We start from the raw sequence: 72,089 nt of genomic DNA, 5'->3' as shown, positions 1-72,089 counted from the left end.
TGGCTATAGCAGGGCCATCGTTTCAGTAGCCCAAGGCAGGTTGCAAAGCCCAGACCGAGCAGTAACCAGCCTTCATGCCCTAAGAACTCACATAAAACTCCCTAATTTCCATGATCCAGCCAAAATACAACCCTTTTCTCCCATTAATCCATCAACCCCAACCATCCCCTGGGCCTCCCATGACTACTGGGGTTCTACTGCAAGTATCTGCCCTCCCCACTCAAAGTAAACTCCTCCCCATAGTTGCTCTACCTTCCAAGTGTGCCAGCCCTTGTCCCCCTTTCCTCCCAACCCCAGGCACCAAGGCTGGGATTCTGCAAAGCTATTCAACCACCTTTTCCCACTACTCTGTCACCTGCCCAAAGCAGGCACTCCCAGTGACCAGCCAACAGTGCACTCCTGTCTCCCACTGAATCCCCCACCCTCAGCCCATCCATCACAATTCAACATCCTGCTACCAGGGCCAAGAACTGGAACAAGCTTTCCCAAGCTGACCCAGGGAGAGAAAAGTGGCCTAACAAACCACTACAGAGGGGCATCATTTACTCAGCACCTCCACCCTCGCAGAGGAGTCACACCCCACCTTTGCATCTTCAGAAGGACATACCCCACACTCATAAGCGCAGTTTGGAACCACCCCCTCAAATATAGAAATCAATCAGGCCAATGTGGGGGAGGGGGCTGCTGAGGCTTACAGTTTGGAGGCAATGCCTCCCTTGCTCCTCCAAACTATGCCCATGCCCATACCTCTCATTTCCATAGCAACCACCCTCCCCAGGGACTCAGGTGTAACCCCTCTCAAATGCTGCTACCCCAATGCAAGCCCATTGGCCTTGTGCATTGACTCATCACTTTATATGCACACTTAGCACAATCAAACCAGTGGCAATCCCCCTCTGGTTTGGCCAGTTCTGCCCTCTGACAGATTACCTTCAAAGCACAGCTGCATAAATGAGTATGACAATGAACAGAGACATAACACCTCCCTGACGCCCAATATTTTCCATAGCAACACAAGCTGCCCATCTGAAAGGCAAACCGTTCTTCTTACTGTCTGTTTTTCCTCTGGCCCTTTCCCTCCCGACTTGCTTGTTCAGCAACAACATTTGCCAGTGCATTGCTCCTACTGGCGGCTAGGAAATATAACAGGCGTGGATTTGTTTTTACGAAAAAAGTCAGAGAAGGCTCAAAAACACTATATTGACCTTTTTCTTTGAAATCTTCTAAGTAGCACCAAATAAAAACATTGTAACACTATGTCACAACATTTTCTACTGGTAGCCGACTTGTCTGGTTGGCATTATATTTTTTTCTCCAGTAGGGTGAAGGGTGTGGAATGGAAAGGGGGACATGACCATGGAATGAGTAGAGTAAGAATGTAAAACTGGGTATTTTGATTTTTTTTAATGTTAACTAGATAATGTATTCATAATCTTCTCGGCTTATGACAAAAAATGAGGACTCGCCTTTTGAAGCCTTCATCTGGCAGACAGAGATAGCAGATTTCTAAGAGCATATTTTATTCTCCTTTGATGACTGGGAAAGAAAAAAAATACAGAGAGCTGAAATGACATTTTTCTATAAATTTCACACAGCTCTGCAGGCATGTACGCATGGCGGCATTCATTAAGATTAGTTAGAATTACTTAAGCACCGTGAATTTTCTCCATCAAGTTGGTAACTGGAACGCTACGGATTAGTTATTGATCAGCTGCCATTAATACTTGGGGCTCTTTCCATGGCTGTTGAGGGTTGGATCTGTGAAATTCACAAATTAACCAGACTTTCCTCAGTCTTGCCTTTGTTTTTGGAACAAAAAATCAGAATAAAAAAAGCATTCCTTTGTTTTCTCAGATCTTCAGCTGCACAGCCCTTCACCCCGCATCCAAAGCGATGGGCTGCCCAACATCCCCCACTGCAGCCATTGCACACAAAGTTGTGAGGGGAGGATTTCTTTGATGTCTTTGAAAATCTCCCCCTTTATCTTTTGTTTCATCGTCTTTAGTAGCCAGGCCCTGTGGAGTTCATATTTTTAGACACCGACCGCCACCGATGAAAGCCAGCTACTCATCACCGCTGCCTCTGATCCCAGGCCTAACCCAGCCTGTACATCTGGTCACCAATCCACCACGGAAGCACATGTGTAACATGTAACTTTAACCATGTGAGTTATCCCATCCCATCAAAGTCAATGTGGATTTACTCATGATCTTAAATTTATGGGCATGCCTAAGTGCTTTACTGGATTGAAGACCTAAAGTAAGATTCCCAGGCCTATGTTATGCAGGGGGTCAGATTAGGTGATCACAATGGTCCTATCTGGCCCAAATCCATCAATCCTACTTTAGGGTCATCTTTGTTAATTGCTCTCCTCCTCATTGCTCTTGCCACCTGTAGTAGAAAGAGAATCTGAGGCATAAGGCCTTGTCTCAGAAGCCCAATGTGAGGCCTGAGGCCTGAACTAAAGTACCAGTACTACCCACATCAGAGGGTCTGGAAAGGCCCTCCCTCACTGCACTGCATCCATTGTCATGGGCATTCATGTGCTAGTGTAACTATAGATATTCATCTGGGGAGCAAGGACCGTGCTTCATTGACGATAAACCTGGCCTGGCGCCTTCATATCTTAACAGATCTTGTGGTCATTGGGCGGTTGGCTCAAGGTCTTCTGTGCCAGCTGCCTGTGCAGAGCTAGAGTGGCACACAGAGAGAACACACACACGCAGTCAAATATCTGATTACATTGGGGCCTAGCACTTCTTAGGAATGTGTGTGTTTTTGTAATACCAACACTGTTCTTGCCAGATTCTGTGAGCTTGCAAGCAGGCAGAGCCTGACTTCTGCTAACTTTGCTTCTTGCTTTATATCAGCAAAACTTGACCACTACTTTAGTTCAAGCCTCACATCAGGCTTCTGAGACAAGGCTTTATGTCACAGGCTCTATTTCTACTGCACCACCTTCTCAACTCACAAGTGACATGTCCTCATAGACACCTGCCACTGGAATCTGCATTCCTTCAGCTGATTCTCCAAGCTCCATTCCCACAGACATGGGGTTCTGTGGTGTTAGAACCATTCTGCAGAGTACTGCCCTCTCTCGGAATTTCTGAACCTCTTCTTTTCTCAAGTTTCTTTCCTGTGGAGATAACTGCTCTCTCTGCCCTCCCCAACCCCCTGAAACAGCTGGGATCTAATTTCTAGACCCCAAATATGTTATAAGAGATACCTTCCTTTTAGTCCTAATGCAGCCTCTATTTCCTAACCCTGAGATTCCATATGTAACAAATTCCTTGGATACATAAGGTCTGACCTCAGGACTTATGGCTATATATCGCACAGGGATGTATTGCCTGAGCTAAAGAACCACATCTCTCCAGGGAAATAGCAGACTTATGAACCTCTACACATGCTCTAGCTACTAGCAAGTGACATGCTGTGTTAACCTACTGCCCAGCCACACTCCATGATGTGCTGCCTACAAAAGCTACATCATGATGTCAGTAGCATCAACATGATGGGACCACTCACTGCGCAGGTTTACTCTCCATGCCAGGAATATGGGCTCCCAAATGTCTCCCCTTGCCTACAGCCTTTGCTGTGGATTGGGCCAGCTCTCTCTGATTGCCAAAGGCAGCCTGCACTGAGCTGAGAGAAGCTGCCTGAGTATGTCTCCGCTCAATACATCTCTTCCTAAAGCATCTGCTCCTTAGTAAACGACGGGGGTTGGCCCTGCAAGGGAATAGTACAACAGAGCTCAGGGGAGCAGCTGCTTCAGGAGCAGGTTAAGATATTTTTCTCTCTTCCTACAATTGTTTATGTTCCTATTGTCACTCTCCTTGCATGAAGGTCAGTCAAGCCACTGAAAACAATGAACGCAGTCACTGCGGGCTCTAGTCGGCTAAACACGAACATGGTGCTTTGAGGTCTCCTAGAATTAGGGATGCATCAAGGTGAAGATTTTGATCCCTTCAAAGGCATGGAAGATAATGCTCTCCATTAACCGAATGGAGAGGCCAGAGGGCCTCCAGTTAGACTCCAATATTGAAGGGATAATTTAAAGGGGGAAAATAGAAAAATTCTGTGTGCCTGAGAGAGGAGGGAAACTTGGCATCTCACTGCATAGCGCACCTCAGTGACAACTGGTCCTTCCTCATTAGAATGATTTTATATTAGGGCTAATGAGAAGTCACTAGCACTCTGTGTCTTGAGCAGGAAAATCAAAGCTATTCACGTGTGGACAGATGAGCTGGTGGTTAAAGCGCTGGCTTTAGCTTCACAAGATCTGGGTTTAACCCCAGCTCTTCTCCAGGCTTCCTATGTGACCTGGGACAAATCAGTTAACTTCTCTGTACATCAGCTCCCCATTTGTACAGTGGGGTGAGTAAGACTTACTTTGTCTGTCTGTTCATCTTGTAAGCTCTTTGGGGCAGGGACTGTTACCATGCCCTTGGCCAGCATGTAGCACTACGGGATCTGTAGATCCTTCTGTAATATAAAGAAAGACAAAGAAATATCCATTGTTTAACCTTAAGAAAGTCACGTAAACACTCCATGCCTCAATTTCCCCTTAGTAAAAATGGGAATGGGGCCATTATAAACAGACAGAGAGGCTTATGCCAGGATGCTCAGGCTGACAAATATCTCCAAGAACTTTACAACTGAGAGCTTTGGAGAAGTCTCTGATCTTTTAGGTGTTGCCAGTCCTAACTGAACCCACCCTCTTCACTTTTTTTAAATTCATGCATCACCAGAATTGACCAAATGAAACTGTTACCTAGAGAAAGAATAAGGACTCTGAAATGGAAGCTGTTCTCTGGATTTGAATCAGGAGCCTATGGTTGGGTGACACATCAGTTGACAGCAGTGGTAAGAAAGTGATTCTTAACTATCCCTCCTTAGGGATGACAGATGACTTATAGTATGGGATGTCTGCCCCTTCTCTTCATGTTTTCTGCTTCATTTGATATTTCAGCTTGGCGAGGTCTAGATGAGGCTGGGCGGATTTTTTGTGCTGCTTAAATTCCAATTACAGAGGGATATTGAGGGCAATCCATGTTCTAACTTCCTCTCTTAGTGGTGCTCGCTCAGGATCGGCGGGTGAGGGGGCATGCTTGTCTTTCCTGCCTGATTTTCAATTATCCATTTTGCATATGCTGTATGTCTGATGGAGCCTTAACTTAACTGTTCCTTCCGCATTCCTTTCCCTGGCTGTGCACAGACAGCACTGGCAGTCAGCACAGCTCTGGGAATACCCTTTACTAATTAACTGCTGTTGTAGAATTAGCACTAAACATTGGGCCTAATTCAGCCATGGGCTCTGCTAGTGTAACACACAAAGCCCATAGCTATAGAGTGTGCGCCAGGCAGGACATTTCCCCAGTTGCCCTTTTTAAGCTGCCCTCTTCCTGGGTAGGAGGGTGCTGGAAACAGTTGTTGCTCACCCTGTTTCTGGGATGAATCTTCCCTTGAGCACAGAGGTTACTGCTTGCATGCAGGTCCAGCTTGGGGGGTTCCCATCAATCTGAGAATGCTATTGACAAACAATTATCATGCAGAGCTTTGCCACAAGCCTTGAGTAGCCAGGACCCAGATGGGACTCAGGGTCATGATTCCCCTCTTGTTCCTACCTGGTGCAGATTGCTCCTCCACACTGGCTGAGCTGCACTGGCTGGTGCATTCAGGAGGTGGGGATATTCTCCACCGCTGCTTGTCCACTCCCCGCCCGCCTGCTCTTCCCCCATTCTGCTACCTGAGAGATAGATAGCCAGAGCAAAGGAGCAAGGGGCTGCCTTGAATCCCCTTACCAACCTAAACGTGCATAGAGCATTAAGAGTCCTGCCTGTACCAATTAAATGTCAAATCCAAACTCCTGTGAAGTCAACAGAAACGTTCCCATCAACCTCAGCAGGTTTTGGATCAAGCCCTAACAGGTTTCGAATTTCTTACAATATTCCCTCCGTTATAATTCAAAGAGTAAGTGTCCTAAGCATGCTGGGTTGGGCCACACTGTCTTGTCCCTAAGCATTCAGCCAGGAGGATCATGGGAAGGCCTCTGTGAAGGAGAAACACCCAACATGGCCAGTTTCCATCAAAGCAGCAAGGAGGGGCAAGAGGAATACTCCACTCAGAACACAGGGGATGGAAGAGAGCAAGACTCATGACCACACTAGTGGTGGGGTGCAGGAGAGGAGAGACGGTGATGCCAGATTGGAGAGAAGGAAAGAGTAAAGGCCTGGAAGCAAAGAAACCATGTCTATCCTGAACACCTCACCCATTCACTCCCATCACGGATAGCGGCTCATGGGCCACCTTCTTAAAAAATTGTTATGCTGTGACTTGATGGACTGTTAAGCTCATGTCAAACAGTGGAACAGGTACCACAGTTCAGAAACCCCTGGTGTAAATAACTGACAGAGACATTTACTTGAGCTATAGGTTTCCTGGAATGGTGGGAAAAGACATACATAAGTGAGGGGATTAATTACCCCATAGGCAACTCCTAAATTCAAATAAAAGCTTAGCCTCTATTTGGAGAGAGATACTGGGAGTCCGGCACTGTCTCATGAAGCAAAGTGACTCCATGCTTCACCAGCCTTGTTAGGAGAGATGCTCAGGCACAGTTAGGAGAAAGAGAGATTTTGTGACTTTTAATGAGGAAAAACTTTCTGACTTTCATTATTACTTTTAAACAGTTTTCTGTCTTACAAGGTTACGACCTAACACGAGAAAATGTGACCAAGCTGTGTAATCATGCTGATGCATAATTTCAGAGTTGTTTTTTTCTGTTGTATGACTTGACCTTGTCTTTGTGAATAGTTTTATAACAGAGTATGATTTGACTGCTCAGTAGGCGGGAGCATGGACTAGTTAGAGCAGGGGATGAGGAATCAGGACTTCTGGGTTCTTCTCTTCCTGCCTCAGTCACTGACTAACTGTGTCCCTTAGAGCGCGTCACAGCATGTAGGGCTAAGCTGTGGCTGTTTGCAGGCGTTGGAGAGCCACTCTGCCTTGGGGGAGCTCCAGGAGAGATTGTGCCCAGAGGGGGACCCACAGCAAGTTACTCCAGGCCAAGCCTGCGGTAGCTTGTGTGGTTTCCTCCTTTCCTGCTGTGGTTCATACACACTGATGAGCTTATTCTGGGACCTGTCACAGTCAGGGGAGCTCCTGGCCACATGCCTCTTGCTTTCATGGGGACTGGGGTTGGGGGAGGTGACAGGGTAGAGGCTCCATGCAGATGGCTTTTGCCTTCCTTACACCCTCTGAGTCACACACTCGTGGGAATGAACCTTGGCCTCTCTGACAGGCCCAGCAGCTAACACAGCCTCCCTGATGGAAGACTGAGGAGAGACCTCCATGGGTTGTAACTTGCAGAGCTTCTCCTTAAAGAAACAAGAATAATTCACATAGAAGGAGCAGGGCACTGGGTGTGTATTGTTTCTGCCACAATGTGTGGCCACGATCACCATGTGATACAATACATTGTACCCCATGAATCCTTGAATTCTTAATTTGCCCTTTCCCCACTCATCCAGGACTCCATCCGCATTTCAGAACTGAGCCCTTTCAACAGCAACCATGTTTCCAAAAATAACCTGCCACTCATATCCCTTCTCCATTCCCCTCCACCCCGACACAGAGACTCTCTTGCTCCCTGGCAAAGTTAACATTGGCCAAAGGTGCAGGATAAGCAAAGTTCAGTCCTGAACCAGTGGGCTTAAGGCTCAGTAGATCATGAATAAGCTTGGCAAGTAATCAGAGATTTATCCCTCCAATCCAATGGAGTACAATACTTTTTCTAGCAGGGGAAAGTCTTGAATACAGCTGGGTAAACAGTGGGGGAAATTATCTGTGAACATGCCACTGAATTAGAAATTGAATTTTCGCTTGCCATGTTCTCACCACCTCTGCATTTGTTTTTCAGGAACTTCCATCCAAGTGAAATTTAGATTGTATAAACATTCCTCAAAACACAAGAAAAAAAATTCTGGTCTGTAGCCAAAATTAGTTTTGTGATTAAATGAAATTTGTTTCAGATGCAAATGAAAGTGTCAGCGTAACAGCTGCCTAAACTAAGGCCCATACATTAAATTAGAGATCATATTCACTGACAAAAAACTTCATTAACACAGAGTTAAGGATGCCTGGTTGTATCTCGTGCCCTTCCAGAACGCTGAGTTCAGCAGAACTCCTACCTCTGAAAACCAGAAAATACAGAATTAAAGTATTACAAACTTAAATTTCTGAAAACTGAAGCACAGAATTAAGGTGCATGCTGGCACTCTGCTATTTTAGGATTAAATGAAGTTGGTTTCAGCATCAGCATAACAGCCACCTAAACTGAGGCCCATAAATTAAAGTAAAGAACCATATACCAGCAATAGCAACAGAAGAGGTGGCATATCTTCTCATGCAATATACAGGGTGTCACAAATAATTTTTGCTGACAGATCTGCTATGCTCAACTAGGGAGATATGCTGCTTTTTCTTCAACAGAGTGCAGCCATTCCAAGGTATACACAGAGATCCCTCCTACAGATCCTGCATATTGTGTGATTATATATGAAGATAAAAATTAAGAAGTGGTTGAAATTGTTTGCCTAAAATTTTCTAAAAAAAAAAAAAGACGTTGAATGATAATGAGCATTTTCACAAAAACTTTTGCAACTTGGAAATGTTTTAATTTCTTAATCAAAATGAAAACATTGTCACGTGATGACATCAATGGAAAACAAAGAGCATACACACACCTTGAACGTAGATTGTGGGCAGGCATCTGTTGGCTGCAATCACGTATCCACTGAATGATTATGAATAACAGGTTTACAAAATCAAAGTCTGTTCCAAACAAGCAGTTTGCCAAAACAGGCCCAAATTCACCAAGAAATTGGTTACAATGTTCACTCAATTCTTATGAAACATCAAACTTTCAAATCACAACATTCATATTTCTAGAAAAGGTACTTTAGATCATCTTTGTAGATTCCAAGACCAGAAGGGACCACTATGATCATCTAGCCTGACCACCTGCATAGCACAGGCCAGAGAACTTTCCTGCTTTAACTCCTGAAAGAACTTGAGCAAATCTATTAGAAAAAAAAATCCAATCTTGATTTTAAAACTGCCAGTGATGGAGAATCCACTCAAACTCTTGGTCAGTTGTTCCAGTGGTGAATTAGCCTCACTATTACAAATGTACTCCTGATTTCCTATCTGAATTTGTCAAACTTCATTCATTTTCTCTTGTTATATCTTTGTCTATTAGACTGAAGAGCCTGTGATCAAAGTTTTTGTTCCCCAGGAAGATCTTTATAAACTGTGAGAGGTAGAAAATATTTATTAATCTCAGTTTTTGCTAAGACCTGTAGAATAAGAATCATGTCTGATTTTACAGACAGGGGGATAGGAAAAATAGCACCAATAAAATATTTAAGATAGTCTAAAACATTTCCAAATGGGACTTTTTGTAAAATATGAGGCTTACATAAAATAACGGCTGATGCGGTATGTGTGGTGCATCGGATCATGGGAACTGCCATACTTGCTCAGTTAAATGATTAGTGTAGTCCGGTATCCTGTGTCTCCAGTAATGTGCTTCAGAGGAAAGTGCAAGAATCCCTGCAGGAAGGAAAATGTCTTCCTAATTCCTGTTCATTACAGGCTGGTTCATGCCCTGAAACATGAGGATTTATAGCCCGTCCATTTTTAAAAAATCATTACCATTATAATATTAGGGGAAGGATCCTCAGCTGCTGTGAATTGTACTAGTTCCTGGGTGTTCTTGTTATTCACACAAATGTCCAATTCTTTTCTGAAGCCTGTAAAGTCTTCAGCCTTGATGACACCCAGGGTCGGTGCAAGGAAGTTTCATGCCCTAGGCGAAACTTCCACCTTGTACCCGCCGCAGCTAACCCCGCCCCCCCCACGGCAGCTAACTCAGCCCCTCATCTGGGAAGCCCCCCCGCAGCAGCTATCCCCCCCACCGCGACAGCTACCCCATCTCCCCCCTCTCCCCCCAGCAGCTAACCCTGCCTGGGGACAATATCCCCCTTTCCCTACTTCCCCCTGGCAGCTAACTCTGCCTGGGGAGGCTTCCCCGCTCCCACCCCCCACCCTGCAGCTAACCCTGCCTGAGTAGCCTGCCCCAGCTCACCTTGGCTCCGCCTCCTCCACTGAGCACCCCTGCGCTGCTCTAATTCTCCTCCCCGCCCAGGCTTGCGGTGCTAATTGGAGGAGACTTAGAGCTGGGCTGTGTGCTCAGCGGAGGAGGCAGAGCAGAGGTGAGCTGGGGCTGGGAGCTGTTCCCCTGTGTGCCCCCCCGTTACTTCGGGCAGCCCTCCCCGCACGCCCCCCTACCCAGCTCACCTCCACCTCCTTGCCTGAGGGGGCTTTTAGGCGCCCCCAACCACTAGGCGCCCTAGGCGGCCACCTAGTTTACCTAAATGGTTGCACCAGCCCTGATGATACAACTGACAATGTATTCCACAGGCTACATGAATGAGAAAGCATCTCCTTTCCTCGGCTTTAAATGTGCTGCCCTTGTTCTTAGATTATGAGACTAGAAGTTCCTGATCTACCTTCTCTGTTCCCTATGTTATTTTCCACCCCTTTGTCCTGTACAGTACTATGCTGCTGTTATGCATTATTAGTACAAAAGTCTGCAGCAGGCTAGAAACAGAAAACGATAGGACAGCATAAATTAAATTAATATCAAAGTAAATAACTGCACAGGCTGGGTTATTGCTGTGTAAATTGAATTCATTTAATGCTTCTAATTTCAATTTAAAAGAAGCTGCCACCGAATTTCCAGGCAGCCCCACCAGCCATGGAATCTAGGGACCTTACTGAACAATTGAAGTCCAGTTTGCTGTAGAATTTCCCTTCCCAGGAGGAGGGCCTTGTGTTTGACATAGAGATTTTCTATGACCATTGCAGTGGGGAGCTCTCCTTCGGCTAGTTCTATACTGTTCCCTCTGACCTTGCTGGATATATTTGTCAAATATGTTTTACCCCAGAGCCAATATAATCTATTTCTCCACTGGTATTCCATCTGCCTTCCACAAATTAAGAAAATCTTGCCTTGGCCACTTCATTTGTATGCACTTAATCTGGCTTTATCCTGTTTTATGGAGCGCCGTCTTTAAATTGATTCAGGCAAAAGCATAGCAGGGGCTTTGCATAGATTTTGCATGCATGACATTTCTGCACAGTTGGGGCCCATTATACACCTTACTGAGCACATTTGGCACATAAAAATTCCATATTAAAAAAAATACATAAATGTGTACAAATAAATACAACTGGAAGGGAAAAGACAAACTGACCAATGCCTGCCTCATCAATACCTTATTTAGTGGTTTTTCCATCTTTAACCTTTGGGAATCTAGCTTTCCACACCATTCGACTATAGTTTACCTCAATTTAGGGCCCAATCCTGCAGCATTGAAGTCAAAGGGAGTTTTTGCCATTGATTTCAATAGGATCAGGGCCAGACCCTTTATTTCTCAGGTGTCCCTCTTTCCCAGTCTAGGAAAGGCAAGTAAGTATCCCAGTTGCCAGCTCTTCCTCTCTGCTGTGCAGGGAGAAAGGTGTATCCAGCAGGGAAATAGATAGGCCCCTTTAGAGCAAACACACTCACATGGGTGTGGGGGGGAGGGGACACAACTTGGCTGCCAGTGCTAGGGGGTACAGCTAAAACAGGGGAGAAAGTGATGCGACAGATACTGCTGTTGGCTGTATCAGAGATCTCATGCTTGGTAGGATGGAACTAGGGCTCTGTGCTGGCTATGCATTGGTTTCACCCGTTGAACAGTTTAGAAAATCTCATTGACCTCTGTGCTGCCTCTACATTGAGCCTTACAGAGTCATGAGGTCTCCAGCTACCACTGCTTTGAGAGAGCACCTTCTCCTCTTGTAGCACAGGCTCAACCCTCTGGAGAGGCATAACTGAACTCTTAGAGGCAGATACCCAGCAAGGGAAAATCTCTGTAGCTGCATTGATGTCAACCTGGCCCTTAATCTTCACATTGAGACCCATCCCAGGGACTTCTGCCAGCCTCCAGTTAATGTAGAGTTCCCTTAGCCCTGTATATTCTTTCTTATGCAGACTTTCCAAATGAGGGAAGAGAGAATACTCTTGCCTTGGGATCTCAGGCTTCCCTGGCTCTTCAGAGTCTATGATCATAGAATATCAGGGTTGGAAGGGACCTCAGGAAGTCAACTTGTCTAACCCCTGCTCAAAGCAGGAGCTATTTCCAGACAGATTTTTGCCCCACCTCCCTAAATGGCCCCCTCAAGGATTGAACTCACAACCCTGCATTTAGCAGGTCAATGCTCAAACCACTAAGCTATCTCTCCCCCCTTTGCCTGCCCCTATAGAGTCCTATAATAATTCTGGGGAACCTGTAGCTCTTACTACCTTGCTCAGAAAATAATATTAAAAATATACATGCTAGGGCTTCCTTGATAGTAGCTCCTATAGATCCATGTCCTATCAAGATGTGCACATAAGTGCTCAGTGACACACAGTGTGATGTCCAGTAAATGCCATGTTCACATATATGCAAGAGCCACATCAGCCTATGGCCTCTGGCACCTTGCCATTCCGAACTGGCTGCAGTCACTTTACAGAAGAGATAATGTATCTTAACAGTGCAGTCTGCAGCACTGTTCTAATGAGCTGGAGGGGAGGCAGAGGAGGATGAAAGGTCTCCTATGACTTGATTAAGAAAGTGACTGAAGCAGCATTTTGGCTATCTCTAGGCAAAAAGATTTCAGAGGGAAAATGCTGAATAGCTGAAGCAACATCTGTCCATTATGGCACATTTAAGCACTGGAGAGACCTGGGTCCTAGCACTAGATTAAATCATCTAAAAATTGGGGAATAAGGGATAGATCAGAGAGAGAGAGAGAAAACTCTGATCAAGATTTCAACAGGGAGATCGGACTGGTATAAACTGAGCCTGAACTGAAAACATGTAAGTATATGTTTTATGTTGCCACAGAACCGTAGCAGCAACAGTTTTGATCAGCTGAAGACTGTTAATTTATGTGGCCAGATGCCAGCAAAAATGTGTTAATCAATATTTTATTACTGAGGATTAATATTTTTAAAGGAAACTTAATGATTTAACAATATTTTTGTTATGTTAGAGACAGAAGAGAGTTAGCAGCAGAGCACTTACATTAATATCCAAGCACATTAAAAACCCAACTCCACTTAAAGGGACTTTGTCAGGTTACAAATGTTATATTTTTAAAAGTCAGATTTCCATAGCTATGTTGCAAATAACAGCTTAGATTACTGAAACTGAAAGAATAGCAACACTTGTAATTTACTTTTCACTATCATGTTATTTGGTTGATAATTGCATTTCTCAAAATAGGTGATGACTATAGATTAGTCAATTTCACCTTTGTTTGCAGTCAATTTCTTGACAATTTCACATGGAGTTTCTCATGTGCTAGAAAAAATACTATGAAATTAGGACCAATGCTGAAAGCCCTTGGCTACATGAGCAAATCAGGCACCTTATCTGGAGTGGCTTACAGCTGAGAGTACCAACCTCAGTGCAGACTGCCAAAAGCAGGGTAGACACTCCAAACTGCTGGTATGTTTTATAATTGGATTTCACCAACCCAGTAACAAATGCGAACTCCTAGATCACTGTAACAGTCCTACCATGGAGTGATACACAGTTTGACGAAGTGGGTATTCACCCACAAAAGCTCATGCTCCAAAACGTCTGTTAGTCTATAAGGTGCCACAGGATTCTTTGCTGCTTTTACAGATCCAGACTAACACAGCTACCCCTCTGATACACAGTCCCCTTGGCCTCTCCATCTATCTTGCCACCCATGCAAGCTGGATTTAGTGATAAATGGTCATGTACACCAAAAATCACAAAATACCCAGGTTGCTTCTAGTCCCAAGGGACAAGTCACTTTCCCCAGATCAGCTGGTACCTTAGATCTCACACAAAAGATAACACCTGTAGTAAACTGGCTAAGAGTTTACTAGCTCGGAAAATAAAATGAGGATTATTTATAGGTTAAAGCAAGTAACCATATACACACAAATGAGTTTCAGTCAGCGAATCAAAAGGTGACAGATGTAGTAATCTGTTAGCGCTGAATGTCTTTACAGGGCTTAACCCAGGTTAACACTGGGGATCTCTGCTTTTGTTTCTTAGCTCCAGTGCTTCTGAGAATCTAAATGGCAAAGAGATGAAAAATCTTTATATTAGTTATTTTTATTTCCCTCTTCTAGATACAAACCAACGGAGGGAGGCCTTCTACATGTACTTCTCTGTGAGTGGATGGGACAATTAACAAAGCTTTTGTACTACAATGGCCAGCTTAATATTGATAGTCCCCCCTGAATGGGTAGGGAGAGCCACTTTTCCCGTCTGAGTTCACAAGCTCAGAGCAGGGATTTCTGCAATAAAACAAATTATATTGACCTTGTAACATAGACATTACAAGTGAAATTAATACATGCAGCAATTTACAAGCATTTTATAGAGTCTCAACACATCCCTTCAAGACTGACACCTATCTTGAACAATACTAACGTACAGGTGAACTGGTCTGCTTTCCAGCTCTGAATTTGTCAGTGCCAAGCTGATGTCTACAGACTGAACAAGAGCTGGCACTGGGTTTACCAGAGTCACAAAGTCTCTTTGACTTCAACCTAAGTAAAGACCAAGATCTTAGCTTGCAAATACTGAAGGGGAAACACTTTTAATTCCTCTGGAATATAACAAAAAAAAATCACAGTGATAATTCTATGGTCTTAGTTCAGTTTTATAAAGGCTTGTTCATACAATGACCAAATATGACATGAGACTCTCCCTTTAAATAAGTTTATAGAGCCTTTGATGTACCATGTGATGCGTCTGACATTCCTCATCCCTGGCCCAAAGGAGTAAGTGACTTCTAATAAGGTATGTTTTCTGAGAAAGTATCACATTATAGGCCATCATCAGATTGAAGTCAATGGGAGTTTTACCACTGACTGCAGTGGGAGCTGGCTCAAAGAATCATAAAAACGTAAGATTGGACCTTGGTAAGTCATCTAGCCCAGTCCCCTCCATGGAGGCAGGACTACATATTATCTATAGTTTGTCCAGACTGTTCTTAAAACCTCCAATGATGGAGATTTCACAACCTCCATAGGTAAATTGTTCCAGTGTTTAAGAACCCTGACAGTTAGGAAGTTCTTCCTAATGTCCAACCTAAACCTCCCTTGCTGCAACCTCCCATCGCTTCTTGTCCTGTCCTCAGTGGATAAGAACAATTTATCACCCTCCTTTTAATTCCACTTTTTATGTACTTGAAGACTGTTATGTCCCTCCTAAGCCTTCTTTTTTCTGCACTAAATAAACCCATTTTTCCAGTCTTTCCTTATTGGCCATATTTTCTAGACCTTTAATTGTTTCAATCTGAGTACAATGGAGTATGCTTATGACACTCCTGCTAAGCCTATAGTGCATATGATGTCTGTTTCTGCACAAACTGAAGTCAATGCAAAACTCCCACTGATTTCAATAGTACAGGATGTGGCCCATGATGACCAAAGATTAATGCATGTAATGAGAGCATTAAGGACTTGGGAATGTGCAGGGCTGGCTCCAGGTTTGCTGCCACCCAGAGTGCGAAAAAAAAAGCCATGCAGCACAGTTGCGCCGCTCCACTCTTCAGTGGTAATTCGGCGGCAGGTCCTTCGCTCCCAGAGGGACTGAGGGATCCGCCACCGAATTACCACCGAAGACCCGGGTGTGCCGCCCCAGTAGCGGCCAGAGTGCCGCCCTGTCGTATTGGCCACCCCAAGCACCTGCTTCTTTAGCTGGTGCCTGGAGCTGGCCCTGGGAATGTGCCATACACTAGAATAAGGAAAGCTAGACTTTGGTTTTAAGTTTAACCCAGCACATACTCTGATCTCTCCAGAGTGATTGTTAAAAAAACTTTTTTTTTCCCCTGGGGGATGTGGAAAAAAAAAATCCAAACCCTCAGGTTGGCTTCACTATTCCATCTCACCAATGAGTCTATTTTTACAGCCCTGCCTTGTCTAAATTTATACAGGAGGAGCAGCACAAAAGTGAGCAGAAAAAGACATCAGAGGCCTTGCTAACTGAAAATGCAATGCTACAGCTCTGGGAAGACATACTGCTGACCAAGGCTGGTGGATTTCCGTTCTTTAAATAGCAAGAAGGGAGCATTAACTATAACAAACCTAGGTGTGGATAATGCTGAATGCATCTACATAGTACAGTTATTTAACTGAGTACAGGACCAGAAGCAACCATGTCAGGCTTGATTTGTTGATAACTCTGTCATCTCTATTCCCAGGGTCAGATTCTCTGCTATTACACATCAGCACAACTCCCCTGAGGTCAATGAAGGACCCATATTGATTTATAAACCCCACAGGGTCTGGCCCCAGGCATTTTGAAAATTTCTCAAAATGTAAAACAAAGTGTAAATTGTGGCTGAAGAGGACACAAAGAGGTCCCATGAAAACAAACCCCACATCTACTCTGAGAACTCAGGAAATTTCCCTTTTTCCTTAAACATACCAGTACTCACTAGACTCCACTGCCTCAGCAAGAACCCCACTCTTCTCACTACTCTGTACAATACAAATGTTCTAAATGCTTTGAAACAGACTCGGCAGTACACTATGGTCCTTTTGAACCTCCACAGTGCCACCAAGAGGCCAAAATGCCTGCAGAGCTGGCTACTGGGAACTACTACAAGGTGGGATTTCCACCACAAGAGGTCCTGAGCTAGGGCTGCAGCTGCCAGCATACTCTATCCCCAAATCCAGTCCTTGGTTTAGTGAACAGTTCAAGTAGAAGGCACCCATCACTCTTGAGTCAGGCAATTCAGGTTCTATTCCCACTGCTGCCTGTGTGATCTGTCACTGACTCTCTCTCCATGTCACCTCCTCATCTGTAAAATGGGGATAGTAACACTTAGTCTTGTCTATTTACATTGTAGGATCCGCAAGGCAGGGATAGTCTCTTACTACCTGTTTTGTACAGTGCCCAGCACAATGGGGCTGTGGTCTCAGGTGGGACCTCTAAGGCATGACAGCTACATAAATAATACAATAAAATGTGCATTTCCCCCTTGATCTCCTCTCCACCACTGTTGTGCATTGCCTTCCTTGCAGAAGTAAGCTTGTCTATGCCACAGAAAAGCTCATACTGAGGAAACATCCTCCACAATGGAGAAGTAACTGGGCCATTTTCAGAGCACCATTACCATCAGATCCAGAAACCCAGAGCCATCATGTCAGTAGTAATAAAAGATAACCCCCACTGCAGAGGATGTGAAAACTGCGTACTTTGGAGTGCCATCTCTGCCTCCTTTCCCTTGGGATTCCAGCATTCACACTATAGTAGATGAAGCTTTCAGCACAGTTGTGCTTCCCAGCAAACTTTAATTTCTCCACAGAAAAGCCTCACAAATCATAAGCCCTTGGCTTGTGACGGAACTAGAGTGAAGTCCTATCATTAGCAGCCTTAAAATCATAGAAGGGTGCCTCAGGAGGTCATCTAGTCCAACCCCCTGCTCAAAGGAGGATCAGCCCTAACTAAATCATCCCAGCCAGGGCTTTGTCAAGCCAGGCCTTAAAACCTCTAAGGATGGAGATTCCACCACCTCCCTAGGTAACCCATTCCAGTGCTTCACCACCCTCCTAGTGAAATAGTTTTTCCTAGTATCCAATCTAGATCTCCCACACTGCAACTTGAGACCATTGCTCCTTGTTCTGTCCTCTACCACCACCGAGAACAGCCTAGCTCCATCCGCTTTGGAAAGCCCTACAGGCAGTTGAAGGCTGCTATCAAATCCACCCTCACTCTTCTGCAGACTAAATAAGCCCAGTTCCCTTAGCCTCCCTCATAAGTCATGTGCCCCAGTCCTTTATCATTTTTGTTGCTCTCCACTGGATTCCTCATGGCCTCCTTCCAACACCTTCTTTGTCCTCACCACAGGACCTTCCTCCTGGTGTCTGATAACGCTTGCACTTCTCAGTCCTCCAGCAGCACACCCTCTCACTCCTAGCTCCTTAAGCACACCACTAACTGGAGTGAGAGCCTGATTAGCCTTAATTAATTATAGTAACTTCCAATTGGCTACAGGTGTCCTAATTAGCCTGCCTGCCTTAATTAGTTCTAGAAAGTTCCTGAGTGTTCTTGAATAGTCCCTGTTATCTTACCCAGGGAAAAGGGACCTGCTTAACCTGGAGCTAATGTATCTACCTTCAACCACTCTCTTGTAATCTGGCCTGACCCTGTCACACCACCTTATCATCCATCCATTCATTCAATCCATACTTTTTTAACTTGCTGGCAAGAATACTGTGGGAGACCATTGTCATAAACAGATAGCTAAGGGTTAATGTCTCTTTCACCTGAAACACCTGACCAGAGAACCAATCAGGAAACCGGATTTTTTCAACCTTGGGTGGAGGGAAGTGTGTCTCTGAGTCTTTTGTCTGTCTGCCTGTTTTCTCTGAGCTTTGGAGAAGTACTTTCTACTTTCTAGTCTTCTGTTTCTAAGAGTAAGGACAAAGAGATCAGATAGTAAGTTATATGGTTTCTTTTCTTTGGTATTTGCATGAATATAAGTGCTGGAAATGCTTTGATTTGTATTCTTTTTGAATAAGGCTGTTTATTCAATATTCTTTTAAGCAATTGACCCTGTGTTGTATCATCTTAATACAGAGAGAACATTTTGTATTTTTTCTTTCTTTTTTATATAAAGTTTTCTTTTAAGACCTGTTGGAGTTTTCCTTTACTTCAGGGAAATTAAGTCTGTACTCACCAGGGAATTGGTGGGAGGAAGAAATCAGGGGAAAGCTGTGTGTTGGATTGCTAGCCTGATTTTGCATTTCCTCTGGGTGAAGAGGAAAGTGCTTTTGTTCCAGGATTGGGAACGGAGAGGGGGACTCACTCTGCGTAGTTTCACAGAGCTTGTGTCTGTGTATCTCTCCAGGAGCACCTGGAGGGGGGAAGGGAATCAGGATTATCTCCCTTTGTTGTGAGACTCAAGGGATTTGGGTCTTGTGGTCCCCAGGGAAGGTTTTTCAGGGGGACCAGAGTGCCCCAAAACACTCTAATTTTTTGGGTGGTGGCAGCAGTACCAGGTCCAAGCTGGTAACTAAGCTTGGAGGTTTTCATGCTAACCCCCAAATTTTGGACGCTAAGGTCCAGAATCTGGGAATAAGGTTATGTCATGGTGGCAGTGGCGGGAGATAGACAGAATCCAGAAGCCAGTAGGAATATTATATTTTTCTTTTCTCTGCTAAGGGCTTTTTAGCAGAGAGAAACAGTTTGGTTTTAAAAGGGAACCAGAGAGTTTTTTTTTTTTCTGCTCTCTCTAGCAGTTTGTGGTTTGCATGTTAAGCGAGAAGACTGTTAAGGGTCTTTTGTCATGCAATAGCCCTCCCATTAGGAGGCAAAGTACCAGCACTTATATGCATGCAAATAAAGTGGTTTTTCTGGTTTCCCTTAATTGAACATTAGCTAGAGAGAGAAAGGGAAAAAAGCACTGTTGCTAGGCAGACTTCAGGAGGCAACAGAGCCTGCAGTTCAAAAGAGAAACACCGGAGGGCACCCCAACACAAGAAAACAGGAACCATGTCTACCAGGACAAAAATGGAGGCCGAAGACCAATTCAAAGAAGCTGAACACAGGCGACAGATGGAGATAAAAGAAAAGGAAGAAAACATGAAACTGGCAGCCTTCCAAAGAGAACAGGCAGCCCAAGAGGCAGCACACAAAAGAAAACTAGAAGAAGAAGAGGTGGCCTACCGAAGGAAACAAGCAGAAGATGAGGCGGCCCACCGCCGAGACATGGAAAAACAACAAAAACAAATGGAAAAAGAAAATGAAGAGAAGGAAAAACAGAGAAAACATGAACTGGATTTGGCAAAAGCTGGGCTGCATGTGCCAGCCAACCCTAACAACCCGGCGCCAATTATTGCTCCACAGCACAGGAAATTTCCCACCTACAAGGCAGGTGATGACACCGAGGCCTTCCTGGAAAATTTTGAAAGAGCCTGTCTTGGGTACAGCATCCCCGAAGACCAGTACATGGTAGAATTAAGGCCCCACCTCAGTGGACCTTTAGCAGAGGTGGCAGCTGAAATGCCCAAGCCGCAAATGAATGACTATAAACTTTTTCAAACCAAGGCCAGATACCGGATGGGGATAACCCCAGATCATGCCCGTCGGCGCTTCAGAACCCAAAAGTGGAAACCAGAGGTGTCATTTCCCAAACACGCCTACTACATTGCAAAAAACTATGAGGCCTGGTTAACAGGAAACAACATTCAAACCTTGGAAGAAGTGAACCTCCTCATACAAATGGAGCAGTTCTTGGATGGTGTTCCTGAAGACATCACACGGTACATACAAGATAGAAATCCCAAAACTATCGCTGAGGCGGGGGAGATTGGAGCCAAATGGATGGAACTGGCAGAAAGCAAAAAAGCTACTGTCAAGGGGAACGATTACCCCAGGGGGCACACAGACCATAAACCCTACAACCGAGGACAGCCAAAGACCCTCCATACCACCCAAGTAAAGCCACAAATACCCTACTCTTCAACCTCACCAGTCTCCAGTAACTCACCTCGGCCCAGTGACCCATCAGATGGAAGATGCTTTAAGTGTAATGAACCGGGACATATCAAGGCCAACTGTCCCAAGAACACCATGCGAGTGCAATTCATTACACCACCATCACACCAAAGATCCCCAGGCCCGGATGCCTCTCAAATACCCTTGGAGCGAAGGGAAAATTTGAGAGTGGGCGGAAAGAAGGTTACTGCGTGGAGAGACACGGGGGCACAAGTGTCAGCTATCCACCAATCCTTCGTTGACCCCAAATTCATCAACCCAGAGGCCAAAGTTACAATTTACCCCTTCATGTCACAAGCTGTAGACTTGCCTACAGCTCAACTGCCTGTCCAGTACAAAGGCTGGTCAGGAATGTGGACTTTTGCCGTCTATGACAATTATCCTATCCCCATGCTACTGGGGGAAGACTTGGCCAACCAGGTGAGGCGGGCCAAGAGAGTGGGAATGGTTACCCGTAGCCAAACCAGGCAAGCTTCCAGACCCATTCCTGTTCCTGAGCCGTCCACAGAGGCCCCGTCTGTGTTACCAGAGACCCAGACAGAGGTAGTGGACCCGGATTCCATGCCTACCACTGAAACAGCCACAGCATCTCCAGTCCCAGGCCCGGAACTGGAACAGCAACCAGCACCAGCGATTGCAACCACATCTTCAAACTCAACGCCAGAGGGCGCCAGCGAGCCAGAACTGGCAGAAGCACACGACAGCCATACCCAAAAGGCTCAGCCAGAGCCTGAAATACCCTCAGGTGCACCAGCGGAGAGCGGTTCACCAGCAACGGAAACAACCCCATCACCTACATCGCTTCCAGAGGGACCAAGCCCAAGTCCACAGTCTGAGGAAGAACTGGTGACCCCAGCCTCAAGGGAACAGTTCCAGGCTGAGCAGGAAGCAGATGACAGCCTTCAGAAAGCGTGGGCGGCGGCACGGAGCACCCCACCGCCTCTCAGCTCTTCTAATCGATCCCGGTTTGTTATAGACCAAGGACTTTTATACAAGGAAATTGTTTCTGGTGGACACCGGGAAGAATGGCAGCCGCAAAAACAGTTGGTGGTTCCAACTAAGTACCGGGAGAAGCTCTTAAGCTTAGCCCATGATCATCCCAGTGGCCATGCTGGGGTGAACAGAACCAAGGACCGGTTGGGGAAGTCCTTCCACTGGGAGGGGATGGGCAAGGACGTTGCCAAGTATGTCCGGTCTTGTGAGGTATGCCAAAGAGTGGGTAAGCCTCAAGACCAGGTCAAGGCCCCTCTCCAGCCACTCCCCATAATTGAGGTCCCATTTCAGCGAGTAGCTGTGGATATTCTGGGCCCTTTCTCAAAAAAGACGCCCAGAGGAAAGCAGTACGTACTAACTTTAGTGGACTTTGCTACCCGATGGCCAGAAGCAGTAGCTCTAGGCAACACCAGGGCTAACACTGTGTGCCTGGCCCTAACAGACATCTTTGCCAGGGTAGGTTGGCCCTCTGACATCCTTACAGATTCGGGGTCTAATTTCCTGGCAGGGACCATGGAAAAACTGTGGGAAACTCATGGGGTGAATCACTTGGTTGCCACCCCGTACCACCATCAAACCAATGGCCTGGTGGAAAGGTTCAATGGAACTTTGGGGGCCATGATAAGAAAATTCATCAACGAATTCTCCAATAATTGGGACCTAGTGTTGCAGCAGTTGCTGTTTGCCTACAGGGCTGTACCACATCCCAGTTTAGGGTTTTCACCATTTGAACTTGTGTATGGTCACGAGGTTAAGGGGCCATTACAGTTGGTGAAGCAGCAATGGGAGGGGTTTACGCCTTCTCCAGGAACTAACATTCTGGACTTTGTAAGCAACCTACAAAGCACCCTCCGACACTCTTTAGCCCTTGCTAGAGAGAACCTAAAGGATGCTCAAGAAGAGCAAAAGGCCTGGTATGACAGACATGCCAGAGAACGTTCCTTCAAGGTAGGAGACCAGGTTATGGTCTTGAAGGCGCAACAGGCCCATAAGATGGAAGCATCATGGGAAGGGCCATTCACGGTCCAAGAGCGCCTGGGAGCTGTAAACTACCTCATAGCATTTCCCAATTCCTCACTAAAGCCTAAAGTGTACCATGTTAATTCTCTCAAGCCTTTCTATTCCAGAGACTTACAGGTTTGTCAGTTTACAGTCCAGGGAGATGATGCTGAGTGGCCTGACGGTGTCTACTACGACGGAAAAAAAGACGGTGGCGTGGAAGAGGTGAACCTCTCAACCACCCTGGAACGTCTGCAGCGGCAACAAATCAAGGAGCTGTGCACTAGCTTCGCCCCATTGTTCTCAGCCACCCCAGGACGGACTGAACGGGCATACCACTCCATTGATACAGGTAATGCTCACCCAATCAGAACCCCACCCTACCGGGTGTCTCCTCATGCCCAAGCTGCTATAGAACGGGAGATCCAAAACATGCTACAGATGGGTATAATCCGCCCATCTACCAGTGCATGGGCATCTCCAGTGGTTCTGGTACCCAAACCAGATGGGGAAATACGCTTTTGCGTGGACTACCGTAAGCTAAATGCGGTAACTCGTCCGGACAACTATCCAATGCCACGCACTGATGAGCTATTGGAAAAGTTGGGACGTGCCCAGTTCATCTCTACAATAGACTTAACCAAGGGGTACTGGCAAGTACCGCTAGATGAACCTGCCAAGAAGAGGTCAGCATTCGTCACCCATGCGGGGGTGTATGAATTCAATGTCCTTCCTTTCGGCCTTCGAAATGCACCCGCCACCTTCCAGAGGCTGGTAGACGGTCTACTAGCTGGACTGGGAGAATTTGCAGTTGCCTACCTCGATGATGTGGCCATTTTTTCAGACTCCTGGCCCGAACACCTACTACACCTGGGAAAGGTCTTTGAGCGCATCAGGCAGGCAGAACTAACTGTTAAGGCCAAAAAGTGTCAAATAGGCCAAAACAGAGTGACTTACCTGGGGCACCAGGTGGGTCGAGGAACCATAAACCCCCTACAGGCCAAGGTGGATGCTATCCAAAAGTGGCCTGTCCCAAGGTCAAAGAAACAGGTCCAATCCTTCTTAGGCTTGGCCGGATACTACAGGCGATTTGTACCACACTACAGCCAAATCGCTGCCCCATTGACCGACCTAACCAAAAAGACCCAGCCAAATGCCGTTAAGTGGACTAATGAGTGTCAAAAAGCCTTTACCCAGCTTAAGGCAACGCTCATGTCGGACCCTGTGCTCAGGGCCCCGGACTTTGACAAGCCATTCCTAGTAACCACGGATGCATCTGAGCGTGGTATAGGAGCAGTGCTCATGCAGGAAGCAACAGATCACAACTTCCATCCTGTCGTGTTTCTCAGCAAGAAACTGTCTGAGAGGGAAAGTCACTGGTCAGTCAGTGAAAAGGAATGCTATGCCATTGTGTACGCCCTGGAAAAGCTACGCCCATATGTTTGGGGACGGCGGTTCCAACTACAAACTGACCATGCTGCACTAAAGTGGCTTCATACTGCCAAGGGGAACAACAAGAAACTTCTTCGTTGGAGTTTAGCTCTCCAAGATTTTGATTTTGACATTCAACACATCACAGGAGCTTCTAACAAAGTTGCTGATGCACTCTCCCGTGAGAGTTTCCCAGAATCCAGTAGTTAAAAAGTGTTCTTAACATGTAAAAGTCTGTTAGTTATATACTTAGTAGTATATGTAAAGGTGCATGTGTTGTATTAATCTGTTTATTTTCAAGTTCTAGAAGGAAATTGCCGCCAGTGAGCTTCCCCACTGTCTGCAATTTGGGGGGCGTGTCATAAACAGATAGCTAAGGGTTAATGTCTCTTTCACCTGAAACACCTGACCAGAGAACCAATCAGGAAACCGGATTTTTTCAACCTTGGGTGGAGGGAAGTGTGTCTCTGAGTCTTTTGTCTGTCTGCCTGTTTTCTCTGAGCTTTGGAGAAGTACTTTCTACTTTCTAGTCTTCTGTTTCTAAGAGTAAGGACAAAGAGATCAGATAGTAAGTTATATGGTTTCTTTTCTTTGGTATTTGCATGAATATAAGTGCTGGAAATGCTTTGATTTGTATTCTTTTTGAATAAGGCTGTTTATTCAATATTCTTTTAAGCAATTGACCCTGTGTTGTATCATCTTAATACAGAGAGAACATTTTGTATTTTTTCTTTCTTTTTTATATAAAGTTTTCTTTTAAGACCTGTTGGAGTTTTCCTTTACTTCAGGGAAATTAAGTCTGTACTCACCAGGGAATTGGTGGGAGGAAGAAATCAGGGGAAAGCTGTGTGTTGGATTGCTAGCCTGATTTTGCATTTCCTCTGGGTGAAGAGGAAAGTGCTTTTGTTCCAGGATTGGGAACGGAGAGGGGGACTCACTCTGCGTAGTTTCACAGAGCTTGTGTCTGTGTATCTCTCCAGGAGCACCTGGAGGGGGGAAGGGAATCAGGATTATCTCCCTTTGTTGTGAGACTCAAGGGATTTGGGTCTTGTGGTCCCCAGGGAAGGTTTTTCAGGGGGACCAGAGTGCCCCAAAACACTCTAATTTTTTGGGTGGTGGCAGCAGTACCAGGTCCAAGCTGGTAACTAAGCTTGGAGGTTTTCATGCTAACCCCCAAATTTTGGACGCTAAGGTCCAGAATCTGGGAATAAGGTTATGTCAACCATATCAAAAGCTTTGCTAAAGTCAAGATATATCATGTCCACTGCTTTCCCGATGTAAGCAGAGTCAGGATAAGCTCTACACTGACATCAGGTGGAAAGAATTTCAGAGAGTGTATTTGCATAGGCACACCTACCCTATCCCAGACTGCCAAGCTGTGGGACTGCTTGGTGACAAATTGCTCACCCTCAGTTGGGTGGTACTTGCTAGACAAGGGACATGGGTTCCAAAACCCAGAGAATTGAGAGAGGCTGGGGACAGGTATCTGTGCCTAGCGGTGCAGTCTCCTTGGGGAGCCAGAAGCACCAGCTCTAGCCCCTCCTCTCTCCACTGTGGAATGTCAGAGTTGATTTTTTTATTCCCTTAAGAATTTAAATACAGGTTACTGAGCTGAAATCACTTTGTGCTAATGGTGCACTAGCACTGGGGCTCCCCTACTATGAGCTGGAATCACTAAGAGCTGAAAATCACTAAAAAGCTAAAATCACTGAGCTGAGAGCACTGAGTACTGTGCTAACTAGTGGGGAGCCCAAAGCTATACTGTGGAACCAAGCAGCTGGCGGAGTGGAGCACTGGACAGCTGGTGGCAGTGGAGCGGCTGGCAGAGCGGAGTAGCTGTGAGACGGGTGGAGCGGCCCGCAGAGCTGAGCAGTTTGCGGGGACAACTGGACCAGGCTCGGGGGGGGGGGGGGGGAGACCTCTGCAGATAGACTCTCGAACTTTGGGGCTGCACTGACCCAGGACAGAGGCTTTTGGGACTGTGGGTGATTTGGGGGTTGCTGGACTCAAGAGCCCAGGAAAGAGGACACAGCCCAATTTCCTGGGGTGGGTCTTTGCTCACGGTTTGGTCTATGAACTCTAGTTGAGGTGTTTTTCCCAATTTAGTGTTTGTTGTTTATCTCATGTATTAAATCTTTTCTGCTACATCGATACTCTGTGCTTGCGAGAGGGGAAGCATTGACTCTTTGAGGCGCCTAGGGGTGTGTGTAAGATTTTTCCAGGTCACTGGGTGGGGGCTCGAGCTGGTTTGGCATTGGGTTATTGAAACGGAACCCCTGGATACTGAACCCGGCCCTTGTTGCTGCCAACTCAGAGGGGCAGAAGGGTTACACTCATATCCACAGAGCCAGTTATCTCATCATAGAAGGTAATCAAGTTGGCCAGGTATGACTTGCCATTGATGAATCCATCTTGACTGTCCTGATCACCTTCCTCTCCTCCAAGTGCTTCAAAATGGATTCTTTGAGGACTTGTTCCATGATTTTTCCAGGGATTGAGGTCAGGCTGACTGTTCTGTATTTCCCCAGATTCTTCTTGTTCTCTTTGGCCACAAGCTGAGGGTAAATCCAATAAATTAATGAAATGCAAATTGGATTTGTTAGAATTAGACCATTGGGATGGGCGGGAAGTGGAAGGGACTCTTGGGAAATAAAGCACAGCTCCACTGAGAATTTGCAAACACAAGCTCTTAGAAGGTAGAGGTAGATTTCGGTTCATACTGAGAAAAACACTATTGCTGTGAGAAATATATTGTACTGGGGGCTTCAGTGTCAGTGCGTGCAGTTGGGGGATGCCCTTTCTGGTCACCATGAAGATCTAGGTGTGAATACTGATTGAGATAATGAAACTGGTGTCCTTAGTGACACAATCTAAAATTCAGTACAAATGAGGGTTCAGAAGACTTCCAAGGACCAAACAGATTCACAGCTTTTATGACCAGCAGGAACTAGCAGGATCATACAATCTGTCAACCTTCATAACTCAGGCCACTGAATCTCGACTACAGAGACATTGGTGGTTGTGTCCCATTTTTAGTTTGTTTTGAGCTCCTCGGGGCTAGGACCAGGCCTTTTTTCCTATTAGGCTGCTATTGGCTGGCATCTAGCCCATCACTGCCACTCCTGGGAAGAGATGGCAATTTCCTCATGGTCAGATGTTCACCTCACCCATAATAGGGCTGTCCTTGTACCAAACTGGCTAACTGCATCACATTGCTAGTCGATGGCCAGTCCATATAGAAAATAGGGGCCTTCTATTGCTGCCAGCTAATGGTACTACTCCTTTAGCTCAAGTGGAAGAGGTTTGTGGCTTTGGGGATGAAGGTCCCATATTCCAGCCTCACTCATCATCCATGTTATGGAATTGTTACAGTATTGTCTGACAAGATGTGAAGAACTGGATGGGCACATAAAGTGAGCTTAACTTTCACCTGTAAAAGAGGCTCCTTCAAGTAAGAAATGAGCTACAATGCCTGAGATTTGCAAGGATATGTGAGGGGACATTGTGGATCAGGACTGAGGTTCTCTGTCTGAGAAGTACTGGAACAGAAAGTAGTTCTGCAGATCAGGACTTATTGTGGACAAGAACAGTAATGCCAAGTAGATATTATTTATCATAAATGAAGATGGCAATGCTGCCTATAATTAAGATTGCCTGACACTTGCTATTATAAGACCCTCTTTCAATAGTTTATAACTTTGCCAAATTGTAACTATTGGAGCTGGTATTTTCCCTGCACAGTGTTTGCTTCAGGCAGAGTTTTATAGAAGTTTCAGCTACTACGTGGCAACTAGTATCAGAGGGGTAGCCGTGTTAATCTGGATCTGTAAAAGCAGCAAAGAATCCTGTGGCACCTTATAGACTAACAGACGTTTGGGAGCATGAGCTTTCGTGGGTGAATACCCACTTCCTCAGATGCATGTAGTGGAAATATCCAGGGGCAGGTACATATATGCTAGCAAGCAAGCTAGAGATAACGAGATCAGTTCAATCAGAACTACAGAACCAGTTTCTCCTCTCTTGGTTTTCACACCTCAACTGCTAGAACAGGGCCTCATCCTCCCTGATTGAACTGATCTCGTTATCTCTAGCTTGCTTGCTAGCATATATATACCTGCCCCTGGATATTTCCACTACATGCATCTGAGGAAGTGGGTATTCACCCACGAAAGCTCATGCTCCCAAACGTCTGTTAGTCTATAAGGTGCCACAGGATTCTTTGCTGCTTTTATGTGGCAACTGTTTCCAATAATAGGACTAGAGGAAGATATGTTGTTTTGCCCATATTAAACAAAATCGTACAACCATTTGGGTGAGAAGTGCGAGCACATAACCCTGTTTGTTAGCCTGAGATAGAATTTTGGGTTTGACTTTTAATACTTACATCCTTACTAATATGTGTGAAGAACAAAGAGCAAAGATGCTGTGTGTTGCATTTCCCACAACCAGATGGGGCTTTTAGTACAATGGGACAGATAAAGGATGGAACTAAAAGTGTTACAGTTAATTGTAATATATGAGTGCACACTTGATGACTGCTTCAACTCCTTATCTCAAAGCAAGGTCAGGCAATCAGTCAGGAGGGGCAAAGGTGAATTGTGGGGGATGAGGTAAAACACTAAAAGACAGAGAAATGCCTGCCTCCGACCAGAGCAAAACCTCACTCCTCACCCCTCCCATGGGGCACAAAAGAGGTGGGATGAAGACACCAACTCAGGATCCTCCAGAACAGAACATGACCATAAGTTATAAGGAGTGTGACTAGGGGTCTGCAGTGCAGGTATATTTGGGCCTGCTAAGAAGAAGTGGGGGAGTGGGAATGGGGAACAGGGACACAGGCAAGGCTCTGCAGCATCAGAGCTGGGAAGCCCCCTTCACAGGGTAAATGCTCTGCAGTATAAGAGCTGGAAACAGAACAATGGAAAAAGGGAGCTCCATCAGTGTGCAGAGCTAGGGTTAGAAGAAAGGGGTCTATTGGCATATAGAACTGTAGTTGCAAAAGGGGAAGGGGAAAACTCTATCGACATATAAAGATAAGCCTGACTGGTGTGAAGGGCTTTGGAACATGGTTAAACTCTATCAGTGCATAGAGATATGCCAGACTGGTGTAAAGGACTTTGGAATATGTTTGCTTGGCACTAAAATCCCAATAAACATTGCATTGTTTGCACTTTGGTCTTCTGGTCTTCTTCTTTCTGTCTGCATGACAAGAACCTGGGGAGAGGGTGAAGGGAAAGCCCTCTAACAAGAAGGTCTAGGACTGTCAGGCTTTGATTCAAGGGACTTGAAATGTGGTGGGTGTGTTGTCTTGGTGTGAGGCCTTTTGCTGGCTCCATAAAAAGTCATACAAATTTGTCCACATTATAAGACTCCAAAAGAGTCACAGTTCACCCATACTCAGCCACTTGCTAGAGTTTGCCAAATAAACTCTCCAAATTGCACATCAGCAGTACAGAGATTCCATGCTGCATGGTCCAGCCCAAGGCTGCAGGGCCTGCGCAGGACTTTTCCTGCAATTCCTCCTCTCAGCTTCCAGGGCCACTGCAGCACCAGACACTGGAACTGAGATCTGCGAGATTGTTTGTTTATTTTGTGTTCTCAGTGCTCCTGTGACTGGGGGCTGGACAGCAATGGGGAGCAGCAGCCTGTCTGGAATGCAGTGGGATGGAGACCCTGCCTCATTCAATATAGTGGAGAAACCTGCTTTAGGGGTGGAGCAGGGATATGCAGTGAAGAGGGCTGTTGTCTGCAAATCCTTGCCTCATTTCTTGGAAGATGTGTAGTGAACAAGGGACAAGATTACAGGAAAAGAAAGGAGGGTCTCATGGTTAAGGCAACTGAATGCTCCCCTGGAGAACTGGATTCTACCCCTGCATCTGCCACAAAATTCCTATATAATGCTGGGCAAGTCTCTTAAACAAACATTTTCAGTTAGCCACTAACTAACTGTGTGTTCTTCATTTTCTGGGTCCCCTAGGGACGTCAATAAAAGCTATTGATAATACATGGAAGATATTCAGCTATTTCGGTTGTAAGCAGAGTCAGGATAAGCTCTACACTGACATCTGGTGGAAAGAATTTCAGAGAGTGTATTTGCATAGGCACGCCTACCCTATCCCAGACTCCCAAGCTGTGGGACTGCTTGGTGACAAATTGCTTACCCTCAGTTGGATGGTACTGGCTAGACATAGGTTCTAAAACGTAGAGAATTGAGTGGCTGGCTGGCTGTGCAGTCTCCTTGTGGAGCTAGAAGCACCAGTTGCTTCTCCTCTCTCCACTGTGGAATGTCAGAGTTGATTTTTTTTTTCCCTTAAGAATTTAAATACAGGTTACTGAGCTGAAATCACTTTGGGCTAATGGTGCACTTGCACTTGCACTGGGGCTCCCCCACTAAGAGTTGAGATCACTAAAGAGCTGAAATAACTCAGCTGAGAGCACTGAGTACTGTGCTAACTAGTGGGGGAGCCTGAAGATATGCTGTGGAACAGAGCGGCTGGCGGAGTGGAGCAGTTGTGGGGACAGCTGGAGCAGATCATGGGACAGCTGGTGGCAGCAGAGCGGCTGACAGAGCAGAGAAGCTGTGGGACGGGTGGAGAGGCCCACAGAGCGAGCGGAGCCGAGCAGTTTGCAGAGAGAACTGGAGCAGCTCATGGAGCAGAGCAGCTGGTGGAGCAGAGCAGTTTCTGAGGACGGCTGGAGGAGCAGCGTGGAGCGGCTGGTAAAGCGGAGCAGTTCGTGGAGAAGGTGGAAGCGGAACCCACGGAGAGGCAGGGCAGTTGGCCCTGGACCATGTAAGGTGCCCCTTTCTATCCAGGCTGGGGGGGAGGGACCTCTACAGATAAACTCTCCAACTCTGGGGTGGCATTGACCAGAGACTTTTGGGTTGTTGGACTTTGGGGTGATTGGACTTAAAACCCTAAGGGGAAAAAGGACAGTGCCAAACGTACTTGGAGGTGGGTTTTTGTTTATGGTTTGTGTTATAACCCTGTTTGTGCTGTTTCTCCAATGGGATGCCGCATTAATTCCTTCCTTTACTAAAAAGATTTTGCTACACTCAGACTCCGTGCTTGCGAGAGGGGAAGTATTGCCTCCTAGAGGCGCCCAGGGGGGTGTGGTATGTGAGTGTCCCAGGTCACTGGGTGGGGGCTCGAGCCGGTTATGCATTGTGTTACTGAAACGGAACCCCTGGATACTGAACCCGGCCCTTGTTGCTGCCAACTCAGAGGGGCAGAAGGGTTACACGGTAATGGGAGGCACACTAAAACCCTAAGATAGATAGATTTGCAGAAGTGCTGAGCACTCCCAATTGCAACTGAAATCGACTGGAGCTGTTCTTGGAACATCTCAAAGTGTGATATAATGATAAATACCATGAAAAATCAGGTCCTAAGTGTCTCAAGTTGGGCACTCAAAATCAGTGGATACTTTTGACTTTTTTTGCCTTAAGCGCTGTGTGCCTCAGTTTCTGAGACCCAAATGGGGTAATACTACCACCTAATTTCACAGAGGTGTGGTGAAGAGAAATTCATTAATGTCTGTCTTATGCTTAGATACTACGGTAACGCAGCCTAGAAAGAACAGAAGGAAATTCATGATTTTGTATTCAATGTAGGGTTTGGATGTTATGCAGAAAATAAGGCCTGGGGCCACACAGAATGAGGATAAAACACATATATTGCATAACTATGTGTTCAATAAATTAGATAAGAGTCCTGTGACCATGTAAATAAAGCCTGCATCACAATATGAACGTACAAGGGAGGAGGGGTGAATTAAGACTGCACAGGCACCCTGGATTCTGGCATTTCCTAATTCCTGAGTGCTTAACTTTGCAATCTTTACGTTCTTTTCATGTAATGGGGTATAAATACATCCAAATGCATTGAGTGCGGATGATGCTTTACAAAGAAATACAAGAAAATTCAAGCACATTCTGAAAAGTGGTCACTAATTTTCTGTTCCTCTGTTTGAGTGGCTAACGTAAGATACTCAGGGGCCTAATTTTCCAAGGTGCTAAGCACCTGCACTTCCTTTAAAACAAAGTACTTTAAAGTGTTATGATTCTAAATAAATTGGAGAGGAGGCAAACCATGGTGATGTGGTTCAGCTACCTCTTATAGATGCATAGATTTTTAAAATCAGAAAGGACCATTGTGAATATCTACTTTGACCTCCTGCATAAGCCAGACTAGTGATTCTCTCTGCCGTTCCTTTATCAAAGCCAGTAAGGATCATTGGCTCTCTAGCAAAGGGGAACAGGTCTGAAAAATGCAAGAACAAGTATTAAATTCTGTTTGTTTTGAAAGTTTGCTAATGAGAAGAAAAAAAGATATTTGTCTGTAAACAATTATATAACTGAACTCCAGTTCAAAGACCTGAAAACTACATACATGGTGAGATGAATTCAGAATAAGGTTCTGAATTAATTTTTTTTAATATGCGGATCATCACTAAATCCTCAAAGACGCTTGTATCAGAACAAAAGCCAACCATGAAAATCATTAAATCTACGGTCAATAATTAATAACACGCATTTCAAACACTGAAAAACTTAGTTTTTAGCTTTTTTGGATTTCCGGCTATATCCAATTTCATTATCCAGGAAATTTAAATGATCAAGGAACAGCCTTAAATTGTCCTCTTCCTAAAAATGTATATTTGTTATCCCATTATCTCCTCTGAAGAGTTTGATTTGTTATATTCAAAGTAGAAGAAATCACAGCAGAGTATTCACTATCCAAGAGAGTTCTGAATTCAGAAGCTTCACGCACACATCTTCTTCCTTTCAACAGTCCACAGGTTCTCCATGAACGAAAATACTCTTGAGTTGCTATTAGGACTAGACAGGGCCTGTTGCACCTGTTCTTTCCTACTCTGGCTGCTTCTGCTGCTGCCACCACCACCACTTTTTCAAAAGCTTTCAGTCCAGGAACTGAAAAGAACTTCAGAGGTGAGATTTCAAATCTAAACTGTTCTAGCAAGTATTGTAGTACATTTAATCTTTTGATTACATTTAATCTTTGCTTATGACAAAAAGTAGCATTTGATAGCCTTCTAATTATTCAGAAGTTTCTTGATGGCTGGAAGAATAGACAGAATGTTGGACTGTGATACAACAAGCACTACAAAAGCAAAACTCTCTTTTCAGTTCTTCAACCATCTTTAATATGGTAGAAAATATATAAACTCCATATATATCAGTCTGAAATTCCTAAAATTTATAGTGAAATGTACAGAATCTCTTTTACTTGCTGTGGACAATGATCAAAACTCACACCTTCTGCAAGAGTGATCTCAGGTGGTCTGCAAACCATGTGGATACCATCGGAAGTGAATGCAAGTCTTTTTATCATCATTATAAATTACATTTAAAAAACTACGTTTAAAGACTTCATGTTGCAAAGTGAAGCACTGAAAAGTTACAAAATATAAGATTTAATGGCAGACTTTCATAGGAATGGCAAAAGGCACATCAAATTACAAGTGCCTGCTTCAAAGCATGAAGGTGCAAGCAGGGCGGGTGCAAAGATGTTTCGCGCCCTAGGCAAACTTCCACCTTGTGCCCCCCCCGAGCCCTGCGGCAGCTGTCCACCCCCCCTCCACCCTAAGACGCTCCCCTCGTGGCAGCTCCACGTCCCCTCCCCCAGGGAGCCGTGCAGCAGCTCCCTGCCCCAGCTCACCTCTGCTCTACCTCCTCCCCAAGCACATCATCACCGCTCCACTTCTCCCGCCTCTCAGGCTTGCGGTGCAAATCAGCTGTTTGGCACTGCAAGCCTGGGAAGGAGAGAAACAGAGCAGGGCGGCATGCTCAGGGGAGGAGGCGAAGCAGAGGTGAGCTGGGGCAGGGATCGGTTCCCCTGCGCACCGCCCCACCCTTACTTGCTGCAGGCAGCCCTCCCCGTGCCCCCCCGCCCCAGCTCCCTCCACCTAAATGCCGACGATGACCGGTGTGGCCGAAGATCTGGCCGCCGCAGTCACCACTGAAGGACCCGAAATGCTGCCTCCCCAAATACTAGTGCCCTAGACAACTACCTAGGTTGCTTAATGGGTTGCACCAGCCCTGGGTGCAAGAACTTCTCAATGAAACTGTTTTAAGAAATTTTTTTAACATTGGTAAAACTTCATATTTTCTCCTAAATGTGTTCTGAGGAATGGCTGTAGCATTTATACTGAAATTTTCCAGAAAGATTCAGCCTAAGGCAGACATCCTGCATGGTAAATTTTAACACAGGTAAAGGCTAGCAAAATTAAGAGCAATTGAAAACAGAGTCTTGTAATGGAAAGCATTGGGGAACCTTAACTAGCAACCTTGCTACCAGCAGTGCCCATAGAAACATGATTGTAATTATTCATTTGTTCTAAATTGATTTTTGTGTTCGTTTGCCTCCCGGCTCCTGTCACAAGGAAGTGTGTGTCAGGCTCTTCCCTGAATGATGTGTGGAAAGGCATAAATTTCTGCAGCAGTTATGGAGCAGTTTTTGCATAGGCAGGGAAAGGAACCAATGACTCCAGAGTCAGGAACAACATGCTACTTATGGCGAGTGCTGACTGATCTCTTTCCTGCTCTCATGGGTGCTCTGTGCTAGGACACCCTGATGAACTGCAGATGATGCACTATTCACACAATTAGTGGGAGGGAAAATAATTGTGGGGTTGTAAATTTATGGGAACAGGAGCTCATTAATGATTCTATGTGAGGGGGACCCAGCAACATCAGATGTTATCGTCTGCTGCTGAGGACCCAAGCATTCAACCCCTTATGTAAAATCAATAGTACCCATGCTAAATGGATTTTGAATTTGAGAGCAAAGTCCATAATTTTCTAGTAGCTTTTGCAATCTGCAGAACCAAAATAGGAATAAAGAGCTCCCCCCTCAGAAAAAAAGCATATTGAATTACATTCCTGTGTACAAAATAATCAGCTTTAACCCAGACATTTAAGTTTTAGCATATTTAGCCCAACCAGGACTGGTTCATTAATATTCAGCCTGCAATTTCAGAAGGTGGAATTAACAATATCTTAAACAGATGTTACCAATAAACTCCCAAAATATGTGTTTCTTCCCCCCAAGTAAGGATTAGGAGGATATTCAGTAATTAGTTCTGAAATATTTTGTCTGGATTACTGGGTATGGCTCTATGAAAAGAATGTAACTATTTCTCATTTGCCTGGATAATACATTCCATTTTGTGTTTCAAATACATGTGCATTGTTTATGGATTTGCAAAAATATAAATGGAACAAAATTCCCATCTACGTAACTGCAGGCAAAAGAATGTTTTAAAGATTGGAATAGTCGTTAGACCAAAAGTTATGGGCCACATTTTCAAAAAAATGGCTGCTAATTTGGGGCACTTCAGTATTTGGGTGCTCAGCTTTGGATAAAGGGATTGTCAAAGGCTCTCCTCTGGGTACTCTGTAGTGAATTTGGCTAGATGGTTTTGAGCATTCATAGCCTGATCTAAAGTCCTTAGTGTCAATGGACAGATTCACATTGATGGCTACAGGCTTTGGGTCAGGCCCTCAGAAAGGAAGGAGAATTTACTAAACACATTATCAGCTGTTTTGCGCCTATTCAACCTGTAGCACATTTTACTCTAGGGTCTGAGATTCAGAAATGTTGAACACCCAGGTTTCTAATAGGGATGGGGGGACAGATAAACCAGGGGGCAAGCTCCACACCACATCCTCTGTCTCCCCAGAGCAACAGTCAATACCCCCACCACAAAAGCAAAGTTGGAAAACTACTCAGTCCTTCAGGAGGCCCCTCCACTGTGTTTGTAGGGTTTCTGTGTGCTCCTCCAGCAATAGAGATCTCCTTCCTCCTCCTCAAGGCACCAGCAAGCTCCCAAGAAGCAGGCAGCACCAGTCAGTCTGGCAACCAGGCAGGAGGGACCCCTCAAGTGGTGGCAGCAGAAACAGGGGCAGGGTCTCATTCCTCCTGTGGGACGCAGGTCAGCAGCCTCCCCCAGGAGCAGCAGCCCAGATGGGAAGCTGAGGCAGTAAGAGTTATAGATCCAGTAGAAGAAGCAGCAGCTCCACATCCCCAGGAGAGTGGTCTGGAAGGCCAATGTACTAGCCCTAGAATGTTAAAGACCCTTTTTCCTACAGCTGCTAAGTAGTTACCTCAGGTCAATTAGGGACACCTGAATCCAATTAAGGGCTGCCTGAGGCCTTTAAAAACCCCTCCTCTGGTGGAGAGCAAAGGGAGAGAGAGAGATACACACAAGCTGCAGCAGCTAAGCTGTTTGCAGTAGGGAAATAGGCTGTGCTCCGTCCCATAGGGGAAACAGCCAAACCTGAGTGCCAGCTAGGGGAAGGACTGACACCCCAGGGCAACCAACAGGATGACACCCTGCCCCAGCAAAGGGGGTAGCAAAAGATACACCCCTGAATTTTTGTTCATGAGACTGTTTCCTTTTTATTTGGTGGAGGATCACCCCTTAGGGTAACGCTCAGGCCTACCCTGAAAATATGACCAAAGGAGCACAGAAGGGGAAAAGCAAACCCTACCTGAGTGGGACTGATTACCCCAGGCCTGCCATCACCAGAGGGAACAGTGCTAAGTCTGATGAGAGAGAGAAAATATATATATATGTGTGTGTACAAGATGGAAATAGCATATAAATAACAACACTCAATTTTTCATTAGCTGCAAAAAAATACTGGAATGCTTAGAGGCCATGCAGAACATCAATTATTAAAATGACTAAATACAGAAATGAGTGAGAATATAACCTATGAGTATCAGGGACTAATATATACTAAACTGCAAAAGAGTACAATAGCTCCATGTTTGACCAGACAGACATCCTCCTATTTTCTCTGTGTTTCTATTCGATAATCATTTTTTTCCCATCAATGCAGTAACAGAGAATCCTCTCAGTCAGTCTGCGTATGAGGGAGGAATTGCAGGTTTCCATTTTCTCAAAATAACTCTTCTGGCCAGTTCATTCTTACCAGTAAAATCAACTCCTCCAGCACCCATAAAATACACAAAATTGGAGAAGGAAATATGATGACATTGACAATTTTTGAGATAGCATGGAATATGGTGTTCCAGAATGTGTGCATTTTTTGACATGGAGAGAGGATGTGTGAAAGGTTGACATGTTGCTGTTTGCATCTCCAGTATTCACTGTGCATTGCTAACCAAGTCTTAAACAAACCTTCTGGAGTCCAGTTGTACCTGTGTAATATCTTATTCTGGAAGAATCACAAGGATAAAGAACTTGAAATATGTTTCACATGAAGCTAGACTTCCTCCCAGGTGTCTGAAGTGACAGTAAAGCTAAGCTCTTTTTCCAGTCCTTCTTTGAGACTGAGAAGGTACCACAAAGCATTAAGCCACCTGTAGGTAATTTCTACAAAGTGACTTGTTTTCTTAACATGTTCTTCTAGAGGTGAGAGAGTTGAAGCAGGCCAATTGTCTCTGTCTTTGCATGAACCTTGAGCATAGCCACTGAAGAAGGAACTGTGAGACAGCGGTAGCTTGTATGCATTACACATGTAATCAGAGGAAGGCTGGTGCACTGCTCAGCACTTCTAAAGATCAGGTGCTAGGGTGAAGTCAATAGGAGTTTTGTTATTGACCTCAAATAGGGCGGGATTTCACCCTGTATATCTAAACGCTGGGCACCAAGAAAACAAGGTACTGAAATCTGGAGGACACATAGCTTTAGAATGCTAGACATGAGAGGACCTTTCTGACTGGCTGCCAGTGATCTTGCACCTTTCTTAGGAATATGCAGTAAAATACCCGAGACTGTGACAGCTTTCCTTATTTGCATGTGTACATTCCATTTGGTAATAACCACGACAGAGGCAGCCCCCAGTGATCTGTACAGGGGCCAACCATGGTACTAATGTCAAAGACAAAAGCAAAGTAAGGGAAGGGTGACTTATCATGAGATGAGATTAAAGAGTTTTGGCAGCAGCAAAACAATGTTGGAGAATGAGCAATCTTTGCATTTTGAAATTTCAACAAATGTTTGGCAACAAAATTTTGAAATTCAGTTAAAAAAAAAAAAAAAACAGGGGAAAAAAAGACCAGATTGGAGGTAGGAGATAATTACCATTTTTTGACCAATTATCAAGATGGTCTTAACTTTCAGATTATGAAACATTGATGGAATTTCAGTCAGGAAACAGAAAAAATGCCATATGACCTATATATCCAACCAAAACCAACTGATGGAGCTTGAATTGGAAATAGAAAATACTCACCACCGTTTATGAATAAAGTCTATACACCAAGATATATTCCCAGAAATTTGTTTGAAATTATGAATAATGAATAATTGTGAGACAACTGTGCACTGTCCACAGGCAATTCAAATAGAAAAAAGTGGCAAAATACATGAAGTAAATGATTCACTATTAATTATTTGCTCGTCTCTATCTGCTAGTGTACTACATGAGAATCCAGAAACAGACAAGCTTTCAGGTAGAGCATAAATATTTTAAACAATAGTCAGACATACCTTCTCAAGAGAGGGAAAATATAATATTCTATCCTTTCTTCTAGCATCACTTCTGCCTTGTCTGAATTGAGGCAGCTGACTCCTGTTTGTCTTGATTAATACATATTGGAACAGTTTAGCTTACGTCTGTGGAATCTGTTTTTAACCCAACATCAAAGGGCCAGATTTTCAGCTGGTTTATAGCTCCATTGCATTCATTTGACAGCAGCTGAAGTTCTGGCCCTGGATGTCTTGCCCTTCCATTGATACGCCAGAGAACAGAGGTCTCCATATATACCCTGAAGGTGAAGTACAGGAAGACCCGTGCTGTGCTTTTCAATTTCCCATCTGCTCTATGATTCTCCTAAAAAATTACTTCATTTTGTTCTTAAAGAACATGGTTCCAGGGACAAAATGTTCAAATACTAAGATGCCAATAAAATGAACTCTTTTTACACAAGGATTGTCTCTTTGATACTTCTTTTTCTCACATTTCACTTAGGTGCTAGCAATTTTGGTCTTGGCTCCAGGAGCACAGGATGTGAAATATTTATAACATTACTCCTTTTATTTTTCAGGTCTACATATTACTCAAGTTTGGAAAGCTTGTAAGGGGAAGAAAGCAAAGGATCTTTATTATGCAGTCTTTTATATATAGATATAAAGAATTTACAGTCCAAATGAACCAATTTCAAAGAGTAAGAGGAGAGGTTTTTAGAGGTCTTATCAGTTACTTTTCCTTGTTCCATTCTCTTGGAAGAATATGTAATATTTATAAAGGGAAGAGCTGGGTACATTTATGCAGCAGTTCAGAGCCAACCTTTTTGTTTCTAAATATTCATGAAGGAAACTGCAAGAATATCAATAGCAAGAGACATACTTTTTAATATATTTTCCACATAATTCTCTTTTTATATTTATTACCTGTGCTGTATTTTTTATCTTTAAACCTTTTCTCTTCATTACATGGTTTTGAGATATGGAGATCTGTAAAATTGGCAATCTGCTATAGTGGCAAGCAACATACACTCATCGTGTCTCCAATTTCCCACATCATATTGCTCTGGCTAGCAGCAATCTGAAACCACTCGTTCTACAGAGGTATATTACAGTAACCTGTGTGTTACATCATTCACATCTGTTGCAAAATATCACCATACATGTAGACCATGTCAGGCCCATGAACCAAACCTGGTTTTATATATTGTCTATAGACAGAGATAATATCTATGACAGATATTGCAACCCTAAGCAGGACCATTGTATTAAATTTATGAATGATTTATGTATATTTGTGTTCTTCTTCATTGGGGGGAGTGACCACAGCTTCTCCAGGAACTAAAACAACAGTGGGTGATTACCCTGCAAATTGTAAATAACTCCAGAAAAGTTCCTCTGGGGTGGTTTGCATGGACTGGTGCTGGCTGGGTTTTCCAGAGATGAGAAAACAAAGAAAGGGCTTTTGGTATAAAAAGATGAGCTTCCACGGACTCATGGCCTTAAATGTACATGACTCTTTGTCTAAGGGGAAGCCCCAAGTCTTGCCAAAGGCTGGGCAGGAACATTGGCCTATTGGCCTCCCCATATGGAAGACTGGTGATTTCTGGTAAGTTTAGTATGTGTTTAAATTTGTTTTCCCTGTAATGCTTTTACCTAAAGAATAAATGTGCTTGCTTAGATAGAGCTGTGTGGTCACTTGTAACAGCTGGCCACACACTGTTCATAGCCCTCAGAGAGGAAGCAGTGCACAGGAGCTAGCCACTAGATTGACTGGCTTGCTGGGGATATCATAGCTTAAGGCAGGGAGCTGGGAAGTCTTAAAACCTCCAGTCAGAAGGGAGTGGGACAAGGCTCCCTACCCAGAGACAAGTGAGTTGGAGACCTGACTAAGCACTCATACAGAGGTGAGAGTGACTACAGGTACAGTTACCCTAAAACTGTGACATCAACTTGAAACCACCAAAGAATCCTATCCTACAACAAGGTAAAGAGTTCATTGCTCTCTTAGAGCTCCAATAAAATGGATCTGCTCCGTTGATGTTTGGGTTGGCAGGTACCATTTAAAGGCAGAGGGAATGGCAGTGATAGAACTACGAAGTCAAGCAAAGGTATTTTTCAAGTGGTATACTTAGAAGGCAGCTCCATGGAGCAGCTCATAAAATCTTGCAATAGAAAAAAGGGACATGGAAAACAATGAGAAGAATCTCCCTCTGCCTAGCAGCTCCTAGGCCACAGTATAAGTGACTAAGGGCCCAGTCCAGCTCCCAATATAGTGAGCGGAAGACTTCTGTTGGTATGGTATATTGATCAGACCACAACTTTAATATTTGGGACCAGATCCTCAGCTGTTTTAAATGGGTGTAGCTCTATTGAAGGCAATGTCAAACCAGATTTCATTCTTTGATGAGATTATAGGGTTGGCTGCATGGATGTAATATACTTAGAATTCTGTAAGGCATTTGACTTAGTACCACATGAGATTTTTGATTAAAAAATTATCACTCTACAATATCAATATAAGAACGTAAGAATGGCCATACTGTGTCAGACCAATGGTCCCTCTCCCAGTATCCTGTCTTCCAACAATGGCTAGTGTCAGATGATCCATCTCTTGTCTTCCAGTCCCAACTCTTGCAGTCAGATGTTGAGGGACATCCTGAGCATGGGGTTGTGTCCCTGATCATCTTGGTAATAGCCATTCATGGACCTACCCTCCAAGAAATTAGCTAACTCTTTTTGGAGCCCAGCAATAATTTTTGCCTTCACAAAATCTTTTGGCAATGAGTTCCAGAGGGTGACTGTGTGAAGTAATACTTCCTTTTGTTTGTTTTAAACCTGCTGCCTATTAATTTCATTGGGTGACCCCTTATTCTTGTGTTACATGAAGGAGTACATTACAGTTCCTTATTCACTTGCTCCAAACCATTCATGATAGCACACATGGATGAAGAACTGGCTAGGTGACATCTCAAAAAGTAATTGTCAACAGAAAATCATTCTCAAATAGGAGTGTTTCTAAGGGGGGTTCCACAAGAATTGTTGCTAAGCCTGATGCTAATCAATATTTTTATCAATGATCTGGAATTCAATATAAAATCACTGCTAATAAAACTTGCAGCTGACACAGAGTGATGGAATAATAAGTAATGATGAGGACGGGGATGTCACATAGAGCAATCTGGAACACTTAGTAACATGGGCCCATTCAAACATAATGCACAGTAACACAGTCAAATGCAAAGAGATAGATCTAGGAACACGGAAGGATGGTCACACCTCCAAAATGCGGGACTGTATCCTGGAAAAAGGATTTAGGAGTCTGTCAAGGTTCCTTCCCCACTCTGAACTTTAGGGTACAAATGTGGGGACCTGCATGGACACTTCTAAACTTAATTACTAGCTTAGATCTGGTAACTCTGCCACCATCCAGAAATTTCAGTGTCCAGAGCACTTCCTGTCCCCTCAAAACTCTCCCCTCCCTGGGTGGCCTTAAGGGATTTCACCAACTCCCCATTTGGTGAACACAGATCCAAACCCCTTGGATCTTAAAACAAGGAGAAATTAACCATCCCCTCTCCTTTCCCCCACCAATCCCTGGTGAGTCCAAATCCAATCCCCATGGATCTTAAAACAAGGAAAAATCAATCAGGTTCTTAAAAAGAAAGCTTTTAATTAAAGAAGAAAGCTAAAAATCATCTCTGTAAAATCAGGATGGAAAATACTTTACAGGGTAATCAGATTTATATAGCCCAGAGGAACCCCCTCTAGCCTTAGGTTCAAAGTTACAGCAAGCAGAGGTAAAATCCTCTCAGCAAAAAAGGGACATTTACAAGTTGAGAAAACAAAAATAAAACTAATCCATCTTGCCTGGCTGTTACTTACAATTCTGAAACATGAGAGACTGATTCAGAAAGATTTGGAGAGCCTGGATTGACGTCTGATCCCTCTTAGTCCAAAGAGTGAAGAACACCCAAAACAAAGAGCACAAACAAAGACTTCCCTCCACAAGATTTGAAAGTATCTTGTCCCCCCATTGGTCCTCTGGTCAAGTGTCAGCCAGGTTTACTGAGCTTCTTAACCCTTTACAGGTAAAAGAGGCATTAACTCTTAACTATCTGTTTATGACAGAGTCATAGCGGACAAACAACTCAACATGAGCTATTAGTGCGACGCTGTGGCCAAAAAGGCAAACTGATCCTTCAATGTTTAAACGGGGGAGGAGGGAATGGGGCGGGGAGGTGATTTTTACCTTTGCATCATAGCATTGGTGAGACCCATCCGGGAATACTGTGTCCAGTTGTGTACGTTTCAAAAGAATGTTGAAAGTGGAGAGGGTGCAGCGTAGAGCCACAGGTAGAGAAAATGCCTGATGGAAAGACTTACAGAACTCAATCTGTTTAGCTTCTGAAAAAGAAGATCGAGAGGTCTCTCGGTTACACCATATAAGTATGTTCCTGGGAGATAATACCCAATACTAAAAGGCTCTTTAGTTTAGTGGAGAAAGGCATGACAAGAACCGATGGCTGGAAGCTGAAGCCAGACAAATTTGAATTAGAAATCAGGCACAAATTTTAAACAGTAGCGTGATTAACCACTGGATCAAGCTACCAGGGGAAGCATTGGATTCTCTGTCTCATGATATCATCAGATCAAGACTGGAGACCTTTCCGGAAGATGCTTAGTCAAACACATTTATTGAGGTCAATGCAGGGGTAAGTGAGTGAAATTTAATGTCCTTGATACATGTGTCCTGTAATAATGTTCTGTGTGGCCGACCTGCTCCTGTCTTTAAACTCTATGAATCTATTAAACCGTAGCCAAGTCCTTGCTAGTATTCATGTTGCCTCATAAGTAGAGGTGGTCAGTGTCAATGACTGGGGTGTAGGCAGTCAGTGCCACTGGTCAGATCCAGAATTGGGAACCACACAAGGAACAGAGCTGGAACAGACCAGGACAGGAACAGGGTTGGAACAAGACTGGGAGACAAGGCAGGCATAGGAGTGATCGCAGCTCGGGATGTAACCATTGAGCAGCTGGTGATTTTAAAAGCAAGGATGCTGGCTCCCCTCAGCTAATCAGTCAGTTCTATTGTAGCTCAGATGTGTTCATTAGTGTGACTGGAGACTAGTTCCAAGCTCAGCTGCAGACCCTCATTCCCGACAGTCAGAACAAATTTTGACAGAAAATGCAGCTCTGTTAAAAGCAGAACACTTTGCAAAGTCTTGTGGATTACAGCCAACATTTCGCTTAGAAGACAAAACGGGGAAAAGTTCCCACAATATTTCAGAACAAAATGTTCCTTTTTTTTTTTGGTTTGGAAACATTTAAATGTTGCAATATATTATATATGACAATATAATATACAATTTTTAAAAAGTCACAATCAAAATTAAACATTTGGATCCATCTGAAACAAAGAAACAAAACATTTGGAGTTGTTCTTTCTGGAGAATTGCAACATTTGGGGGTTTTGTTCCAATTCAGAATGAATCCAAATTTCAAAACCTTGACTTTCTTTACGAAACAGAATTTCCATTCTCCAAAAAATTCTATTTATAAGTATTGTCCTAGTATTGAGGCTCAATTGTGTGACTATGTTCTTGGATGGATTGTGGTGGCAAAGGGGATAAATCATTAAATGCAACTAATCGTGAATTACTGAAATGAACATACAAGGTGAAACTTTTTAAAACAGGATTGAACTTGAGTCACTGTACTCTAATATGAATAGCTGTGATTTATGTCCCAATAAGGACACCTGGCTAGGTATAAAGTACACAGTACAAATTAACATAGAGGGTGCTGAATAATAAGTGGTATAATGAACCCTTTTCGATATGGGGATTTTGTTTTGTTTTTTGTATTGGAAACCTATCTAAACTGGTTATTTATTAAAGCTGGTGAGAAAACCAAAATATTTGCTGTGATAAATTTCAGCTAAAAAACCACTCATTCAAAATATTTCTGTTGAAAAGGTTTAGTTTTCCTACATGAAGTTTTGGCCACTTCAAAAGGAAAAAATTATTTTTGAATCAACATTTCTATTTATTCTTTCTTTGCTATTTACCTTAATCAGAAATAAAAAGTGATTTATATACGGAAATATATAACAATATGTTCTGAGAAAGGATAGCCCGATACTTGAGGTTTAATTAAGACTCAGGCCTAATCATGAAAAACTGAGACCAGCTAGAGTAAGATAATCAAAAAACAGTTGCAAGTAACATTGTTGCTCAGGGAGACTCTAATCTAATTTGCAGGGAGGTCTCCCTCGTTCAGTTTCAAGAAGGTGAACAAGCTAGATTGACATAGTTGCTAAATCTGCCTGAGAAGCAGATTTAAAACAATAGTAATAATTAATATAATGTACTTTGTTCTGTGCAGAACAGAAACTCAAACTGAACTATCAAATTAAAATATTTAGCATGCTGTACAATATTGTTTATGGAATCATCTATTGATACCTGCAATCTGTTATGCAAATATAAAGTATGCAATGAAGTTATCCAGTGACTTTGTGTGATGTTCGAATCATGGCCTACCCCTACACTGTCGAGTAGTTCAGGTTCACTCTCCAGCATAGTAAGCATTATTGTTGAGTCATATAGTGAGTCAAAGTATTTTTCATCTAAACTTCTTTTTTACTTTTTCTTTTAAACGAAAAATAGCTTTTCAACAAAATAAATGTTTTAAGGTCAGTTTTCATTTTCCTCGTAATTTTCCAGTTTTTGCTGAAGAAACGTAATCTGGAATTTTGTTGGTAAAAGTAGTCAGTTTTCAGGAGAAATGTTTTTTGAAAATCAAAACACATTTTGCTTGTGGGTTTTCAATGAAAACCCTGAAATTTGGGAAGGAAGTCAGTTTTTCTTCAGCATTTCCTGCGGGGAAAAAAAGTTGGCATTTTTCAAACTGATGTATTGATGTATATGAATGACTTTGCTGTGTTAATCCACAAATCAAATTATGTTACTGTATAGATTAAATGTTGCTCGTTGGAAATGATGGGTCAGATTCAAACCTGGAGTAAGCAGGAATAACTCCACTGAAGGTTGGATCAGGGCTGAGTCTGGCCTCTGCCATACCTTCTGCCCCAGCCTCTATCAGCTTAATGGAATCAGCGAAACCCCTCTCCTAACTTGAACCTGGAGGGCGCTCTGGGAAACATGTCCTGGCTTGGTAAGTATAAAAATAACAACACGTCAAGAAGCTCAGTCTATTTAGTTTATCAAAGAGAAGGTTAAGAAGTGACTTCATCACAGTCGACAATGACTTACACAGGGAGGAGATTGCTGATGTTAAATGGCTCTTTAATCTAGCATATTAAGGAATGATGAGACCCAAAGGTTGGAAGACAAATGCACACTAGAAATAAGACGTAAAATGTTAACAGTGAGGGTAATTAGCCAATGGAATAGTGTACCTAGAGATGTAGTGGATTCTCAAAAACTCTGTGTTTAAACCAAGACCAATTTTTTTTAAAAAAATAATATGCTCTTGCTCAACCAGAAGTTATGGATTTGATGCAGAAATTACTGGGTGAGATGCTCTGGCCTATGTAATGCTGGAGGTCAGACTAGGTTAGATCATAAAATTGGGTCTTAAAATCAATTATTTTAAACCCCAAGTATTGTAACAATCCTACAATAGCTGAATACCCATGACACCATTCCACTGTGGACCCCACACCTTTTTCTAAGGTGATGCTTATAGGAATTACATAATAGGTCCAGTCAGTCCACATCATCTGAGATTGTTATATCACTGCTATCAGTCACTCTCCCAGGACAGCCTCATTAAAAATGTATAAGTCATTTCTTCTATATCAAGATTAATTTGGTGAACAGCGTATACTTATATTTTGCAATGCATGAATTTTAGCTTAGGGAGGGAAGCAAGAGCAGGTCATATACATGGCAGCGAAGGGCCCTATCTGATTAGACCCTTTCTCAAGATTTACATGATGGATTCCTGTCTTCTACCTCATAAATGATGCCATCATAGAGATGCTGGCTGAAGCATTGACTTCACCCTCCACTGAGTACACCTGTCAAAGTACTCTGCTCTCTTGGGACTGCTCATAGACACATACATTGGTACAATGCTAAGCCAGCAGGCTTTGCCCATATCTTTTGGATGAAGACATACCCAGTGTATCCAGGTGTTGTTTATCATCACCAGGTTACATCACCGCATCTCTAGATGGGAAAGCTACCCAGATACTCCAGCTGGTACATATGAAACAAACAGCCTCTTACAGAAGAAAGACTGAATGAGGTACCAAACACCAGTCTCCTATGTAGCAAAGCACCTCACTTTTGGATTCAGATCCAACTGAAGGCCCAAAGCCTCATTTTAAAAGCCTTTAAAATGCAGCTGTGCTCTGAGAAGAGACTGTGAAATTATAGCACTTCTCCCGCTGTCACTTCTGCTAGCTTTACTTACTAAAACAAACAGGTGCTGCTTTTTACTCTTGGTTGTCCTGCAGCCACCTCAGCGAGGTGACCTGGAGCTTGCTGTGCTCAGAGCATCAGCTGAATTGGTAATTAAGTTCCACCTGCAGAATCATCATTGCTAGGGGTGACTCACTGGCTTGAGGCTGAGTTTGCAGGGATACACCAGCTAGGAGAGAAACATTTTTTATTTATAAACTAAGCAGGTTTTGTCTGGACTCCCAGTGAGATAATAAACATGAAACCTCACCAGTCCAGTGACTTTGCAGAGTAGAACCATATTCTAACAAGCTCAGACCTAGCTGCCTTTCAGGCTGCATCCCAGTGTTCCATAGCACTCAGGAGCATGCACAATGGAAGGAGGTACCCTCACATGCTGGCAAGGCAAGGATACAGGGGGCTTACCAGACTGTAAATCAGCCAGCAGGTTATAGGATCATAAACTAGGACAGCTAATGCTGAGCAGAGGGTTACAACTTCAGAACACTGAGACTGAGCACTCATTCTCCTCTGCAGACCTAGGGTCAGAACCTCTTTGAGTCACAGATGAAATGAATCTACTAGCCTCATTTAGGGCCTGACCAAAGCCCACAGCTAAACTCAATGGACATCTTTCTACTGACTTCAATGCATTTTGGATCAAGGATTCTCATTTCCCACAGCACTGTATATAATAGAGAAATGCTGTCCTGTTCTGTTCAGGAGAGGCATTTGATCTTCACAGAAATACCTTGCGTAGCACCTACCATTAAGCTCTGTTTGAGAAAGTGCCATTGCTGCATCAGTTTCACGGGCACTAAAATTCAGTGTCTAAACACTGCACAAAGAGCTGACTTTGCCATGAAGAAACAAAAATGTGTTTTTCTCCTATGACCTCGCATGAGAGAGTCTGGATTTTGCCACCCTGGAGCAGCCTGAAGAGAGGAGAAATGTACCTTACAGTGATGTATTCGATGAGCTAGGACGAATGGAGTTCACATCAGGATTAATTTAACTACTTTATACAGATCAATAAATCACCGATAAACATAACGCAGAAAAGTTGCCAGTCTTGTGTACAATAACAGTCACACATGCAAAGATAGAGACACAGCCATCACCCAGCCTGCTCAGAAATGGAGTAAAAAGCATAGAAGACTTTTGCTCTTGTCCTCAGATTATCAGGTATAATAGCTGGGGCTGACTGGATGATAATGTTCTAAACCTAAGGCATCTTTGTATTCTGAGGCCATGGCAAAGCACACACTCTGTGCTCCCCGTGGTTTATGACCCTATCAGAAGCTTTTTGATTGATTTACAGCCCACTTACCTCTTTGACCCTGTTCATTATCCCAGGCTGAAAGCATGGCGCTTATGCTCAGTACAGGACACAGTGGAAAACTCCCAAAGAAACAGAGTGAATTTTGTTGTCTTTGCCACTAACCTGAAACACCTGGAAATAACCAGGAGAAACGAAAGGTATTGTTCTCATCTAGGCTGGTCCCTAATTACGCGCTGCAGTCTTCAGCGCCTTCCTCTGAAACATTTGATACTGGCGACTGTCAGAGACAGGTGACTGGACTAGGTTGGCCCCATGTCTGATCTGTTATGGGCACTTGTAATTGCCTGATCAATGAGAAAGTGAACAGTACAGCTAGTTGAAAATGAAAGGGACATTTCAGTTTCATTCAAAACCTTTCAACAACATGAATCAAAATGTTGACTAGTTTTGAGAGGAAGGCTGGTCCAGGGGGAATAGTTCTAAGCTAGTTCTCAGGAGACCCTAATTCAGTTCCCTACTCCCTGACGGGCTTCATGTGTAATACTGGGCAAGACACTTAGCCTCTGTTTTCCATTGGGGATAACAGCACTGCCTTGCCTTGCAAGGCATTGTCAGGATTAATATGCTAAAGAATGTGAGCTGCTCAGATGCTATGTTAGTAGGGCAAGAGAAATACCTTAGGGTCCATTTCAAATACAACATTTTCATTTTGTTTTCTCCTTTGCCCCACCCACCCCAAATGCCTAGAATCATTGCACTGTTACATTCTCCTCTTTTCCCTCATCTTCATCTCTTTCTAGAGTCATAGATTTTAAGGCCAGAGGGACCATTCAATCATCTAGTCTGATTTTCTGTATAACAGACCAGAGGATTTCACCCAGTTACCCATGTACTGAGCCTAATACCCCTGCACTGATACTAATGCATCTTCCAGAAAGGCCTCCAATCTTGATCTGAAGACATCAAGAGATGGAGTATCCACCACTTCCTATATTATTTTATTCCTGTGGTTAATCCCGCTGTTGTCTCTTTTTACATCTTTGGGGCAGGGATTGTACTTTTTCTTAGATGTGTATTCAGTGCCTAGAATGATAGAGGCTTGATTGAGATTGCTGGGTGCTACTATACTATTATTAAAATTTATTTAAACTCTAGAGCTGGTTGAAATGTTTTTGCCAGAACAGCTTTCTAGAAGAAAATGCAGCTCCATCAGAATCAAAACCTTTCAGAGAAGTGTTGATTTTGATGGAATTGTACATGTACAAATGGTGAGATGAATCATTCTGATGTTCTCGTTTCATTTTGATAATGTCAGTATGTTTTGTTGTGATAAAAGAAAGTGTTTCATTTGGACTATTCTGTTTCATTTCATTTTGACTTGGATATTAGAATAAAATTATACATGTAATATTGTGTGGCATTTAATATCTCATGTTATATTATAATATTTCTACACTATCAAAATAATTTTTTTGCTGTTTCCAAATCAAAGTTATTCAAAATTTCTATTCTGCAAAGATTTATCCAAATTTCACTCTTTGGTTCCAATTCAGAACAAAAACAAATTTTGGGATATCAGAATTTCCCATGGAATGGAAATTCTGTTGTTTTGTTTGTTTTTTGACCGGCTCTAATTAACACCTGCTTGGGTCAAGAAGAAAGCTCCACCACCCACTTCATCTTCATTCCCCAAACCCCATACTCATCTTATGGAAGAGTATTGAATTCGAGCAAGTACATTCTCTTGTGTTTTGTTTGATTCTGTTCTCAGAAGTATCCAGTTTGGGCAGCTGTCAGAGACAGGGCAGTAGATTAGATCGGTCATTTCTCTGCTCTGACACTGCAGATCCTATGTTCTTCTTTGATGACCCAGGGAGAATGAGACAATGCTCACCAGAGTGCCTTTTGGGGCAATATTTTAAACTTCACTGTCAGATAATAATTATGATAACAGCACAGTAGGAGTGTGAGTGCAGGGCAGCAGAAACAAAGTTTAATCTCCAGCTTTATTTAGTCCTTTTCAGATGACCATACCATTAACTGCCTTTTCACAAGCCATTTGCTACTGCTGTAATTATAGCACAGTAATTGCCATAGTTGCTTTATAACTCACAGCTCTGAAACTGACATGGGTTAGCAAAACAGAAGACCAGACACTGAGCCAAGCTTGGCTCTGCATATCTGGCATCTACAGCTGAGCAAATACACACAGAAAGCTTCTGATTTTCTTTACAGACCACTGCAAACCCACTCATTAGTGAGTGTGCCAGTGAAAGAGACTGTTTGGTCACAAGCAGCTTCGTGGAAAGCAAAAAGTTTGTGAGCATGAGTGTGAATAAATATTACCCACAGCAGACATGCTGAAAACACTCCCCCAGCCGTTTTATTATTATGTATATTCCTGGAGCACTTAGAGGTCCAAATGAGACCATGGCACCATTTTGCTAGAGGTTGTACAGACACATCAGAAAGTCCCTGCCCTGAAGAGTTTGCAGTGTAAATAGACGCTGTAAGAAAGGGTGGGAGGAGAAAATAAGGCACAGAGACTGGCCTACTGCCTCACAGGTAGGGAGAAACAGAGGAAGAGATAGAACTCAGGATTTTTGAGTCTCAAAACCGGTGGGACATGCTGAACTTTATATTTCTCCCCAGGAGTAGATTTGTCCTAGCCTGTCTGACCTCCTTCCAACTGCAGCCCAGTGGGAAGCTGCTCAAGGGACACTGGCAGCCTGGCCATCCTATACTCCACACAGGGCACTGCCACTGGCAACTGTATGCCAGGGTGGGCTTTCCAAATCCCTGGCACACCTGGGTAAGCCCTGCAGCACCAGCTGCCAGTAGGGGAGCAGGGAGAAGTCTCCTCACAGCCTCTCCCCTTTGCTTCCCGTCTGCCATTGTCCTTAGTGTTCCACCAGCCATGGCACCATCTCAGGACCAGGGCTCCACTGGGCCAGCGTTAGAACCACTGGAAGGAGCTTTTTGGCTCAGAGCAGCACCTCAGCCCTACCAGACTCCCAGGGAAGGAGTCTGCAGGACTTTATGGGCCAGTCCATCCATTATCTCCATACAAGAGCCTCCAGGCACTACAAAAGCTGCCAACATGGTGCCTTTCCACCTGCCTCCAGATGCTTCAGGCTTTTGAGTTTTCCCAACATCAACTGACTCTCTACTGCTACCTGCTTCAATCCACAGGCCTTTATTGGACCCAGCTCACCATCCTGCATGCTGTCTACCAGCCTTTGCCTTGCCAGGGCGTTGATTCTACATCATCTTGGATCTTCTGCAGTCATTCCCACCACTGCAGAGTTAGTTCAGTTCAGCCTGGCTGCATTTTACATGCAGCTTGCATAGGTGTAAGTGATGAGATAAGATGCAAGGCAGGAGTGAACCAGACTACAAATACTTCTGTCTTCCTGCTCCTTTCCCTCCTCCGCACCAGTTTTCAGCTCACCCCTCCTTCCTTCCTCTCCCTCACTTCCCTTTCCTGTCCTCGCCCCACTCTCCTCTTTCCTGACGTCTCCGCTCCCAGCTGTATGGTTTCACCCCACTCCATCTCCACTCCCAAACCCCAGCCCCCAACTTTCACTTACGTGCAGTTGTAATGTGTGAAATAAACAGGGACAATTAAACTACCTGTATAAACTCTATGAAGTCACTGGGCACACAGCTTACTTGAGTATCCACACCACTATATTACTACTACCTTGTCCTAGCATCCCCATTTCGTAAGCTCAGTCCTTGCCTCTTGTCTGAAATTAGGGCCAGAACTTGATACCCTTACTCAAATTGAGGAGCAGCCTACTTTCCTGTACACTTGAGGCATGCTACTCAGAGAGTAAGGGACAATGTGAGCAAGGGTGGCAGAATCTGGCCCATACATTGCAAACTCTTTGTACAGAGGGAACATGGGCCTGATCCAAAACTCTCTGAAGCCAATGCAAAGGCATTCCATTGGCTACCATGGGCTCTACACTGTCTTTCATATCTAGCTCACTTTGGGGTTCTGCAATAATAATTAATAATAAATAATGTAGAACCCCAACCACAGCGAGGACTTTACAGAACATCTGAAAGACTTAAGACCTGATTCAAAATTTAGGTCTACTTTTAACGTCAGATGTTTTCCCCTCCCTACTAACAGGCATTTGTTACTCAAAGGAAGAAGAAGAACCTGCTGGAATGCTGGGAGAAAAGACAAACCAATCATCTAAGGAAGGTGATTAAAACAAGAGTTATAGCCATAACACTGAAATTAATCCTAAGAGAATATATAAATGAATAAAATAAAATGACTCCTCTTCCTCAGCTTATCTGTAATACAGTCTAGTTATTAGTTTCACCACAGTGCACATTATCACATTGTCAGGAAAATCAGTTCAATAATTTCAAAGTTATGAGCATTAGAAAGAGCCAATTTCACATGCATCCAGTAGAAATGTTCTGCTTTATCATTTGTTTGTTTGCTCTTTTTCTGTGTAAGTCTTAGAAATTTGGGATTTATTTGCCAACTTGTACAGTAGTCACTTTAAAAATAGCAAACAGCTTCACTTCAAATGTGGCTTGATTTTTAAGTCTCAGACATGCCTAGGTAGCCTACTTATTATTCATTATTATTTATTTGTATTACCATAGCACCTAAGAGCCCTAATCATGGACCCATCATGCTAGGTGCTGTACAAACACAGAACAAAAAGATGGTCCTCTGCCCCACCGGGCTTATGGTGGAAATTAACCTCCTTTCTTCAGTTCTGGGTGGAATCAGCACTCATAAACCATTTATATGGACCAGTCGCTAGAGGGAAACAAAGATCCACAACTTCCTAGTGTAGCTGACATCAAGACAAAAAATGAAATGATGGTAGGGATGGAGGAAACTGGCTGCCTTCCGGAGGATTCTGGAGAGAGAGGAAGTAGGTTGTGTGGAGCGGTAGGGCCAATCAGAGAGTGGGAGAATATAATCCTCCATCTCTCCTTTAAATGTTGGAGTCCTGGGGGCATACAGGAGATTCACACACAAGGGAGGACAGGGCCTCATTCATTATGGACAAGATTCTTTTATCATATGCATGAACATTTGGCTGCTTCACAGATACAAAATGAGCCTCAACCTCCTGAGGTTTGCCCATCGTTAATTTAATGGGTCCAATTCAGTGCCCCATACTAACACAGTGGAAATCAATGGGGTCATATGGAGTGTGTTTTATGAATTAATTAAGAATATGACATCATATGGAGTCTATTAAACAAGTAAGGGAACTCTTATTAATCCTAGTGTAACAGCAGCTTTCCATAGGCTGCTTTTCAAGGGCAAACTAAGGTATGGTTGTGTTCATGCATCTGCGTCTGATCTCTTAGCTGTCCCTCTAGCATGCACCGCAGTACACGGCTTCTGTAAAAGCAAAGTACCTTGTATGGATCAATGAGCGAAATCACACACCGCAGGGTAAAAGAAAAAAGAAACAGTAAAAAAAAAAATCAATAGCTCATCGTGTTTTTATTTCAGTTCTGGTAAAAGCCCAAGATTATTCCCGGGGCCCTCGCAAGTTCATAAACACCTTTATTTGTGGCTTCCAATCTGACTTTGTTCAAAACTGGAGGGTTAGAATGTCCTTCTGTCACCAACTGCTAAGGCTGCTGCTTCTCAAAAGAGAAATGGCCTGCCTTTTTTTGTGTGTCTCATAAAAGAGGGTAGGGATGTTGATTAATCACAGTTAACTCATGCGATTAACTCAAAAAATTAATTATGATTAAAAAAAATTATCATGATTAAGCACACTTATAACAATAGAATAGCAATTGAAATTTATTAAATATTTTGGATTTTTGTCTACCTTTTCAAGTATAATGATTTCTATTACAGCACAGAATACAAAGTGTACAGTACTCACTTTATATTATTATTTTTATTACAAATATATGCACTGTAAAAATCATAAACAAAAGAAATAGTATTTTTCAATTCACCTCAGATAAATACTGAAGTGCAATCTCTTTATTGTGAAAGTGTAACTTACAAATGCAGATTTTTTTTCGTTACATAAGTGCACTCTAAAACAAAACAGTGTAAAACTTTAGAGCCTAAAAGTCCACTCGGTCCTACTTTTTATTCTGGCAATCGCTAAGACAAACAAGTTTGTTTACATTTACGGGAGATACCGCTGCCTGCTTCTTATTTACAATGTCAACTAAAAGTGAGAACAGGCGTTCGCATAGCACTTTTGTAGACTGTGTTGCAAGGAATTTATGTTCCAGATATGCTAAACATTCTTATGCCCCTTCATGCTTTGGCCACCATTCCAGAGGACATACTCCCATGCTGATGATGCTCATTTTAAAAAAAATGCATTAAATTTTTAAAATGCATTAAATTTAAAATTTAAAAATGCATTAAATTTGTGACTGAACTCCTTGGGGGAGAATTGCATGTCTCCTCTTCTGTTTTACCCACATTCTGCCATATATTTGTTGTTATAACAGTCTTGGCTGATGACCCAGCACATGTTTGTTTTAAGAACACTTTCACAGCAGATTTGACAAAATGCAAAAAATAGCTACAGCACTTGAGCCAAAGTTTAAGAATCTGAAGTGCAGTCCAAAATCTGAGAGGGACGAGGTGTGGAGAATGCTTTCAGAAGTCTTAAAAGAGAGACACTCAGATGTGAAAACTACAGAACTCGAACCACCGAAAAAGAAAATCAATTTTCTGCTGGTGGTATCTGACTCAAATGATGAAAATGAACATGCATTGATGTGTCCTGCTTTGGATCGTTATCGAGCAGAACTCGTCATCTGCATAGATGCATGTCCTCTGAAATGGTGGTTGAAGCATGAAGGGACATATGAATCTTTAGCACATCTGGCACGTAATTGTCTTGTGACGCCAGCTACAATAGGGCCATGTGTATGCCTGTTCTCACTTTCAGGTGACACTGTAAACAAGAAGCAAGCAGTATTATCTGCTGCAAATGTAAACAAACTCGTTTATCAGAGTGATTGGCTGAAGTAGGACTGAGTGGACTTGCAGGCTCTGAAGTTATCCATTGTTTTATTTTTGTATGCAATTTGTTTGTACATAATTCTACATTTGTAAGTTCAACTTCCATGATAAAGAGATTGCCCTACGGTACTTGTATTATGTGAATTGAAAAATATCATTTCTTTTGTTTTTACAGTGCAAATATTTATAATAAAAATAAATATAAAGTGAGCACTGTATACTTTGTATTCTGAGTTGTAATTGAAATCAATATATTTGAAAATGTAGAAAACATCCATAAATATTTAAGTAAATGTTATTCTATTATTGACAGAATAAGAAGCAATGGTCTCAAGTTGCAGTGGGGGAGGTCTAGGTTGGCTATTAGGAAACACTATTTCACTAGGAGAGTGGTGAAGCACTGGAATCGGTTACCTAGGGAGGTGGTGGAATCTCCATGCTTAGAAGTTTTTAAAGCCCAGCTTGACAAAGCCTTGGCTGGGATGATTTAGTTGGCGTTGGTCCTGCTTTGAGCAGGGGATTGGACTAGATTGGACTCGTCCAACCCTAATATTCTATGATTCTATGATTGCTTAATGGTACAATTAATCACGTGATTAATTGCGATTAATTTTTTAAATCGCTTAACAGCCCTTAAAGTGGGATTAAGAGCAATTGTTTTAATTTAGTTTTGTAATAATGCGGTCTCACACCCCTGCAATCAGCAAACTTTAGCACGACTTGACAGACTAAATTGCCATTCCTTAACCCACAGGACAAGAAGCATCATTTGCACATGGTCAAGCAACGAGTGAGAAATATTCATGCTGCTTGCTAATTGCCTCAGGCAAAGAGATCTCTTCAGCATTGACTGCTTTTCTTTTCACAATTCTATCTATTCAAACATCTTTGAAAAGCATGCATCACGAAACCATTTAAAGAGGTGGATGAACAATCTCTTATAGCACGTATCTAGGAAGGACACAAGTGGGAAATGTTCTGAAGCAAAAGTATCAGAGGGGTAGCTGTGTTAGTCTGGATCTGTAAAAAGCAACTAAGAGTCCTGTGGCACCTTATAGACTAACAGAAGTATTGGAGCATGAGCATCTGATAAAGTGGGTATTCACCCACGAAAGCTTACTCTCCAATACTTCTGTTAGTCTATAAGGTGCCACAGGACTCTGTCACTTTTTACTGAAGCAAAAGCAAGTCTCAAGCAGACAGAATAGACTTTCTGGGGCATGACATGCAACATTCCACTGTACACATTGCACCATTTACATCTGTGGAAAATAGGTGCAAAGGGGTGCGACATAGTGCTAAAGGTTCAAGTCCTGATGATAAACAATGTAGGTACTGATATGAAAGTTCCTATGGTGGTCAGAGGAAACGCTACAAAGACACATTGAAAGTGTATCTCAAGAAAATTGATGTGGACATCATAAGCTGGGAGGAGCAAACCACCAACTGACCCCAATGTCACCACATCCTCCACTGGACAGTGGCCCGCCTCAAGAGAAGTGCCTTGCCATTAAAGCTGAAAAGAGAGAGAGAAGGGAGGAAAAGGAAAGAACTTTCTTCCAGAAGGCAGCTGGCCACCAGGAAATGTCTATACCTACTGTGGGCAGATCTGTGGTTCCAGGATCAGACTCCTAAGTCAACTCAGGATCCATATGTAAATCTGTTGTAGAGCTCATCCTCAAATCAAGGGATTGTTGATGCTGATGCTGATATGAACGTAGTGTCTAATGATGATCTTGATCTCTGGTGGACTTCAGATGGTTGGAATGACTCACCCTAAAAAAGGGAAGTTGCTATTTCAGTGGATTGTGAGTCAATTTCAAGTAACTGCTGCATGTAGTATAACAGCTTGCTACAGCTGCCAGCTGACAGTTATTCCTTTAGCTCAGGTGGTAGATGTCTATGCTATGGAATTTGAAGATGTAGGGTCAAAGCCCACTAAAGACCCATGTAGAGATCTGTCACAGCTGCATGTAGTAGATTTTTTTTCATTTTTTTAAACCCTAGAAAACTCCGTACCAGACCTCTTCCTATTTGTAGATATATTAAGCATACACACAACTGCACTAATATCAGTGGCAGCTGCAGATGCTTGGTCCATCAGGAAAATCGGGTCTCAAGTACGCACCCAAAATTAGCTGAAATTTTTGCAAGTTTTGGCCTGAACCTCTTTGCGTCTTAGTCCCCCACTTTAGTACGGGGATAATATTTCTCTACCACCCAGGGGTGTTGTGAAGGCAAATCCATTAGTATTTGCCCATGATGAGGAGTGACACAGAAAACCCATGAGGAAATGAAAAATTCTATATTCAGTACAAGGCTTGGATGGTGTCTTTTAAATAAAAGAGGGGGTTGCATGTTGGATGATGAGGATAATGAGATACATTGAGCAGCTGCTCCATTCCCTGAGCACTGCCAGCCCTGTACCTTGAGGGTCCAAGGATGCTGACCCAATGCCATTCAGTCCAGAGGAGTATGAAGCAGGGGCCTATGGAGAAATTGGCATGGTCATGTCATTAGAGATTGTCTCATAATACACACAAAAGGAGGCCGAATAAAGGTTACACGGGCAATGTTAATTCAGGCATTTCCTACATTTTGTGTGCCTGACTTTTCAACCTTAATAACTTTATTTTAAAGAAGTTTTGCACATGTTTGCCATAATATAATGCAATGCTGTGTATACCTATCAAAGAAGAATTAAAGTAGGTGGAATTATTCTTTCTGAGAAAAAAAGTCACATATGGAATTGTTATTAAAAGCATCCTTAAAGGAAGGTAACAGAAGCTGGAACCAGCATGACTTGTTAAGAAATATAATCTGTTTGTTTCTCAAGAGCAAAGACCTGACAATGACATATATTCCTCTTCTCTTTTTTAAGGATAAGAGAGGAGCATGGACCTTGAGTTACTGTATTTATCCTTTTTTTATAGATGGTATTTACAAAGAACTGCTTTTACGGACTCTGTTAATTCATATCTGAAAGATTTTTGTGAGTATCATAACCTGAAGTATCATAATGAAAAAATGAATATGTTTATAAATATAGATATTCATATAAAATATGAAATTTATTATTGTATAAAATGAACTATAAGGATACAGGGAAACAGATTTAAGTTTGATTTTAAATTGTGAGTTACATTTTATTTTGTGATAGGCATCCAACCATTAAAGAAATGCATACAGATCTCGAACCAGAAATGAATAAAAATTTGGAAAATGACATTAAATGTACAAAGGATGTCACGTAGCGTGAACTTTGTGAAGATAATTATGGACTGTACAAAGTCCTGGAAGAAAAGTTTTCTGAATCTGTGCCAGCATAATTTATGATCCAGATGCCACATGCTGACAAAAGATTATTCTTGCTGCCAAAGCAACATCAACCAAATGTGCATATGAGGTATTCCAATAAACTAATGCATTCCTCAGGTAACCCAAACCAGAGATGTTCTGTTACAGCCTTCATGCAAATAAGTGAAAGACAGATGCAATAAAATAAGACCTTCTAACATCCGCTGATCTCCACTGAACATCTGTCTGGACTTTGCAGCTACCAAAGAACTTGAAAGAGAAGAATTTTTAATTCAGCAGGTAGTCAAGACAAAACAGTTGAGGAAAAATCTCCAGCTATGCATGCATGAAGACGGCTTCTGCAAGTAAGTAGGAAAAGGTTTGTCTGGAGATACACCACATTCATGCTCAGTATTGTGAATGCAGGCGCCATGTTCACAGGCTGTCAATGCGGCATTCACAAGTTTATGGAGTTTGAGCAAAGTACCACAAAGGAATTAGTGAACTTCAACAGTTTTCTGGGACTTGTTCAGTGGGAGTCAGGTATCCATAGCTGAAGAGATCTGAGTAATGGGACACTTTCTGAAAAAAGATACAAATACTATTGATTATAATTGCTTGCTCTAGCTAGAGAAGGATGGTCAAGTGGCCAGCGCATTAGGGTAGGACTCTGGAGACCTTGATTCCATTTCTAGCTCTCCTCCCCCCAATTTTTGGAGGGAACTTAGGCAAGGCACGTAGGGTATTTGGACATGGCAGCTGGGAGTTGTCATTCCCAGCTCACATAGACTACATGCATTAGCTCTGCTTGAACCAGCTCACTGAAACAGCAGAGTGGTCACAGCAGCTCACACTAGCCACCCACGTACATACTTAGGATTTCTGAGGGGATTGTACGCAGGCAGTTTACCACAGCCACATTATTTTAGCATGCAAGCTCAACAGAGCTAGTGTGAGTATGTCTACACAAGCTGGGAATTACACCTTTCAGCTGCAGGGTAGAAATAACTTTAGTCTTTCTATGCCTCATTTTCCCACTTCTAAAATAGGGATAATAGCACTGATGTACCTCTCAGAGGTGGTGTTAGGAGAAATACATTTAGGCCGTGAGGTGCTCACATACTGTGGTGATGGGGGCCTGACTAAGTAGCTAGTGTTTTGGAAGATAGCTAGCAGTTTCAGAACACATTCTCGGGGGCCATTAAGAACAACAATCAAACTAAAGTCATTAAGTCGTTTCTCTTATTAGCTATTTATAATTCTAGTTTGATATTTTCAAAGCAGGCCAGGGATTTAGGCACACATCTCCCATTAAAATACTCTCAATGCTTCTGCTTTGTTAGGACCCAGGAGAGGACAAGCATAAACGACTCATGTAATAGAACAGATGTTTGGTCTGCTGAAGTATACAGCTGAAATGCAGCGTTACAAGGTATGCACAGTTTATTGAAGCACATATTGAAATACAAAGCTGAATATATTAAACTGAGATGGGCTGGACCACTAGTGATCACCTACTGATAGTTAATAAAATAATTATTTAGTATTGAAATGTCACTTGTTCTCTGTTAATTAAACACTAGTAGCTGAAAGTCTGTGCTGGTCAAACAAGCCACCATCTGTGAGATTCTCCCTCATATAATGAATGGAATTGTTGCATGCAAATTAGTCATAGAGTAAGGGTGGTGACTGGTTGAGTTACCTCTGCTATCACCATAGTCTAGGACTCCTCGCATGGCATAGACGTATGTTTTACTGTAACTGTACATTACATGGGTGTAATTCATAAATGAAAAATGACTGAGAACTTAACAACTGGACAGTAACAGACCACGAATTCCAGTGATGACTGAATCTGGTGACATTCAAAACAAAAGGAGCTCTGAGCCCTGTTTGTAGCTGATTCCATTGCTTCACATTGACTCAGACACTATAGGTTTCAGGGTGATCATGGAATCTTACTGTACTGAAATACTCATAAGGTCCAACAGTTCATATAACTCAGTAAATGATTTTGGGTGAGAAATTAATTGAGGCATTAGCAGATTGGTTCTTACTGGTGATTATTAATTATTGTTTATTTACTAAGTACTTATGTTCTTGAAAGGACAAGCTAGTATGTTAGCATTTACTGCTAAGGTGCTTTTTACATAATTTGCCTCCAAGATCCCTCAACTCTTCTTTTGTCACATTGGTTCAGTAATTTTCGCTCTCCCATGTTTCAATATTAACTCCTATGTATCCAATTTAAGCACTTTGCAGGGACACAACTGTTGTCAGAACTTTCTCATTCCCTTCTGCTCATTCTAACTCCAAACCAGAACTGGAGGAATAATGGATTTTTTGCTTCACTGGCAATTCCCAAAAATCAGAAAAATTTGTTTTGGGTTGAACATTTAAAACAACACATTAGCTTTTGAGCATTTAAATTTTTTTTTAAGTTTTGAAAATCTTGCATTTTTAAAAAAAGGGAAAACAAAAAATTGTTTTTTAAAAGATTTTTTCCCCTGATGACACAATCTTACAAAACCAACATCAATTCAAGGAATGTTTTGGTGTTACTGAATATGCATTTTCTGCTGATCTGATCAAGCCCTGGTGTGATATTCTGCTCTGCACTGCAGCTGCCACTGCCAGTCCAGTCCTGCAGAATCAGTCCAGGGAATGCAGAGCAAAAGATGGACCATTCCACAAAGATTGTGGTCTCTAGGACAGAGCCCTGTACTCTTTCTTGTACTGGAATAAGATTCCCAAAGCAGAGTACACTATTAGCTCCAGGGCATATCCTGCACAGTTCCTATGCCCTTTCATAAGTGCAGACCCCATAACTATCTCTTATAGGATAGTCAATTTAGGATAGTCTTATAGGATGGCCAATTTTGGTTGGACATATTCCTGGAGGTTTCATCACATGACATAATCTTTCATTAAAGATTCATCTTTAATTCCTGGAGACTCTAGATCAATTCTGGAAGGTTGGCAACTCTAATCTCTTATCAATATATCATTTGTACAAACAGAGCAACAGAGCACAGTATGTGGAACTATGGGTAACAAAATTTAATTCAGGTAAATGTGGCTGGCCAGAGCTTACTTTTCCCCTCTAGAGGGATCAGAGAGTTCCAACCCTCTAAGCTTTATAATTAATTTACTATTATTATTGCAGTAGTTTTTAGAGACCTCTATCAGTTGAGGCCCCATAATAACAGGTACTGTACAAACGTGTAGTGATAGTCGTTATACCAAAGAATTTACGTCTTAGTACCTAGATTCCTTATATAAAAATGAGAATCACCCTGATTCTGCTCCTGAAGTCTCCAACCCTCCGTAGAGTTGATGGTCTTTTCAAGCAGATTCAGTACTTGGAGGCTGTCATCGGAGAGCTATTGAGAGCAGAACTTGGCAAACATTGCTAGACATTTTCCTTGAGTGCTTGCTTATATTGGTAGATGAATCTGGTCAATTCTACTGAGAACCCGTTTGTTCTGGGTTTTCTTTTTCTTTTTCTTTTTTTTTTTTTGTAGCCAAGAATAAAAGATATCAAGAATATTTAGGATAAAGGAGTGAAATATAAGTATTAATTATAGAACACAGGTCCTACAGACCTCAGGCCTGTAGAATATTCAGCTTAGCCACATAAGGCCTTAGGCTTGAAATCATTTGGCATGACTAGTTTACCGAGCTATGGTCCTGTACCTGTAAAATTGCAAAATTACAGTAAAAATGTGTTATGTGCTGATGTTACAGAAAATATTCTGCAATGTATCAGTTAATTCCACTAGGTGACCAGTTGGTAAAATCTTGGGGACTTCTAAATTGACTACAAGTTGCTATGGTAACTATTTGATGGAAAATAGTACAAAAGGAACTAATGAGACAGTCTATGAAAAATGGGGCTTCCCTAAATTAGTGGGGTGTGGCAGTATGGGTAAGGAAAAAGGGGTTGGAACCCTGATGCCTATGTATGAGCCTTGGTGGCCGTAAGCGTCATTCAGGATAAGAAGTGTCACTCAGTTTGTGTGCTGTGAAGAGATGGGGAATGCACAGGGAAAGGCATGGATGACAACCACAGGTGGTGATGATGACAATGAAGAAGATGAGGAAGATAATGACTGACACTCCAGGGTCCCCATAGTCATAGGGCTAAACACTTTGCACTCTGACTGCTGTTGTAGTTCACTGTTTGTGGGATGGTTCATCTGCTTAGAGGATTTGTTAATAAAGAGGCCTGTGATAAAATTGCAGTCGTTATTTGTGTGCTCATATGGTATTATTCTAACAATACTGATAATAATCTTCCTGATGCTGCAGTCCTCAGGAGGCTAAACCTTTATTGACCACTGCAGTCTAAGATATTAATCTATAATCAATGCATCATCAATAAGGCTACCCTTTCCATCAAGATTACAGGGATTGATGAGTGGCTAGCGTGAGTATGGCTCACAAGAGTGCTTGGAGAAAGTGTAGTTTAAGATTGCACGTACAGGAGATCAGAGACAGTGAACTTTCCATCTGAGATAGAACTGTTTGTGCAACACACTTGTAAAATGCCTTCTGTGTCTCCCAAATGTAGTGAATCCACAGAAGAGAACAACCTACTAGAGCTGCCTGCTAAAGGAGTTATTCTTTCAGTTGAAAAAGGTAGACATATGTCTATACAGCCATCAGACTGTTAGCTTGGGAGGTTTGAGAGTATAATTCATTTGTGTGTGTGCACAGAAGCAATGCTGATTAACCCAGAACAGGACACTATTCCTCACATCATTACCTACCATAAGCAGAAGAGACAACTCCTGAGAGAAATCCTCACACACTCATTCCCCAGCCTAGAGGTCACCAACCAAATGGATTCAAACATCCCCAGTATCTGCAGGTTTTGGACAAATTGGCAGCCATGCCTATATGTGCTAAGCCTTTCCTCAGACCCAACCATTCTGGTGATGTGTACTCAAAGCTGACAGAAAATCTTTCACTTACCAAACCTTCACAACAGCTGAGAGTGTTCCTTGCACAAAGTATTAAGAAGAACTGCAAGGAAAAGCATTGTAACTCTGGGGCTTACCAAAAGAAGCCCTGCAATTGAGGCAGCATTGCATTAAACTCAAGATCTTAAAGAGATGTATAGCAGGCTGCAGTCTTGAAGCAGGAGTTTTCTGGTTGCCTCTTTAAATTGCCCTCCTTCAATGCCATCCAGACTTGCAGCAAAGCCTTTCAAACAAAACTCAGAACTGAAACTTCATAACCAAATATCAGAGGGGTAGCCGTGTTAGTCTGGATCTGTAAAAGCAGCAAAGAATCCTGTGGCACCTTACCTGCCACATGGGGCCACAACCGTGGTACCCATAACCCACCCAGCAATATCGTCAATCTATCCAACTACACACTCAGCCCAGAAGAAAAGTCTGTCCTATCTCGGGGACTCTCTTTCTGCCCTGCCACCCCCACCAACATGATACAGTTCTGTGGCGATCTGGAAGCCTACTTTCGCCGTCTCCGACTCAAAGAATACTTCCAGGACAACACTGAACACTGCACTGATACACAGGTGCCCTCCCACCAACAGCACAAGAAGAAGAACTCCACATGGACTCCTCCTGAGGGTCGAAATGACAGTCTGGACCTATACATTGAATGCTTCCGCCGGCGTGCACAGGCAGAAATCGTGGAACAACAACATCGCTTGCCTCACAACCTAAGTCGTGCAGAACGCAATGCCATCCACAGCCTCAGAAACCACCCTGACATTATCATCAAAGAGGCTGATAAAGGAGGTGCCGTTGTCATCATGAACAGGTCTGACTACCAAAAGGAGGCCGCCAGACAACTCTCCAATACCAAATTCTACAGGCCACTTCCCTCAGATCCCACTGAGGAATACACTAAGAAACTACAGCATCTACTCAGGACACTCCCTACACTAACACCAGAAGAAATCAACATACCCCAGAGCCCTGACCAGGGTTATTCTATCTACTACCCAAGATCCACAAACCCGGAAATCCTGGACACCCCATCATCTCGGGCATTTGCACTCTCACTGAAGGACTGTCTGGATATATGGACTCTCTGCTCAGACCCTATGCCACCAGCACTCCCAGCTATCTCTGTGACACCACTGATTTCCTGAGGAAACTACAATCCATTGGTCACCTCCCAGAAAACACCATCCTAGCCACCATGGATGTAGAGGCTCTCTACACAAACATCCCACACACAGATGGAATACAAGCTGTCAGGAACACTATCCCTGATGATGTCACAGCACAACTGGCTGCTGAGCTCTGTGCCTTTATACTTAGACAAAACTATTTCAAATTTGATGACAATATATATCTCCAGATCAGTGACACTGCTATGGGCACCACAATATGCATGGCCCCACAATATGCCAATATCTTTATGGCCGACCTGGAACAATGCTTCCTCAGCTCTCGTTCACTCACGCCCCTTCTCTGCCTATGCTACATTGATGACATCTTCATCATCTGGACCCATGGGAAGGAGACTTTGGAAAAATTCCACCACGATTTCAACAGCTTCCACCCCACCATCAACCTCAGCCTGGAACAATCTACACGGGAGGTCCACTTTCTTGACACCACGGTGCAAATAAGTTATGGTCACATTAACACCACCCTATATCGAAAACCTACCGACCACTATGCCTACCTTCATGCCTCCAACTTCCATCCCGGACACATCACATGATCCATTGTCTACAGCCAAGCACTGAGGTACAACCGCATCTGCTCTAACCCATCAGACAGAGACCAACACCTACAAAATCTCCACCAAGCATTCTCAAAACTACAATACCCGCACAAGGAAATAAGGAAACAGATCAACAGAGCCAGACGTGTACCCAGAAGCCTCCTACTGCAAGACAAACCCAAGAAAGAAACCAATAGGACTCCACTGGCCATCACATACAGCCCCCAGCTAAAACCCCTCCAACGCATCATCAAGGATCTACAACCCATCCTGGACAATGATCCCACACTTTCACAGGCCTTCGGTGGCAGGCCAGTCCTTGCCCACAGACAACCTGCCAACCTGAAACATATTCTCACCAGTAACTGCACACCACACCATAATAACTCTAGCTCAGGAACCAATCCATGCAACAAACCTCGATGCCAACTCTGCCCACATATCTACACCAGTGACACCATCACAGGACCTAACCAGATCAGCCACACCATCACTGGTTCATTCACCTGCACATCCACCAATGTAATATACACCATCATATGCCAGCAATGTCCCTCTGCTATGTACATCGGCCAAACTGGACAGTCTCTACGGAAAAGGATAAATGGACACAAATCAGACATTAGGAATGGCAATATACAAAAACCTGTAGGAGAGCACTTCAACCTCCCTGGCCACACTATAGCAGACCTTAAGGTGGCCATCCTGCAGCAAAAAAACTTCAGGACCAGACTTCAAAGAGAAACTGCTGAGCTTCAGTTCATCTGCAAATTTGACACCATCAGCTCAGGATTGAAAAAAGACTGTGAATGGCTTGCCAACTACAGAACAAGTTTCTCCTCTCTTGGTTTTCACACCTCAACTGCTAGAACAGGGCCTCATCCTCCCTGATTGAACTGACCTCGTTATCTCTAGCTTGCTTGCTAGCATATATATACCTGCCCCTGGAAATTTCCACTACATGCATCTGAGGAAGTGGGTATTCACCCACAAAAGCTCATGCTCCAAAACGTATGTTAGTCTATAAGGTGCCACAGGATTCTTTGCTGCTTTCATAACCAAAGTCCTTTCCTCCCAGGTATCTCTGCAGGGATGCCATCTTCTGTCCTTCCACCACCACTTGGAGGCCAGTGCAAACTATCTTAGTCCTTTCTCCCCTTGGCTGAAAGGTAAGCAGTCCTGCTGCTGCTAATGCTCCCCCACCCCCATTACAATGGACAAGGTAGATTACATGCTGCCCTCTTTCCCAGAACTTGTTCTAGCTGGCTGAGACAGAGTGGAGCTTTGTCCTACTGTACACTATATTACTCCTAATCTCAGATCCTTAAAGAAACACAGCCTTGGATTTTAACTTGGACACTGTCATCCCAGGACCACATCCTCTCTTCCAGCATCTGCTTCTGTCATTCCTTAGGTCTCCGTATGCTCCAGAATTCCTGGAATTGGGTAGCCTGGCCTCCAGAACATCTCCCTCTGTCAATAAAGGGACAGTATACCCAGTTACAAGATGCAGTGACTCACAGATCAGATTGGACAGTCCCTAAATCTGCTGAAAAATCACTGGGCTGTAGACAATATTGTGCTTACAATATGGCAGAGACAAAGTTAAACATCAAGAGCATGAAGCTGAAATAAAGGATGTTGCATTGGACCCAGACGAGATGTGACCTTGTCATATGCTGATACAAACACACACACAGCCTGACAATATAAACCATACTCCATCACGGGCTACACTATTAGCACCAGAGTTTCTGCTCTCATAAGAAAAAAAGCATCCTTATCACCATCTAATGGTTTGAAGAGATTATTTAAAAGACCCAGTGAAGACAGCTCTGCTATAAAAGGTTGTTGAGTCCATGTTTATTTGGTGTACTAGTAGAATAAATAATATTAATAATAACTAATACTGTACTAAGGACAAGTTTGACACCAAGGGCAGTGTAAAAGAGGAATGCTCACCACCAGTGCCATCTATGGGTCAGGCAGGGTGCAGCATGAGGTCACCCCTTTTCAGTTGTAGTCCTGTCCATCAGCTTCCCTCAAGGACTTCAGGGCTTTCACCTTAGTATGGGGATTTTGGGGTCTGGGACCTTGAACAGTAAGGGTCTTCCCCAGCTGGCCTCTCTACCCAGTTAACAGCTTCAGTTGATGTCCCATATTTTGGAAGCAAGTAAGGAAGCCCAGGCCCATCATCTCCATCAGGCTCCAAACTAGGGCCTGATGGTGGCCAGCTATGTTCTGCATCTTGGATGCTATGCAGCTAACCCCCAGACCACTTCCTACTCAAGTTTCCCTTCTCCCCAAAGAGTAGATTACAGAATCACAAATGTCTCTGATCCTCCCAACCAGTCCCCAGTCCCTCCTTTGCAGATCCTATCAGGGCTGTTTTTCTAGCTCTGAGGCCATGAGAGCTCAGGGGCTTTGCAAGTGCAGCTGGACAGGGCCACCTGGGCCCAAGGCTGCTTCTTAGCCCCCTGTTCTCCAGTGTGAGGTTTGTACACCTCATTACATACAGTAATACTGTCCCTTTCTGGGACCTGAAAGAAGTCAGAGATCTAATAAGTAAATTGCAGGTCACAGTAGTTTTATCAAGCCCCAGATAAGTCACCAGAGGAGGCCTAAGACTAATGTGGATGAATAGTGTAGTACAGTCCAGTGACAGCCTATGCTAAGTTAGTTAATCAGAGTGAGTTCTCTCAACTAATTTAGGAAACATTTTGGCTTAGGTGCCTGGTTTAGTTTTTCCTCTGCTTTCTTGTTTATTTAGTGACTTCACAATCCCCATGGTATGACGGAGCTCTAGGGGATGGTTGTAGTATACATTATTAAAAAGTGGAATAAAATAGTACATGATCATGTTATTAAAAAATGCATATGCCCCCTCCCCAACTCTACTCCTCCCCTATCTCCTGGGGTTCTCCATGCCAGTGCATCAGGAGGAGGTAAGTAGTGCTGATGGGTCCAGTGCCTCCCTGACTTTCCTTCTCCACCATCACCAGGCTGGGGGAGCTGCCATCTGACCCCCTCCATCTCTGACCGTATAACTGTCCTCTGCACCCCCTTGCCTTCCTGCCCCCCATTCCCTTGCAACTCCAAAATCTGCCTCCTACTCCTCTTCACTCTTGCCATTCCCCCTTTCACTGTGTCTTAGCAGCCATTTTGCCTGTGTTTTTTTCAAGCAAACTGTCATTTGGCGAGTCTGCATGTGATCAGCAAAAACTCGAACTTTGAGATTGGCCATAGTGTGGCAGCTTTTCATCATGTTTTCACAAGACGAGGAAAAATACAAACTCCAAATCACTATAGTCATGATAAAATTGCAAGAGCTAACGATACTGGAATGGAGCATGCTCAGTCACTGACTGAGTTTTGCACTTGCACCTAGTTGACAGGCAGGAGCTGTGGGGGTCTAGAGCATGCTCAGTGCAGACAGAATCTTTGGGGAATTTAGCTGCAAAACTCTATCACGCCTGTACAGAACATCTGTGAACAGAGGTCTTCAGAAACTCATAACTCAACCACATTTGAGCAGAATTTTACAGGGAAGCAACAGACACATTCCTGATACCAAGACAACTCCCCTACCAAATATCAAGACCCTGCTCCAAACTGTGCTTCTCACTGAAACAATTGTAATAATTTATTTAACATAAGCAAAACAACGTATTTCCCCTAATCTTATTCTTGTAAATGGCTGGACCATTTTAGCTGAAATTTTCCCAAAAATTTCAGCCTGAGGCAGACATGTGGCATGGAAAATTTCAGCCCCAATGGTAAACTTTGGTAAAGTTTAAAGCAACTGAAAACAGGGTCTTAGAATGGAAAGATGGCAGCACTCTTGTCTTCACATGTAATAGTGGGCCACCTACTACTGAAAAGTATAATTATTTTTTTACTGCATGTAGTAAAGCTTCTTCCCAGAAGCCTCAACTGAGATCAAGTCCCATTGTGGAAAGTGCCATAGAAACACATAGCAAGATACACTCCCCGACCCAAAAAACTTAACAGTCTAAAGAGACAAAACAGACACAGGGTGGTAGAAAGAAAGGATTGTCTTCATTTTTCAGGGTGGAAAACTGAGACTGAGAGAAACTAACTGACTCATCCGAGGTCACACACCAAGTCTGTGCAGAGCTGGGAATATAGCCCTGATCTGATAGGCCAGTCAAGTGTCTTCAGTACAAGAGCTCCTATTTCATTGATGGGTATTATGTTAGAAGCACACACTTCACTTCCCCTGCCAAGCAAAACAGGATATGGCCAGAGGGCAGATACAATTTAATTCTGAGTGTCTCTGTTGCTCACTTACAAAATTACAGTGTGCTAGTTTTGGCAACCAGACTGCATGCAGACTTCTCCTTTTCAGCTGTACTATGTACCTCTTTTCTTTGATGCTGTAAGGTAATTGATTCATACACGCTCTCACACATCCCTACCTCCACCTTCCTAGGACACTTACATTGATTACCTGACAAATAGGAATAAAGAAAAGCTGTATGGAAAGGATTAATGGATGATGAGATTTATTTTCCAAACACTTGTTTGCTTTGATTGTAATTTGACTATATAAACTCCAAAGGCAGCATAACTGGTTATTTGCACAAGAATGTCATTCCTTTAGGAAAGAACAAATTACAAAGCAAAATAGGGCAGGGAACCAGAGGAGGGAGGGCAGGGGTGGACATGGGGAAAGCTAAAACAAATGACTAAACAGCCAATCGTTAAATACAGATCTAGATGAGGGTAGAGGCAGAGCATAGGAATAAAAGATGATGTATGCAGACACAAGCATGGACTCTACTGATCTATCAAGGAAAGAATATGTACACTGTATAATAAAGTGAAACATTTGCATTTGTATGTTTTCCAGGATTTTTTGGAAGGAGAGTTTTGATTTTAAAGGGAAGCCTGGAGGCATAAATATCATTAGGAGCTGAGAGGTGTTTTTTGTTTGTTTAATTACTATCTGTGGTTTTATCCATGCATGATCAATGTATCCCAGACCCTTCCAAACCAAGCAATCACAGCTGCAAGAGGGGTGTGTATGGGGGGACTCCTATCTCCTGTGTTTAGCAACAGAACATCTGGTCCCAGAGTCCTTCAGTGTCAAGTCTCTGCTATGGGAAGACATAATAAATCCACCAGAGGGTCCTGGAGCAGTTTGGAACCAGTCATATGTCTAAGGTACACACCCACAACTAGGCCACCTTTGAGATCACCCACACCTGAGGTAAAGAAAGGCTCCTCTGCCCTCACATTCTGGAGAAACAAGAAGTGGACTGAAGGCTATACAGAAATCTCCCCTTGGGCCTGATCCAAAACCCATGGAAGTCAATAGAAAAATCTCCCACAGATTTCAGGGAGCTTTCTATCAAACCTGGCAGGAATTCTGCAATCTCCATTTCCACTTAGTTTCTGATGGTGGTTTATTAAAACAGGTCTTCTGCCCCAATAGAAAAGATGCCTCTGGGCCACAAACTGCAGAATTTTCAATCAGCCAAGAGCCATGGACAAGCTTCTGTCTGGTGTGGCAGACCTCTTTTTCTTTCTAGTTGGGTCTGGCCTATATGCAATATGATACAACTGCCGAGAAAGAAGGTTGGATCTTTGTTGGCCAACAACACTCTTTGGACAGCATCCTACTTCCCAAGGTGAAAGAAAGGGGAGGTAGATTTACATTTTTAGTACATGGAAAAATAATGATTTTCTAAGTCTCATTTTTTATAGCTCATTTTGCCGTAGCACATTGTGAGTTTGCAAGCTGTGACAAGGAAGGGGAGAGGTCTTGGATTTGCCTACATAACTCTTTAGCCATGAGGTTGTTCTGATGCAAAAACTCAAGAGATTAAAATAGATCTTACCTGATTAGACTAAGGTAGAGCTAAACCGTCCGGAGCTTGGGCAAACACTGAGGAGAAAATCTGAATGACACAAAGCAGTCTTTCCTCCCCCAGCCCCACATTTGCTGCCAGCACAGCACCACCATCCTGGTGCCAGCTGGACTGGTGTGATGGGTGGGAGTTTTTCAATCAGAAGAGTTTCCTGGCCCTGTACAAAAGATGAGCCAATGTTGTTAGTTTCACAAGGCTGAAAACAATCATTGGAAGAGAAATAAGCACTTGAGAATGTTTGCTACATGCCTCCATTAACAAGCGAGAGGCACTACCGTACAGCTTGTTTGCAGCTCAGCATAGATAGGAGGGAACCTCCTAAGGTATGCATGAATATTTACACCTCTGGGGAAAAGGCAAAGTCTGCCATTTACTGCATCTCCCTGTTTGTTAACAGTATATTAACCTCTGGGTGAAATGATAGGCCTCAACAACTTCGCAGTTGCCTTTATTCTGTCGGGCAGTGACTGCTAAATACTGCAGTGGGTAATGTTATTTATCCAGCACATTGCTAATGTCAGATTACAAAGGGACCCCTATCTGGAAACAGAGGGGACCCTCTGCAAGAGGCTGGCATGAGTTCATTATAAATCTGTGCTGCTAGAATAAAGTGTCTATTGAGACTATCTAAGCAGTGACCTTCATACAAAATGTATCACATAAAGCTTTCTATTAATATACTAATATACACAGTAAGCAGTAAACAAAACAATCAAAATGTGTCTTGAAAATGAATGAGGAGAGTGGAGGATAGATGGAGAAGTTTTCCATTTCCATTAAGGTACTGTATGCAATGAAGGAAACTTTTTTCAAATGATGTTTCTAAAATCAATAGCAGAGGGAAGATTATTGTTACCATGGAGGGTGAGTGCCCTGACTTGTTACCCCCAGGATTCAAAGTTAGGGCACATGTACCCTGAATTTATTTGTCTCATCCCATCC

Source organism: Gopherus evgoodei, chromosome 9 (assembly GCF_007399415.2).
Source record: "Gopherus evgoodei ecotype Sinaloan lineage chromosome 9, rGopEvg1_v1.p, whole genome shotgun sequence".
NCBI lineage: Eukaryota > Metazoa > Chordata > Testudines > Testudinidae > Gopherus > Gopherus evgoodei.
The sequence above is the reverse complement of the archived record's forward strand: the minus strand, read 5'-3'. Positions refer to the sequence as shown.